A 72,089-nucleotide genomic window follows, 5' to 3' on the forward strand; every position below is an offset into this window, starting at 1 on the left:
GCCGATTCAGATTTTTGTGATTACACAGATAATTAAAATAGCAATAGCAGCACTGACTCTGATCGGGGTGAAAGTATTGGTTTTGAAAGAATAAGGAACATTTTAGGAGATCGCATCGTAGCCTCACATCGCTTCATCAATGCACAGAGTATAGATACAATGAATTTTTTGCGTAGCAGTGTTTATTACCATGTTGGAAAAATCTACGATTCATGTACTAGAAATTTTACCGTCATACCGCCCACGTCCAAAGTAATAATGGAAAAAAGAAAGGGTACCGTTGGTTGTTGAAAAATTAGTTCTCAGCAGGAATTGACAGAGTTTAGTGTAAATGAGACTTGTTTGAGATGATATAAAATAGATTCGAGGGAGTACGACTCTAAAAAGGCGCAACTAACAATATATTTCGAAGGTAAAGTTGGGTTGAAACTACATGTAGGTATACGAGTAATTGGTTAATTGTTGATATTACAATATCTGTTATAAGTATACAGTATCTGTTAAAGGTCGCGCAGTCTAGTCTCCTCTCGTTTGCGGTGTAAGATTTGGTCATTGATAGCTAATCGAGTGTTGCGCTCCCTAGCAAAGTTGTTAACAAGTAAGGCATTGATTTTTTGAACTTGAGAGAGCAACAAACAATATTCCAGCAGTCATTCTGAGGTGGCCTATATCAATGACAGCTTTAGCCATGGTAAGACCTTGACTCTTGTGTATTGTCAAACCCCATGCTAGATCGAGAGGAATGCCTGTACAGCTAAGAGTAGCACGGCCAACAGTCCAAGTACGCTTGATAGGTATAATGTAACTGGAATACTGTTGGGGTGTTCAGGAAGAAATGTTGGACCAGTATAATCTGAAAATATGCAGACAACGAAAGCAGGTAATGCAGGTAGGCCTTGATTTGCACAGCATATGATATGCAAGACAGTACCAATTGAACCATTGACTAATCCCTTCTCAACCCAAAAATTGCTCGAAGCATAACACGCGAACCGACTGATAGAAATACAGTGCGTTGAAGACCACTTGCAAAGTTGAATGCCAAGTTTGGTATCCATACCTAAATGGACATATAAAAAACTTAGAAAAAAATGCAAAACAAAACACTGCGCTTCCTATTTAGATTGAAAAGTTAGTTTAGTTTTTCAAAGCTACGGGAAGACACAGACATTGGTTTATTAGCAGGGAGAAGGAGGGGAAAAATAATGTCTTTGTTTTTTAGAGTAAAATCTATTGAGGTTATATGAAATGCATACAATAACGCACCAAAACACTCATATGATACCCGTCAACCTTCGAGTCTTTTTATACATACAGTTTACACAAACACACTGTTTAATTCATTTTGACCTTGTACTATAATGGTTATACGAGGGGAGGTCATAGGATGCACTGAATAATGTATAGACTTATGGCTTTGGTATTTTTGTTATGGAATAATAGGTATATATACATATTTGTAAAAAAAAAGGTTATAACATATTAATAAATGAGTTCTCACGCATTTCGCCTCATATTGAGGATCTTAGTGAGAAAGCTCCATCCTGATTCTTATGAAATGTTAATACAAAGTCTGCATCTGTAAACTCTCAGTTTATGAACTTTGCTGAACAAATTATAATTACTCAAACGTTTCAAAAGTTTGTGTTGCTACATCCAATGTAGCGTGGTATTTGGCTGGCTCTTGGTAAAAATAGTCTTTATTGTATCATACCTATAATAATGAGCAGCAAAATAAAATACAGAAAACTTCTAAACAACTTACCATAGCAAAAATAAGTTATCATAATAATACTAAAATAATTAATAAAAAGTGGTTCTAATATGCGTTAATTAAACTAAAAACTATTTAAGGTAGGATAGTAAACACATTTATGTGGCAGAGGCAAAATAAGTTCATTTAGAGACAGAATACATAAAGGCTAATTAGATTTATCTCTACAATGAATGGGCAACTCCACATCAACAATTCTCATGTCATCCTTTAATAACCTAATCTTCATCTTTGTTATTTATCAGGATAACCACCTTTTTTGTAGAATGCTCTAGCTTTCCGCCTAAAAAAAACTCCAAACTTTACCACCGATCTTTCACACCGCTTTATCTACATCAGTTGGTGTTTTTATGGTGCATCTAAGCTTCCACTGACTGCAAGAAATGTTAGCATCTTTAATTATCACCTTTTAGCTAAATTCCTTCCTTTGGTTCTTTACATTTCTCTTTCTCCCAAACTACTAAGGTAGTCTAAAGTAGTTTTACATTTGTTTCCAAACTTATTAGCTATTACTATCACCTGTTTTCCTTATTTGCAGATGTTTGAGTTAGCATTGATGAAGTCTCTAGAAGGCTGAGTGGTCACAGCAGACTTTTCTGTCAACGGATGATTTGGTGTGACAAAGTCTGTAGCATGGGGACCATTCAAACGTAAGGGTGACAGTGGCCTGCTATTGACAATTGTTATTGCCTCAAACATAGCTGTGAGAATATAAAAAGAGCTAATGCTGTCTATCTGTTATTGCTTCTTTTTTCTCCCAATCGTCCCAATCTCCCAGTTCAATGATAAACTAAAGGATACTCCAGTTAGAATTCTGTGTATTCAAGAGTAGCTGCAGTGTTTAAGGTAGTATTATTATACATGTAGGTAGTATTGTTTGTTTCTTCTTCCTTTACCATTTTTGGTAACATCTCTGTTTATCTGGCTGTCTATTAATATATGACAAGGACTATTTTCACTGAGAGCAATGATATAAACCCCCACAGGATTGGTCACAGTCATCATGTGGGCGGGGTTTGTTGATCGAGTTTTGTTGTGTTTGTGCTAACCTGGGTTTCGTGGCTAACAAAATTCTCGTGGGGTGATCACATTGCATTGCTAATTTTTGGGTCTAGGTGTTTATTGCAGATAACAAACCATGAATCAGCAAACCTTGAATTTCTACGGTGTAGAGGTAATACCTAACCAGAAAAATGAAACATTTTAAATTAGCTATTTTTACCAATTTTGAGATTTGTAGGAGTCTCAGTATATGCTTAAAGTTAAATATAATTTACACGAAATCACCTGAACAACGGCCATTTTTTTAAAGTTTTTGATTAATATTTTGCTCCCCTACCATAAAATTACAAAGTATTTTATCGTTGTCACATTGTTTGACTTGGCCAATAAGATGGGACAGTAAACAAAGCAATTAGCAACTATATTTATTTGACAACAAGATGAAACCAACAGATAAGTAATCCCCATAATTAATTTACAAGTGGCTTTATTCAGCATATGCTGAAGAAATAGAAATAATAATTCTTTGTTCTAGTGCTATGTTCGGGTTCATCCCAACAGAGCTCGATCATTAAACCTCGCCCACATGATGGCCGTAGCTAATCCTGTGGGAGTTTTATATCATTGCTGAGAGCCAACCATACACAATGCTACAGCTGATGTAGGAACCCAAACTGTTCAAACCTTCAAGGACTTATTATTAGCTCAGTTTGATGCAACAACACAGACGGTTTCAACATTTGAATATTTCTCATCAGCTCAGCAGGTTAATGACTGGATTGAAATAGCTATACTTGATAATTATATTTCCAATTGTTTTTGAATTTTAATCTTTTATACTTGCTTTGCATATTTTTTCGTAATTGTATGGTGTCTTGCATAGTATTGTTCATTGTCTAAATGCATTTTTAAATCAACATGGTTAATTATAGTTGATGGTGTTATGAAGTATTAATACAAAATCTGTACCTGTAGAATATGAAACTTACTTGCTTCTACTATATATATATATATATATGACAGATAGCGCAGTTGGTAAGGTATCGGGACCGTGATCATTAGGTCCTCGGTTCAAACCCCAACAACTGCACTTTTCTGGTGGTCCTTAGACAAGGCCTTTGCTTGTATAACGTCTACAACCTCTATGATGAGTGCAATAACCAAAGCCATGCCGGCTCGGACGTCGCCCGGTCAAACAAGGTCCGCGCTGCCTGTAGCTGAACCAGGACAAGGCAGTGAAAAATGGGCTACTGGTTCAAAACGGATGAAATGGACTCGGACTAATAACACAGACCTCATGCAGTGCTACTTTATGAGTGAACCTCAAAAGTGGGGCTACATGGGAAGGATGCGTCAACTGTGGATAAACATGCGCCCTGAATTGCCACTAACCGCTAAGCAACTTGTAGCTCAGAGGAGTAACATAATCAAGCGGCACCTCATATCACAACTTGAGGTAGATGAAATTAGGGAAAAGTTCACCCAAGTAACCTCAACCAACGAGGAGTGCATATCAACACACACTGTCATGGATACACGATCATGTGTTGACTCACGGGCTGAAGAGGACATGCACTTGGACCTTGACCCAAGGGTGAAAGGGCTTGCGGAAAATATCATCAACAAGATGTCAGCTGCTAATGATTATGGAAGCAGGGTACCACTACGAAGAGTTAGCAAGGCCATACCTAAGAAGCTGTTAGAAGACATTATGGCACTGGAGTCGATCTCAACTGGATCAATCAGTGAGACTAATGCCTTAATCTACAGTACAGCAACCGTCATCTTGGAGGAGATGGATATTAAGCCAATGCCAACAAGGCTTCAAGCCATTCCATCCTGGCAGCTGAGGCTACAAAATAAGATCAAGGACTTGCGCAAGAAAGTTAGTAGGCTCAGTGAGAGATCTAACCACAGTTTGGAGCGTCCAAAAAGGGAAGCCACAATAGAAGCTCTAGAATCTGCCAAACAGCGGCTAGTAGCACTCTCGGCACGACTGAAGCGGTACACCAAAGAGCGAGATAACAAGAGAATGAACAAACTGTTCACCAATAATCCATCTAGAGTGTATTCCCAGTTCAAAGGTGAACTGCAGAGGCCAATGTCTGAGCCTCCCCGATCTAGCACTTCAAAGTTCTGGAAGGACATCTGGGAGAAAGAGACCACTCATAACACCACTGCAAATTGGCTGAAGAGGCTTAAAGAGAACCATCAACACACTGTGGCTCAGCAAGGACTCACCATCAGCAAAGAAGACATCAAGTGCAGAGTGCAGCGTATGAAGAACTGGGCAGCACCTGGCCATGACATGATTCAAGCCTTCTGGTTAAAGAAATTGACATCACTTCACACTAGAATGGCTAAGCAGATGGAATACCTAATAGAACAAGATGACCATCCAGAATGGCTGACCAAAGGACAAACTGTGCTTCTGATAAAAGATCCAAAGCAGGGGCCGATTCCCAAAAACTATCGACCAATAACGTGCTTGCCCACCACTTGGAAACTGCTCTCAGGAATAGTTGCAGACAAACCGGAAGAGCACATGAGTCACTATATGACCAGTGCTCAGAAAGGAATTGGGCGCAACACCCGAGGAGCTAAACATCAGTTACTGGTGGATCGGACGGTCTGTCAAGACAGCAGGAGAAGGCAAACCAATCTTGCCATGGCTTGGATTGACTACAGAAAGGCCTATGACTCAATTCCCCATAGTTGGATACTTGAGTGCCTCAGTATGTACAATGTTCACCCTGCTCTTGTGGCATTCATCAAGATGTCAATGACCAAATGGAAGACGGAACTGGAGGCTAATGGCAAAAAGCTGGCGAGTGTACAAATTAAGCGAGGCATCTATCAAGGTGACTCCTTATCACTGCTGCTCTTCTGCATATGCCTAAACCCTCTAAGCAATATGCTGGAGGAGACTCAATATGGGTACCAGTTTAAGAGTGGCACCAAGATAAACCACCTCTTCTACATGGATGACATCAAGCTGTACGCTAACAAAGAAAGGGACATTGATTCGCTAATACACCTCACTCAGGTATACAGCAAGGACATCGGAATGACCTTCGGTATTGAGAAATGTGGAAGGCTAATTCTTAAGAAAGGCCATTCTATGCTCACAGATGGCCTAAGAATGCCAAATGGTACCATCAAAGATATAGAAGAAGGGTACAAGTACTTGGGGATTATGCAAAGCAACATCAACCACGAAGCCGAGGTACGTCACAAAGCCATTACCGAATACAAGAAACGCCTTCGGCAGGTCTTACGGAGCCAGCTCAATGCCAAGAACCAAATCATGGCAATAAATACCTACGCACTGCCAGTAATAAGATATCCAGCAGGCATAATAAAGTGGACTGAGGAAGCCATCAAAGAAACAGATATAGCAACTCGTAAACTGCTGACCATGCATGGAGCACTCCACCCAAAATCTGATACTATTAGATTGTATCTTGATAGGAAAGATGGCGGTAGGGGACTCAAAAGTGTACAGCAGACAGTGAAAGAGGAGGAGCGAAGCATCAAAGCATATGCAGCCTCCATGGCCATCTCAGATAATTTGCTAGCTGAATTTCAATCGGCTGCTCTCACAACGGACCTACGCCCTGATGATGAGGAAATTGACTGGCATACGAAACCTCTTCATGGTGCTTACCACCAACAAATATCTAAGGTTGGCGATCTTCACCAGACATATATGTGGCTGAACAAAGGAAACCTAACGGCCAATACAGAGTCGCTAATCATGGCAGCCCAGGAGCAAGTGCTCCCAACAAGGCAACTCCAAACGAAAATCTATCACACTAGAGACGATCCTAGATGCAGACTGTGCAAAGATGCACCTGAGACCATCCAACACATCATCAGTGGATGCAGACAGCTAGCAGGGAACGCATACACTGAGCGGCATAATCATGTCGCAGGTATTGTGTATAGAAGTCTATGTGATGAGTATGGCCTTAATAAACCACAACACTGGTGGGAAGCTCCTGGTAAGGTCAATGAAAATGACCGCGCTAAGATCCTCTGGGACTTCTACATCCAAACTGACAAGCATGTCCTAGCAAACCAACCAGATATAGTGATGGTAGACAAGGAGAACAAGAGGGCTACTATAATAGATATAGCAGTACCCAATGACTACAATATAGCCAGCAAAGAAAAAGAAAAGGTAGAAAAATATCTCCCTATTGGAGAAGAAATTGAAAAATGCTGGAATGTAAGAACAACCGTAATCCCAGTAGTCATTGGGGCACTGGGCGCAATAACACAGGCGCATAAAATGTGGCTTGCCCAAATACCAACAACAATCAACTCAGGTGAGTTGCAGAAAAGTGCGCTATTGGGAACAGCTAAGATCTTGAGACGAGTGCTCAAACTCCCAGGTCTCTGGTAGGAGACCCGAGTTAGAGCAGAATTTACCACCCATACGGGGTATCCGGGGTGAGGAAACAATTTTTTTTTTATATATATATATATATACATATATATACATGATTATAAATAAGTTTAGCAATATTTATATCAGCTTACTCAAAATAGCCAATGGCAACTACATTACCTGCCACTGTTTATAAGCTGTTTTTAACACATGTGTGATGCCGGACATTTGGCTAATAAATATATATATATGTGTATATATATATAAAAAAATATAAGTTTATATATATTGTAAAACCTATATTCGAACACCACCTTTATTTGCACGCCACATCTATTGGAGCCCCACTATGGGAAAAGGGTTGAAAGATAGAGCGTCACCCCTTAATTGAACGCCACTTCTATTTAAACGCCACTTCTATTTGATCGATACTATTTGACATCCTTAATCTTCACGAACCCGTAATAGCATGTGATCAGTAGAACAGTGTCCACAAAATCGTACTACTGATGACTCGATTACATCAATAACAATTCGTTCGCTTTTTCTGTTCATATCAGAGTCCATTTTCCAACTTCAAGTCATTAGGTTTTCCATTAGAAACTTTGCCTGCAACACCATAGAACTAATTAGTAATTGTGTCAGGCTAATAATAGTACCTCTTTATAGCGTCTTGATAGTTCGATACGTAAAATTTGTTATGGAGTCTGCTGAAGTGTAGGATGTTTATTACCTAGAAAAGTGATTTCCAGGTGCTAGAGCTCACATATACGAAAATTTATTTGGAAAGGAACAAATTTTTCCCTTCAAAAGTATTATATTTTCATAGTTTGGCTAAATTTACTCTTTTTTGGAAGTGGTTCTTTCACTCTTTGCCTGCAGCAAGGATTTTTACTTAACTACAGCTGCAGTCAAATTTAACAGTTAGTCTAAGTGTTGAGCAGTGTGTGCCAGTGTCTAACCTTTGGCTTGCCACACTGTAGTTCTATCCTGGGTTTAGTCTTGTTTTATTCAATAATCAGGATGTTAAGTTCACTATCATTTTCATCAAACCAATTTTGATGTTTACACATCGATTGCCTATAAGCTTATATGCTGTTTCAAAAATTGCTGTCTTCAACATCCACCATCTCTTTTCTATAATCTTCTTTTCCATTCACTAACTAATATCGCAAGCGATGGATTGCTCATACATGACAACGACATGTTTTTTAATTTATTATGGTTCATGGTTACAACATCCTGGAATACCATTTTTTATTTCGACTACATTGTCTATTTTGTTAATATCACACTTTTATATTGTCTGCAAATAGGAGCGTTTTTTCTATCCATTCAACATAGAATTCATCATCATTATAAGAGAGACTATCGTTCATGCAATCTTTGAAGTAATAGCTTAATAGCAAAAAGTAAACTGTTTTCTGGTTTTGCAATATAGAGGCAGCAATAACGAAAACAAAAAGAAAATACTCATTAGGCATCGTGGCTGAGTAAGCGCAACGAGTGTATGAAATGTGAATTGAAAAGCGATTGTGACTCGAAAGCGAGTGTACTTTAACATTTTCTGCTTTAATAAGTACATCTCTAGTCTAGGAAAAATAGATAAAATTCATTTCCGAGTCGTTGGAAAGGTAAGGTGTGAATCCATCGCTGGAGGTCTGCTGTTAATCCATATAACTCTTTCACTACCGCATTAAAATCTTACCGAATTAATATTCTGCACGAGTTAAAACGAATTTTTCGAAAAGCCAATATACCGCTAGCATTTAAGCAATATCTCGAGAATAAAAATATATATCGTTTTACTGTAAAATTTTTATTTCTTAATCAAAACACAATTTTTTTACAAGATGAGTACAAAGCTAATATTCCACTCTCGTACAGTATTTAACATTTTATTTGCATTGAACAAACGCGGTGTGTTTTTCCTTGCCATGACGATAACGATCTGGTTTTTGCCGTTTTGAAAGACAACTATAAATGGAATCGTTGAACCAAAAAATGTTTTTTAGGTGCACGTGATTGGCAACAAGGTTGCTTCACTTGAGACAAATTTTGATTGGTCTAACTAATGTGTAGGCATTGTGATGAAAAGAAAAGTGAAACTCTATTGATAAGCCGATATAGCGTTTTACGGTTGGTACTTTTATCACCGCGAATTGTTAAGAATATTTAACCCAAAAAATTAGCAAGTGATTGGCAACAAGGTAGTTTCAGTGGAGACAAAATTTTATTGGTCTAGCTATTGTATAGGCTTCGTAATTAAAAGAAAAATGAAACCACTTACTTTAATTACCACGAAAGCCGATATATCGGCTTACGGTAGCGAAAGATTTGAAGCATGGAAACCCAGTGAAACACATACTTGCCAAGTAGTTGAGAAAAAAGTGGGAGATCCACGGTAAATGTAGTAGTTGGCCCAAACTAAGGCGCGTAGCGCCTTCCGCATAGCGGCGACAAAAGCAGCTGGGGGTTTGGGGGCGCTGTAAGCACCCCGACGATGTCCAGGGCGGAGCCCGGTCGCCAAAGCCTTTTTCAAGCTATAAGAGGCCGAAAATGGCAATAGAAGAGGTCTATTCCTGCAACAATAATTCAATGAAAATGTGTGAGATGGTCTAAGGATGTAAAATGTTTTGTGGTGATGCAATCCAACATCCAAGATCAAGTCTGAGAATACCCACATCGACCATGGCCTACAAGATAAGTCATCATTCTAATACATGACCTGCCTAAAAGAATGACAACGATCCTTATCAGTTAGGGAATCATGAAATAATAATGTATTGTATTACATATTGTTATTCACATACAAACCAAACTAAAAACTGTAAAATGATGTTTAAGATTGTATCATACTCAATCTACTAAAACCTTTACAGTACTTCATTTGAGCCACTAGATGTGGAGCCTGTGTGCTTGTCGTTGTACGAAGAAGCGGCTCTTTTTAGCATTTCAGTAGCAGCAATGTCGAAGTTTGTGTCTATGCAACACAGCTCATCATTTACCTTTACATGGAGTAGTGCCTTAACTGTGCCATGGGCTAGCAGGGACCTGCTATCAGTAACAATTTTTTTCAGCATAAAAAAAACTTGCTCACTACTAGCATTGCTGTGGGGGACACACAAAAGCACTCTCATGAGGGTTGTGAGGCTGGGAAATGCAGCTTTCGTATTCTCACTGAACCAAAACTTGGTTGGGCTCGTTTTGCCTTCTATCTCTTCTAGTTGATATTCCACCCACTCTGAGGACACTCTGTCAATGAATGACGGCTCATAGGAAGGAAGGAAGCAGCCAACTTACTGATCTGAGCAGTAGCAAAGTCCTCTCGCAGAGCAGGCTTAGCCGCTGGCGGTCTCAATGTCTTAGATGCCAGTGAGAGTGTAGCCAGCATCTTCTTTACTCCTTCTTCATAAAAAGCCCACACAGAGCTAAAAAATAAATAAATTGACTGTAAAGCCACAAACACTTGATCCGCTTAACATAAAAAAGTCTCAGTAATTTTCTCACCTCATGAAGTGAGAAATCTGTCGTGATGTTAGCTCCTCTTCCAGTGATATGAAGGTCAACCGACACTGACTACCAATATTGACCTCCTCATCTGAAAGCTGTGTTGCTATTTTGTTGTATATTACTCTTGTTAGATCATTTTTGCCTTTTATTTCTCTTATTGGCGAAAAAAGCCCATAATCTGCTTGATCAGCCGCTACATAGACTGGTAGAGGTCTACCGCTAGCACTTCATCAGACTAAAAAGAAAGTAATGGAGCATTGCTAAAGGTAAAAACGTTTTCATTTTTTTTCTCTCTCAACACTGAGGCGCAGGTGAACATCATGAACTAGCTTAATCACCTACCTGATACTTCAAATTAAACATGTAGAATGGTTCAAGTGCAAGGTTGAGAAGTGTAGCCAGGCTTCTGTAAGTAGGCCATTAAGCTGGTCAGATATTAGTTTCACTTTCAGTTTCTCCTTCCCCACATCATCATGGGATATAAAGTATGATTTTAGAGCTGGTAGCTGGCTGGTGAGCCTAGCTATACTCCTTCTAAGACTCAGCCACCTAGTAGGACAATGTTTAAGTACTCGTTCTTTCTCCACACCAGTGAACTTTTGGAAATCTTTCAAAGTCTCACAGCGCTTAGTACTAGAAAATATGAAAATACTGGTTAGTTTCTAGTTAGTAACATGTACATGTATGCTATATAGTGAGTGTCAAATGCCATGCCTTCTTATTTTTATATTTCTTTAGGATAATTGATGGAAAAATATACTAAGCAATGAATTAAAAATGAGGACTTTAATGTTGAGACTACACACCTTAATGAGAAATGATTGGAGATATCACAGATAAGCTCATCAATAGGGAGAGGGATGGATTTTAGCGCTTTACCAATGGCTAGGATTGCCAGGTGGCATATACAACCAACATCTATGATGTTTGAAGACACACTTTTGATCTTAGCTATCAAGCCATTCCTTTTGCCATTCATCACATTGCAGTTGTCGGAGTTTAATGCAAAATGTTCATCCATGGTATTTCTTTAGAGCTGCAAATATATATAGGATCGCTAAAAGTAAAATGCTCTGTTCCATCATTTAAATACAAATTACCATATAAACATTGCCGTAGCATATTTATTCTAAAATGAGAACATTTTTACTGTATCCATAAGCAACATAATTTTCTGTCAAGTGTCATGGTTCTGTAATATAAATCACCCGAATGATTGATCAATAGCTGTGAAAATGTCCTCTGCAGTAGAAAGATTACATATTGGAATATCTACGAACATCGTCTTAATCTTGTTGTCATCATACACTCTGGCCAAGATCACGAGCATCTTGTCAGTATTCCCATCTGTGCTTTCCTCCACTAGCAATGCAAACAAGGCATTTCTAAGCAAATTGACAACCTTATCATCCTGCTGTGTACCTAGAACCTCTACAAAATTGTATTGTTTTTATTACAAAAGAATTCCATTGTGCGAAATGTATACCATCACCTGTGTTAAAATTGTCATGTCACTCATACTATACCATGCCCCACAGTTCATTAAAAATAAATCAGGTGAGGTCTGTGATTTGAGGCATCCTACCTTTGATCATGGCTGATGATTTGGTTCGCCCAGAACCATAGGCTTTGGCTATCTGGCTGTCTGGAAACATGCGAGCCACCAGCGAAGAGAAATGATCAGCAACATTGAATGGGATATTATGATTTGCTATAAACATAGCAAATAGCCCTTCCGCCTGTGTGACCTGTAGAAGTGATAATGAAAGTCATATATACTTGGATTGTTATTTACTCTTCAGCTTAATAACTCAATCAAAACAAAATCACCTAGTTGACCGAGGGTTTAATCTTGAGTAGCTAATGTAAGGTTAACCATGACTCCCAAAACTCTTAGTGTTCAAGCACACTGCACAACCAGGACCGGTTTGCTCAAGTCCACAATGTAGGTAATAAAAATAAAAAAGAGGATAAATATGGTAACAGACAAAAAACATGTAAATTTAGTAGAAAAGGTTCTGTATACAAACCTTTGATACGCTGTCATCTTCCACAGCAAACATAGAAGATATCTTCTTGCTTGAATTGATAGCTCTATCATTGTCTTTGTGTTTTTTGTACTAATATGACATGTAACATCATTGATACCCCCATGGCTGACAGAAAACTGGCACTTACACCAGTTGCAGTTTGCCTTAGATTTGTCATTCTTCACAGGATGGATGAAAACAAATTTTGTAGTCCATTCAGCCTTAAAACTGCTGGCATAATTGGGCTTTTTCGCCGACATGGTATTGCAGTAAAGTAAGTAAGATATAGAAGTAATAAAAGCGTTAGAAGAGACTGACTGGAATTAAATGGAGGATAATTTTTATCTCGATCAATCCGAAGCGGGAGTGAAGCCTAGATTTCTTTGTGAAGTTTTTTTTCTCCATTGGTACCGCCATAGGAGCCCCTTCTACAATTTCATTAAATGTTCAGAAACTCTATTATCGACGTGAGGTCATGGCCGTTTGCCAATGATATGTCACAGCTCCGCGTATAATCTTTGTTATTGATGAAAAACTGTAGAGCAAATCGTTAGATATCAATGTCGCTAAACCTGAATAGTCCAGGTTTTATGTCAAGCATACGTTTTAATAGCAATCTGTTTCATCGTTGCTAACTTTGTATAATGATGCAAGCTCACAACTAGTAAGTAAAGGGGAAACAAGTAAAAAAGTTAGACTGTTACTTTTATTGAAAAAGCTGGAGGAAAACGGGAGATTTTGTGTAAAAGGGAGACTGACTTAAAAAACTGGGGGGTCCCGGCCAAACCGGGAGACTTGGCAAGTATGGTGACACACTTCTACATAAAATTATGTGCACAATATCAATGGGATGAGACATGAGCAATCTAAGCATCTATCTGAACTCCAAGCTACTGCACTTGAGCCTTGATGTTCAACTTCGGTGAAAGTTGGTTGTCACCACTAAATTGCTCATAAGATTGTTGTTCAAAAGACTGAGTACAGAGAACTCCAACATCTAGTACTACTATCTATTCTCAAACTTAAAGAGCCCTTGAGGATAAGGGAATATGTTGGTTAGTTTTAATCTCTCCTAAGATGTTAGTAGTTACTAATATGTTCGTAAAGGCGACTCCTGAGGTTGATATCCGTTGACACTATCAGAGTGATTGAACTGCTACTGCACAAAATATAGTATTTTCTACTAAAATGAAAAGCTGATATGATATGATACTGCTATATAAAACTAGTTCATCAATGAGTTAGGGTCATAACCTGTCACCCAAGTTTGTTAGCCACAGGCTTGACAATATTGTAGCAAAACCTTAGCAGATGACAGGCGTAGGCTATTACCTGTATTATGTACAGCCAATAATATGTTTATGGAAGATGAATTGTAATAATAATTGCAATATCAAAACAGATTCCTCAAATACTGCATCTTGTAGAGTTGCCCATGAAAATTAGCTATTCTCAGAAGAATTGAAAACCCATAAATGTATGCTATGCTTTTATTGGTAAGAATTTTAAACAAACATTTCAGATACATAGTTTAACACAAAGACAAATCAAATATAATTAAAAAGCATAGCCGCTCTTTTCGGTCAGTATTTCGTGGAAATCGTATATTAATTTCATGTACCAAGCTGTTTCATGCATTTTTTGTAAGTAAAAAAAATGTTCATGCACTATAATATTATAACTCTGCTAAAATATTTGACAACAGAAATAGAGTATCCATTGCATCTGACGCCAGAAGGTTTTGTCGAAATAATCGGTCAAGCACCTTTTAGCCAGTCAGCAGCCATGTTCCTATTGGTTCAACCACACCAAACCAAAGCTCGTCATCTATCAGACAGCTTATTCCTATCAAGCGCAATATATTTTTTCCAAATTGTTGAAGTTTTCGATAGCGCATTAAAATATATACCGAGATGTACAGTCACATGTTTTACAATGAAATGGTTCTCCAAATTATGAAGTGATGAGAGGAGCTACTACAGCAAATCTTGGATCGGAATGGTTTCTCTTCGGTATGAAGCTTTATATGGCTTGTTAGTTGACTGCGCTGAGTGAACTTATTACTGCTCATCTTACACTGATATGACTTTTCTCAAGTGTGAGTCCTCATGTAGTCTTTTAGATCCCCATGATGAGAAAATTTACAGATGCACATCTTGCACTGAAATGGTACTTCTCGGGTGTGAGTGCTTCCTGTAACGTGCCAATCGACGATGTTGAGCACATGATCTATTGCAACTCTTGTAGTACTAGGAAGGCTTCTTTTCAGTATGAGTATTTGTGTGCTTTAAAAGAGTACTGCGTTGACTAAAGCTCTTGTTGCACACCTCACATTGAAATGGTTTCTCTCCGGTGTGAGTCCTTATATGAACTGTTAAATCCGCACGGCGGACAAACCTGCTACTGCAAATCTCACATTGAAAAGGCTTCTCCCCAGTGTGAGTCTTCAGGTGGACTGTTAGATCACTCTTGCAAGCAAACCCGCTACTACAAATCTCACATTGATAGAGTTTCTCTAGTGTGAGTCCTTATGTGTCTTGTTAGACTGTTGCGGTGAGCAAACCTGCTACTGCAAATCTCACATTGAAAAGGCTTCTCTCCAGTGTGAGTTCTCATGTGACTTGTTAGATAACTGCGATGCACAAAGCACTTGTTGCACAGCTCACAATGGAATGGTTTTTCTCCAGTATGCCTCTTTATGTGATTTTTTAAATATCTTCGAAGAGAAAACCTACTACTGCACACCTCACATTGAAATGGCTTCTCTCCAGCATGAGTCCTCACATGACTTGTTAGAGCATCGCGGTCGGCAAACCTGCAACCGCACATCTCACATCGGAATGGCTTCGCTCCAGTGTGAGTCTTCATGTGAATTTTGAGACTGCTGCCTCGAGGAAAGCTCTTGCTGCATATCATACATTGAAATTTCCTCTCTCCAGTGTGAGTCTTCATGTGACTTGTTAGATAACTCCGCTGACCAAAGCTCTTGCTGCACATCTCACATTGAAATGGCTTCACTCCAGTATGGATCAGCAAGTGGCTTCTGAGATTGCTTCGATGAGGAAAGCTCTTGTTGCATATCATACATTGGAATGGCTTCTCTCCAGTATGAGTCCTCATGTGACGTATTATAGAACTGCGGTGAGCAAACCTTTTACTGCACATCTCACATTGAATTGGCTTCTCTCCAGTGTGAGTCCTCACGTGAGTTGTTAGCTCACCGCGGCGAGCAAACCTTCTACTGCATATTTCACATTGAAATGGCTTCTCTCCAGTGTGAGTCCTCATGTGACTTGTTAGATCACAGCGGCGAGCAAACCTGCTACTGCACAACTCACAATGGAATGGTTTTTCTCCAGTATGAGTCCTCTCGTGTCTTGTTAGATGACTGCGGTCAGCAAACCTTCTACTGCACAATTCACATGGGAATGGCTTCTCTCCTGTATGAGTTCTCATGTGAGCTGTTAGAGCACAGCGGACAGTAAACCTACTACTGCACATATCACACTGAAAAGGCTTCTCCCCAGTGTGAGTCCTCATGTGATTTGTTAGATCACTGCGGCGAGCAAACCTGCTACTGCAAATCTCACATTGAATCGGTTTCTCGCCACTGTGAGCCCTCATGTGAATTGTTAGATGACTGCGATGAGTAAACCTACTATTACACATTTTACACTGAAATGATGTTTTTTTGGTAGGAACTTTGCTCTTTGTCGTTGCAGTGCTCTTACATCTTGTTCCTGCCTGTGGAACATTTTGGTATCTTTGAAAGAATTTTGGTCCATAATCATCACCTACAACACAAAAAACACTCATAGTACCATGCAAAATATCTTTTGAAGGCTACAAGAAAATTATGACTTCCAGCTTAAAGCAGCAGGTTGAGGAAAATGGTACAATTTATTTTGCACTTCGGGCCAAGAAAGTAAAAATCTGGATACTACAAAACATTTTAACATTTCTGTGGCACACTGGCTTTGTAGAACCACACACACGTATTGTCATGTTACAATAGTGTCGTATATTCACGCGTCAAAATAGACATCATCTGATGTCTATTTTGAGTAAGTTGAGTGAGTAAACCTAAGTAAAGTTAAAGCACATAAATTAAATAATTTTTTTATTATATAGTTCAATACATCAGAGTCTTGGCTTTCGAATGAGCCTATATTCAATACACAAAGAACAATAGAACTATGAAAAACAGGGTGTCAAAAGTATGTCCTGCAAAAAAAACACTTGGTTCAGGTTCTCAAAATGTGATGTCACAATTATTATTTAGCCTCAGGTAGCCGATCCCTTTCGCTCCCTTTGAGGCTGCGCTTTTCTGTGACAATCAGTGCTGTTAAACCCAGAGAGCGCTAATAATTAACTAGGATTCTAGATAATCAACAATGCCCGAGATCGTGCTAACGCCGACCAATACAAACACATGTTCTGGGTTAATTAATTATGCTTCAATAAACTTACTGTCGTTGATAAGGAAATTAAATCACATCGATTAATTTGTGACCTGTGGTTGCGTGTTTTAAGACTATATGTCAATCACACTTTCGCGAGATCACGTAATGCTTGAAATTAATTAGTCTCAGTCGCGACCCTCAACATCACAATAAAATGAGAGGGTTAGTGCATAATATCATCGGGAAAACATAGTATGATGCTTGGAATCTGAGTTATTTATAGAAATAATATGTACATAAAGAACTAACGACACTGATCCCTTTTTCATCTTCATTGGTTTTCTGGAGTTGTCCTATCTTCGCCTGACACTAGTGTCATTATCGTAGTTGATAAATATAAGCGATAAAATAGGCGGTAAGAGCACACAACACCGCATATGAAAATTGTGACGTCACAATTTCCGAGCCTATGCCAGTAATCATTTCTGCGGTAGAGCTCTGGGGAAATCCTATAAACACCAACCAATGTCTGTCTGACCATGGCAAACAATAGCTCATTCGAAAGCCAAGACTCTGATGTATTGAAATATACAATAAAATTTTTTTGTAATTGATGTGCTTTAAGTAAACATAGAAAGTTTATAGGTACATATTCAGTGAATCCTAACATAGAGATGAAAAGAATAGCACTATATAAAATAGGTCATCTATGCTGGAAAACTGGACAAGCTAAGTAAATCTACAGTCCTCTTATAAATCATACTAAAAAGGACATCTACGAGAAAGACAAGCCAGTAATGAGCTAGAAAATAATACAATAGAGTGTAAATCAGAGCTTAGAGCTCTCCAATAGTTTTTCTGTGAAAATGATGATTAGCAAAGGTTTTCAGATGACCGAAACAAGGCAAGGGTCACTATTAAGATGGTGGGATAGCAACAACGAATATAACCACTCAATGTCCTCAAAACAGGTTTAGGATAAAGAAATTCATTGCTATTTTGTGATGGAGACAGCTGGAGTCTTGACCTCTAGAGCTTGCCTAAGCTCAAGAAAAAAAGCAGTTGAAGCCAAGACTGGCCAGACTAAGCAAGAATGTCTGGAGTAGTGCTGGGACGATATTACGATATTTCGGTATATCGTCGATATCACTTTCTGATACCGACCGTACCGAGTGCTTTCTGCCCATATCGAAATATCGGATACCGTCGATATTGGACGATATCGACGATAATATAGATCCATCGGTTTTTGACGTCATCGCATTGTTTGCAAACGCGCTCCTCCACGAAAAAGCCGCCATCTTTGTAGAAAACTATCGTCATTCTCTTGATTAATAGTATGTTAGTTAGTAATGTTTAATTTTGCTGATAACAAAATAACAAAAAGCCTCTATTTTCAGGCATATTATTAAATAAAATGAAACCTGTGAAAGTATCCTGAATGCAAGATAGTAGTGAACAATTCATGTTTAGTTTGAGATTATTGGTGTAAAAATTAAAATAAAATTTACATGAGATGATGACTTTAAATAAGTAGGCCTAATGCAGGATAACTTTTACAAAAATAAATTGATTGATATTATATACAAAAGTTCAGGTTTGAAGAATAGGTCTTCTATGAGTATTGATTGTGTCAAGATTAATTGTTATTAATAATTTGATGACTATAATATGGCCTGTATCATCTGACTGTGTAAGTATCGTTGATGTTTACATGAATAATAGTATTTTGGATGTTGTTTTGATACTACAATAAAAAATTTGCAAACAAAAGCATAACAAACATAATTAATTGCAGAAGCTTCGTGTTTTTAACGATAGAAGTTCTCCATAAAGATGGCGGACAACGATAGAAAGACGTCACGAAAAACGAAGGATATTCTACTCTACCTATTTGATACCCGATTCTTCAGAGAATTATAGCGGTATATAGATTCATTAGGGAGTTGTTCTTTCATGGCAGTTTTTCTGGCAAGTAAGACAACTCCGAATAACATAACCGATATTTCGATATATCGGTTGACTACGCCATCATATCGTACCGAAACGGATTTTTGATATTGTCCCAGCACTAGTCTGGAGTGGACTTGAACAGCAGCTAGAGACCAAGCCCACGATCAACCAGTAGACTGCCCTAAAACAGCAAAACCACCTCGGCTGTCCCCACCAATGGAACAGACAGAAACACCAGAAGCTTGCGCTGCGCAAACAGGCTTAAAAGTGTCTAAGATGAACCTTACTGCAGCTTGGGCCAAAGATGGTACCAGGGTGATAAAGGCAATCTCTGAATAAGCCTTATTCAACTAGCTATTTCCTTCTATGGAAACTATAAGGGCAATCCGTCTAGTTTCTGATCAACACTGGATGCATCACAAACTTGCTGAGTAAGCAAGTGCTTGAGAGTCTTCATCAAAGCGCACCAGACCTGTGCAAAGTAAATGACAGCTCCGGTTTAATGGCTGACTAGACACCGTCGCAATCTTACGGAGTAGGCGGTTACTGATACGACTTTGTGATGACCACGTCAGCAAACATGCAATTTATGTGCTTCCATTCCTAGCAGCTCACCAATATGCTATGGAGTTACAGTAGCCCGTGATTTCTGTTGAGGGACGCCTGGTAACATGTACACATAGACACGGGCGGCTGTTGCTGAATAAGGTACAGATAATGAGAGACACGGCGATACTAGAAGTACACAAGCACTGGAGGTAGGGTACCAAGCCAGCTGGAAGACCTGCTCCCAGCAGTGAGGACTATTTGTAAGGAGTTAAGACAATCTAAACAATTGGCTAGGCTGTTGACACACTCCCAGGCCCATTGACCATGGGAGGAGTAATTGGGCCAGATCTTCGAGTAGACCATCCTATCCCACTAAAGGAAGTGACTTAACCTATATGTCACTCCCACCCGAGGAGGGATCGAAGAAGGAGGCTGAAAAATAATTTCAGGCGTAAGATCTCCTCAGCAAAGGACTCATTGAGTCTGCCAGACGTGTGTGGAGTTCCCCTGTGGAGGTAATCCGAAAAGAAGGAAAATAGCAATTCTGTATTGACTACTCCTGGCTAAATGTGGTCAGAGCAGCACGCCTACCATAGATAGACAAGTCTTGAAGCCCTCGCTGGCAGTAGGTTTTGAAGTATCCTGGATCCCGCAAGTCTCTTTAGATGTGAATGCACAGGAGAAGTCCCAGTTTAAACATCACTCTCTGACAATCACTCCATCTTGAGGAAGGTCTTACCATTCGGGCTCATTTCTGCACCAGCCACTTTTCAAAGGCAGATGGAGCAGGTTCTACAGAGACGTCATTGACAATTGCTGCTGCTCTACTTAAAAAACATAGTTCATTGCATTAAATTTCAACACAAGCCTGCACTGGGTGAAGGGTGTTTCAGTGACTGAACGAAGCAGGACTCAAGATTAAACCGGCAAAATGCAAACTTTCCAGTCCTCAAAGCGCAACCCGGCCATATGATAAATGAAAAAAAGGTGGCGACTGACCATGAGAGGCAGCCATCCAAAATGGTCTCCGGAAGCTGCAAAGCTTTCTTGGTACGGTAGAATACTACCGTCAGTACACTATGAGCTTTGTTTTTATGACCCAAACCTTGACTAGGCTGCCAGAGTAAAGAGAGAAGTGGACATGGAAGAAAAAAAAGCAACCTGCATTTGATGATCTGAAGGAACGCATCAACTCGGCACCTGTTCTGAAAACCGTGATCGGAGTTGGGCGTATATCTTAGATATGTATGCGAGTCTGTGTGCGTAGTTGCAGTACCGTCTCAAGTCAAAACCCAAACAAAAAGGGTAATTGCTTCCTTAGGGAAGACTCTGGCATCTGCCAAGAGGAACTACTGTCACGTGAAGGAGTTTCTAACCATGATCAAGGCCATGAAGCATGTTCGACTGTGTCTATATGGTAAACAAATCCTGTTCCAAATTAACCACTCCATACTACACTGGCTAGGCACAAGAAAAGAGACATCCAACAATGTAGCACAGTAGTTGGAAATTCAGGAGTTCAAACATTCACTGAAACATCGGCCAGGTTACACTACAATACCGCCAGTGGGCTGACCAGGCAGACCTGTGAAGACTGCCAGCAGTGTAAGTTCATCAAACTGAGAGATTGTAGAATCGTCTGAAGAGAACTCACCATAGATGACCAGCCATTGTCATATAGACTCAAGAAAAGCCCAACAGCTGTGTCAAGGGTCATTAGGACAACATTTAAGTTCGGTAGACCAGCAGGTCAACATTTAGGATAGCCAGGGAGATTAAGTCAAGGCCAGACAAGGCTACCTAGGGAGCTTGCAACACACTCAGGGAGAAACGCGAAGACAAAGGAGGAACTAGAGCTGTGTGGTTAGGAACTCATACATTTAGTCAAAATCACGCAATTTTTCAGGCTAACTACAGACGGAGTGTTAAAAGCCAAGCGTTCACCGCTGACCAGCCACGATGGCGTGCGATATGCCTGCCGTCTGTCAGAGAGACAATCGGTTGGTGAAGGCACATCTTGGCACACTGGGTAGGCAAGATGACCGGTCACCTCTGTCGGGCCTGGCGTTGGCCAGACCTGACAGCAACTGTGAGGAGACTGATCGATAGTTGCGAAGTGTGCCTAGTTGCAAAACATGGTAGAACAATAACACCTGAAAGAAAGCAGAGACTGTACAATAGACGCCACTGACAAACGGCAGAAATAGATCGTGGAGGCACCACCAACAACTCCAAAGGGTAACAAATGGTATGGGGTGTGTTGCTTCCCTAGCTAATGAGAGTGTACCGGGCTACACCACACTGAGCCATAATGTAGCTGGCAAACATGCTAATGCTCGGACAAGAACTGTGCTTGCAGACCAGTTGGATTACCAGCACCAACCCACAGAGTTCCAGCCGACACACGAGTGGAGCTACTCAGGAGGTTGAAAGACATGGAAAAGACATAGAAAGACAAGGAAAGTTATCAAAACAAAACGCGAACCAGCTAAAATCATACCATGCTTGCAGCAAGGAACTGGATTGGGTCCCAGCAACTCTAATACCAAGGAGGGGGCCAAACATAAAGGGCACTATGCACACCAACTAAAATAAGATATTTTATGAAGACACACGCTCTGAGCCAATGTTACACATTCATTATACAATTATTATACTAATGCTATTTTTACCTTCATCCCTGGGTATGTTGACTGAACAGCTCTTTCGTTCTAGATTAAGTTCAATGTCTGCAATATAAACAATGCGCATAAATGTATAGAATAATCTTAAACAAAAACCTTAATAAACTTGCAAAAAGTTTTGTTACTACAAAATCTGTGTACTTTTCATGCAGTCAAATGTTACAATTTTCTAAAAACTTGTACTTAGAGCTCATGAATCTGTGCTCAGACAACGAAATCCTTAAACTCTTCAACTTCAGAAACCTTTCATTGTGCTTATTCTTAACCATGTAACTTAGTACAGTTGACCCCCGTTTTCAGATTTCACTTCCCCAGAGTTTCAATAGTTCAGACAATGGTAACTATCATATTCATTTAAAGATGTGATTGCATCGCAAAAGTCGATTAAATGATATGGAGACAAAAAAAGGCGAAAACAGCAGCTACAACTTGATGTCATTTTTGTCTTTGTAGACTAACCCTGATATAAGCGTATAAATGAGATCATTTTTTAAAACGCTCAGACTCGAGTTGGTGCTTTATTTGTGGCGTGTATAGTGGTACATGTGAAAAGAGTTCACAAGCGATAAATATAAGAGTTCTTCTTTAGACAATCACTGACATGAAATTTTTATATAGGTGATAATAAATGGTATCGCTCATAAAACAAGTTCTCTGTGATCTTGAAGTTTGTGGTTTAACTCGATTACTAGATCGCCAATCGACGTCGATATTTACTTACTTAATTGACATCGTTAATTTATTGAATTACTGCATCGACATGTTTTATTGACGAACAAAAGAATTGTAACAACGCTTCGGTTCCTGCGAAGGTGACTCAGAGTTTTCTGAGCATCAGAGTATTAAAGTTTGGGGCAAACAGGTTCTGGTTAGAGTTGCCAGGCGTCAGCGGCGGTTAGGCTATGCTGCAGAGGAAGATCAGAGAATGGAGGTAAATTTATCTTCAGCTTTGAGTCTTGTGTATATATATATATACTGTTGTGTTTACATTCAGATTATATTTCCCAGTTTGAGACTATAATGTAACTTCCTGTGCACACGTGCATGCTACGAATACACAGTGAGTTCTTGGTACAAAATTGATTTTGTAGCAATTGTTGATTGATTTGTAGCAAAAGTTGATTACTAAATTGACAGCTTCTTAATTAATCTATAGCATCTAGCAATATAATGGTTAAGATCGATGAACAAGTGTTAAATATACTAAAGTTATAATTTTAGTACTGATGAAGACTTTTACCAACTTATTTATGATACTCTTTTCGAGATTGCACATGCTAAATTACCAATTAATACGGTGCTTCAACAAGTTAGGCATGAGATTTTTTCGCCTCACTATGAATCACTCTGTTCCTTTGTCCCCGCCATACTTGGGCAAATTTGTTTTCCATCATACTGTATGAACAAAAGACTCCCAAAATGAAATATTAGCAATTGGTGTACTGACTGCATCTTAAATGCAAATATGCTATTCACCTAAATCCCTCCTACAGTGCTTGAAACCGTCACTTATCACTTGTAGAAAGTGAAGAAAATCGATTGATCAATGCCAATCTTCAACTCCCAGAAACAGCTTCCAATTGCTGGCTTGGCGAACATATGCTTTTGTTAAGCATTTATTCATTTTTTTAAATTACACTCGCAATCACTCTAATTCGCAATTTAAATGCTCTAAGTAGATACGCCTTAGAAAGACATCTATGAATGACATATATTCATCAGATTTGTTTTCTTTTTAAAAGATGTTTATGTGGTTCACTGGGTGAGCAGTCTTGTCAGTCTAGAAACTGCCATAAATGGGAAAAGAGACATGAATATGTACTGCACAAACCGTGATAAGTTTTGTTTGAACAATGATATACAGCCCCCCAAGGATAGCCGCCGCGGCTATCATATGGGCGGGGTTTAATGATGGAGCTATGTTAGGATTGTGCTAGCTTGGGTTTCGGAGCAAACACAACTCTCGCGGGGCGGTAGCGTTGCCTTGTTAAGTTTTGGAAAACACGACTCGCTGTTATCGTTTCATTAGCTCACTCAGTCAGTAGACCCTGCGGTTCACAATAGCAAACCTTGAATTTCTCCAATGTAAGGGTGATACTTAACCAAAATAATGGAACCATGCAAAATAAAACATTTTAAATTACCTAATTTTAGTAATTTTAAATGTGGTAAGTGTTGTAGTATATGCTTAAAGTTGAATATAACTTACCCGAAATTACCTGAACAACGGCCTTTTTTTCCTAGTTATTGATTAATATGTTGCTACCCCTAATATAAAATGACAGTCTTTCATCGTTGTCACATTGTTTTACCTGGCCAATAAGATGGGATAGCAGGCAAAGCTGTGCAGTGTAGTTTTCATACTCAAAATCTAAATACAAAACCGAATTTGGGCTATTTTACGATTGTGACTATTAATATCACGATTGCTTGCGAATGGCAACTGACTAACCATAATAGTGACAATATTGGGATACTATATTTATTTGACAACCAAATGAATTCAACGAATAAGTAAAATAACCACTATAGTTCATAATATTTGTAAATTTAAGGGGCTTTATTCAGCATACTTGTTTGTTCGGGTGCCATGTTCGGGTTCATCCCAACAGAGCTCCATCATTAAACCTCGCCCATATGAGAGCCGTCGGCTATCCTTGGGGGCTGTATATCGTTAGTTTGAATTTGCTGCAGTAGATTAATTTGTCCTATTATATGAGCTAAAACTCTGTGAGTTTCCACAACTTGGATGGATGTTTTTAATAAATTTTTTATACCAAAATGAATATTTTTTGGCTTGTAAAAATTTTATAAAATAATATTATCGAAAATGCAAAAAACTATTTGCAGGACATATCGAATGCATCATAGTCCCGTCGACACCTGTGCGAAAATCTTGTCTGATAGATTGATTTATGAAGCGTAATCCGAGCTGTATTGACGAACCAACGAACCAAATAATAAGAGCTAACAAAAATTTATGCTCTATAATAAGTGAAACGAGGTGAGTCCACAAACCGCCAACCAGGTGCAAGAATGGCTTTATTAACCCTTTGCCAGAATCGGTACGCTGATTGATTTAAAAGAAATTGACTTACTTTGTTCACAATTTTAGTCAACTCAAAACTATTTGTTTAGTACTTGAATCAACCACCGTACTTTTCGGATTATTAGCCGCTAATTTTTTCTGATGATTTGAGCCATGCGGCTTATATAAGGGTGCGGCTATTCTGTGGCTTTTTCTTTCACCGCTAGGGCACATTAACCACAATCTCCGGTTACTGCGCCTCTAGCGGTGAAAGAAAATACGAAACAATGCCTAACGGTACTGTTCCGTTAGACACTACATTAAAAAGCGTTAGTTAATATGAAACGGTGCCGTTAGGTACTGTTTCGTTTTAAACAGCAAAAGTTGCTGCCGCATTAAAAAACACCGTCCCGAGTTTTGCAGCCTATACAAAGGTGCAACCTATGTATTGTTTTATTATCATTTTTTTTAAATAAAGCAGATGTGGCTTATATAGGGGTGCGGTTAATAGTCCGAAAAGTACGGTAATCAAATGTGACAAGTTTTTCTACAAATTGAAACTAATAATGATTAGATATAAGTTGACTTTTTAGGGATGCAGTTGGTTTCGCCATATATTCGAACATATTCTTTTTAAAGATGCGGCTTGCTTATTTCATTTAGTAACTAGGTTCCGGTATGGGTAGCAACTGAGAACTTCACTGACACAAAGGCCGCGATGAAATAAGTTAACTCGACGACCTAATTACCATAGACTGGCAGAACCGTAGTCAGTATTCAAATGTTTACACAGCATTTAGAGGAAACTAATATGAAAAATTTTAATTTTCCTTCTTTGAGGCATTTGAGACATTTATAATAATGTTTCTGTAGCTAAATTTAAAGTTTTATCCTATCAGTCATGAGCAAATACCAAATAAAGTATATGGCAATAGAGCCACGTAGGACTAGACTTTTATCGCAATAGCCGATGTGAATACGAAAGATATAGACAACCTGTTTCACTATATATGTCATTTTGGACAAGTCTGGGCAAATCTTTTTTCTGAGTGTTTTTAAAAAAATTTTAAAATTTAATTTTCAAATATCTTCACAATGAAATGGCCTAAAGCAACAAACATCATATCAGCTGATCAAAAAAAATCAATACGTTCTGTTAAAATCAACTAAAATTTGACGTAATCACATCTTTAACTAAGAGGAACCTGACATCGGAGCAAACGAACAGCAATTATCACTATTATTCGATACATCTTAAACTAACCAGCTGGGTAGGGATTATCAGCATCACCATCAGATCCTGGTTCTGTTTTCACTTCTGTAACTCCTACAATAAAGATGGGTTTATCTAGGGAAAATGATAATACAAAGCTTTTTAAACATATGTTATAAGTCGTCACGCTAGCATAAAAAAGCTTCAAACATAATTAGCCATAAGCGAAATGCCACACATAGTCAATGATAAGTCTGGTCTTGCCTGATGAAAAAAGAAAGGTGTTGTATGTTGGACTTTGTGGGGTTCAGACAACATGGACACCTGAGGTTATGACAGTTGCGGCCATATACCTATTAACTATACTAGGCTGGGCAATCTAATGCATCACAGCTCAGCATTCTGTTCCACTCAAATAGTCATATTCTTTGCAACGCCATTGCTTTGTTCACTTTACCTAATCCTGGCAACAATACTAAGTAGGAAGCCATTAAGAGGGGAGCAAACCACTGGAAAGGATTCAAAGGTAAACTTTGTTCCAATTGTTTTCAAGTGTGGTTGTTAGAATTATCTAAATACATGTAAATAGAGCAAGGAATTTAGTGGATTGTTTCGAGATATAGGCCTACATACAAAAAACCATTTTTCCAAAATGTATTTTTAAAGTTCACTGCTGGCACTACAATTTGAAAAATGGTTTGGCACAAAGAGGTGCCAATTGCATAGTAGACGAATTGTTGCCCACTCCATGAAGTTTTTTATTGCCATGGCAGGTGGACATCGGGTAGTAAATGAGAATAGTGATGGCTGTTCTATATTAAGAGTGTAGCTAAACCCACCCAAAAAGATTTTTACTTTATGATGGTCTCATAAGAGTGTAATCATTTAGTGATTATTTTGCAGAGCAAAGGGAGGTAGAAATTTTTGCTGCGCATTTGGGTGTTCTAATACTTTAGCAAAGAACAGTAATCTCAGTTTTCACATTTTTCCATCAGAAAAAAACTCCTAGAAAGACGTAGCAAGTAGATATACGCCGTGAAACGTAATGACTAGATGCCTTCCAAACACTCTGTTCTGCAGTGATCATTTCACAATAAACCCCTATCGCAGACCTGCTGGTATGAAGATGGCTGCCATACTAAAGCAAACTGCTGTGCCAATTATGTTTGATTCTCTGCCAAAATACTTACAACCAACTCAACCAAAGCATAGACAACTGCTATGCCGACCAACACCATCTACATCATCTACACAGAACCGAGGTGAGCCAGACATGGAGCCTTCACTTTGCTCTGAAAAGCCAACAACCGCCAAGCAATTTGAAAGGGTCACTCCCGACGCTTTACATGAGTGCCCACGAGGTAGGCCAAAGATCGCACCAGAGTTACGTATACCGAATCTTTTACAGAAGGTCAACACGCTTAACTACAAGCTTCACAGGCTTCAAAACACCACATGTATTCAGAAGAATTTGCTTGCATTAATGCGAAAAAAAATCCAAAACGTTGAGCTTGACTCAATAGATGGTTGCCTGCAAGAGCCAGTAGAGAATGAAGCTGAAAACAAAAATGGTCTAGTCAAAGAACCGAATACTTTGCTATCACTATGTACTACTATTCTCCAAAAGCATACTTATCTTAGAACGTTGTTTAAACTGCAGAACGAACCAACTCTAAGACGCTGGCTCGATTCTGTAGAATGTGATCCTGGCTTTCTAACAGACGTCATTGAAATTATCAGTAGAAAGACATGTGCAGTCAATGTATAGTCTGGTGATGAATAGTATGGCAATCCGAAAGTAGCTTCATCAGGAGTAGTCAGCCGAACCTGTGCAGGGCCATGTTACCATAGGGGATAAAACTAAGTTAGTCAGCGAGTCACCGGTATTTTTTCTCGTTCCAGTGATGGGCCGTGTATGACATCCAATCGTCTACTGCTATGTAAACAAGGTTGACAGCAATTAACTGTCTCAACTGATACAGCGGTGCCTACGCCTTACTACCGAACATAGAACCATGATTATAAACAGTGTTTGAAATGGGGGGTACGCAGGGGTACGGCGTACCCCTAAGAATAATTAGTGGGGGTACTCCCTAGGACGCGTACCCTCTCATATAAGGTTGCTCATTTCTTATTAAATGCGGTAAAACCGGAATGAAGTGAAATATTCACACAACGTTTTTTTCCTTTTCTTTCCGAACTTATATTAGCTCAAGTTCACTACACAAAAAACAGTGCGCGTTTTCGGAACGAGAGAATCACACTACTGATCTTTAATTTCTTCAGTCAGTTTTTGCTATTATAGCGGATCAACTAGATTGTTTTGTTAAAAACCTGAGAACCGATCAGTTTTCAATCAACCGACACAATCGACGGGACCCTGTGTCGGCCACCCTGTGGAACCCTCGAATAGCTCAAGATTAATCATTGCTTGGATTCTTCTCTTGTGTTTTGGATGGTAGTTTTGAATAAATTCTTGCTTATTATACTAGTTTCTTCGTTTCTTTCAATTCATAATGAAACAGCATGGGCCAATAGATAACTTCTTTAAAGGTGAGTAAGAATTAGTGACTGTCATGAATTTAGAGTCTGTATTTTAAAAAATAGTGAGTGACTGAGCTTATCATATAATAATATTCATGGTGGCTTGGAGATGGGACTGTCTTGTGTCTGGGGTCTGTGTGGACTGTCCATAGGGCTTTTTGACTCACATCACAACCTGGAGTCTCCATAGTCATAGAGCACACAGGTTGTGCAGCTAAGCCCACTTTTAATTTCTTACTGAATAAACACAGAGTTTTAAGTTATGGAAAACCGCATAATTTAGGGGCATTCAAGCTAAAAAAAATTTCCGGGGGAGTAACCCCGGACCCCCCTTTACTGAGAGGGTGCAGCGCCTGTCTCAGACTCACCCTGTAAGCGGCGAGCAGGGCCGTTGGCCCTGGACACTACCCTCCTGGCATGACAGAGAGTACCCCGAAGAATCTCTTTCCACTTCAGACACTGATTATAAACATAACTTGCGATGGTGCACAAGCAAACATCACCACTTTGAAAAAACTAGGTGCACAAATCCCAGAAAAGCCATACTTTCCACACCCAATGGTGGACCACAAAGTGTATGTTACATTGGACCCGGTACACATGCTAAAGTTAGCGAAGAATGCCTGAGCACTTTGCAGAGATTTAAATCCTCCGAAGGCGATGTAAACTATACCTACATTAAAAACTTCCATAAACTCCCGGAAGATATCAGGCTAAGACTTGCTAACAAGCTGCATGAATGCCACATGAACTGGAAAAAATATGACAATGAAAGTCAAGCTCGCCGATGAGATGCTTTCTATAACACCCAAGACCCAACATTTACATATAGGCCTATTCATGGCAGACTGTGATCAGTGCACCATTTGTTAGAGGTGGAACCAGACAGGTTTTTTAAGTTCGAGACGAGACTCGAGACAGTGTCTTGTAAAAATTCGAGACACGAGACAGTAAAATAATGAGCATTTGGTCATGATTTCACTACACAAGTACTAGCGTACTTAGTATATATAAAATTGATAAACCTCTTTTTAAATTGAATTTTCACCTGGTGTAAACAATTTAAATACAACATTTTAATAGTGATATACATGTAGTTTTTGTAAACAAAAGTGACACAAACAGCTCTAAAATACCGAAGTTATATATTTCTAAGAATTTTGAGCTTGATTGATAATAATTATTATAAACATATTGCTTTTTACATGCATATTTTTTACCATCTATTGAATAGGTCTTACTTTTTAATGTAATGTGTAATGAAACCGATAGCCGTCGCTCTACAAAGAAATACTGCAACTAAAAGAACACACGATAACACTTTCATTCTTATCGTTTCAACAATGTTAAGTTTTGTTTGTGTATTAACTGTAGTATGTGAATTATATTTAAATTGTACTCATGAAATTATATGAATTACTGTACACATGTACATGTATATTCTTATATTGAACTAACAATAACGTCATTATTAACCGAACACGGACTATGGTCGACACAGCCTTTTGTTCGTTTCTCCGTGTCCGGGCAAGTTTTACCGGCAATTGGTAGTATGTAAAAGAGGCCCGAATTTTATGAAGGGCAGTTGGTGTTCAGACACGATACGATAAAATACAGACATTTTACCTCCAATAGTCTTATTTATTAAACTGGATTATTCGGAGGGTAATTGGATACACCCGGTATCTGTTTTAAGGACACAGAACCGAACTACAATATATTAACAGGGCCGTTGTCCAGACTACATGATTAGACTCGGTGGCCAACATAATCAATAGCAACAGGTAGTAACGGACCGGGTATAACTTTAAGGGCAGTTGCCTGCAATCCATTACAATATATGGAGTTGTTGCTACCGCAAGAAGTCATGTTTTAACAACCGTGCGCAGGCGCTTTAGTTCTATTTCCTGTCTCGAGTTTGGCAGAGTAAGTCGAGACGAGACCGATACGAGACAGGTCGATACTCGAGACGTCTCGTGTCTCGTTCCACCTCTACCATTTGCCAGAGTGTATGCATTTGAAATCCGTTTGTACACCTAGCTACCTGACATGTTACTCCATCATATAGGACAACATAGATAATTTTGTAACATTTTAGAATGGATCAATATACATGTTTACTCGCACTTTACGTTCACACATTTTCATGGTAGAAAATTCATTGTGTATACGCTTTATATCTAAAATTTGAAACAAATGTCTTGTGTACTTTAGTAGTTATACCAAAGTACATATAGCAACAAAATGTTACTTTATTCTTTCAATGTAAACAATGATGGCTCACTTGGCTGACTAGGTGAAAGTAAACAAAGCGACGACGTTGTTCATGATATAAAGAGTGTATACGCTTTATATCTAAAATTTGAAACAAATGTCTTGTGTACTTTAGGAGTTATATCAAAGTACATATAGCAACAAAATGTCTCTTTATTCGTTCAATGTAAACAATGATGGCTCACTTGCCTGACTAGGTGAGAGTAAACAAAGCGACGACGTTGTTCACTGTGTCACAAAGAATGTAGCTATTTATGTAGGTCACCATGGTTTTGCATTGCCCAGTCTAGTATAGTTAATAGGTCTATGGTTGCAGTTTGTCATGACAGTCACAATGAGCGAATAAAGCCAGGGGATGATGTAGTATTACACAGTATAAAAGTGAATAGAAGAGAAGACAGTTTTTTGCTACGATACAAGTGAGTACATATCTACATACAACACATTGAACACAACAATTTGACCTGTTATAACAAGAATTAAACAAACACCATATTGACCTTCATCATTATGTGTGTTTACCAAAAGGCACTTTGTTTCTGGATTAGGTTCAGTATTTACATTATAGACAACATAAATACATTGAATAATCTTTTTATACAGAAATCCTAAAATAAAAATTTTAGATGCTATATAAATCTTATAGAAATTATCTGACCAAAAACACAGAATGCCTCTTGCAGTCAGAAGTAATTATTTTCTGAAAAACACTGGCGCTTTCTGAGCTCTTTTAAATCTGTCTTTAGTCAAAAAAATTCTCAAACTTAATAACTTCAAAATTCTTTCATAGGTTGTAACTTACTACACTCAACACCCACTTCTTCAAACTTCACTTTCCCATACATTCAATTGTCCAGACAATGGTAATTATCATATCAATTTAACCTGGAGAATCCTGATATCAGAGCAAATGAACAGCAGTTATTGCTATTATTTGATTAGTCCTTTACTAACCAGTAGGGTATATATTATCAGAACCACCATCAAATCCTGGATCTGTTATCACTTCTGTAATTCCTACAATAAACATGAGAGCTCATCTAAAGGGAATGACAATAACAAGCTTTTCAACTATTTATTTATCAATGTTTATCTATGGAGAATGGTAATGACAGATGTAATACATTGTCATGGTTACTAGGAAACATCCTTCCAACGTAATTACCTTGATCATTGTCTGCGTTGACGGATGAATCGCTGACTGATAAATCGCCGGGTTCTACTTTGACTTCAATATCTACAATATAATGATATAGTATAAACACAGGCGTAATTAAACTATTACAACCTTAAAACTCGACAAGGAGCCACACCACTTGGAGTAAATAAGGCAAATATACGTTTCGCAAATAAACATGAGATAAATATGCGGCAAATACTGTCAAGTGTGCGCATACAAATGAGCCGGAGTAGATGAGACTTCAGGTGATCCGGCTTACTGGGCTCATCCAGGTTGTTTTAATATATTCTTTTGTATTCTCCCAAGGAACAGCCGCTAAACTGAAGCCAAAAGGTATGAAATCTGTTGCCTACCATTTGTGTTACCTTCCATGTGTAGCTGAGAAGGGCATACCAAGATACGTCCTTCTCGGCTGGGGGATGCGAGAAGAGCTTTCTAGCTTTCCCAATAGCACAGTAAAAATTGTTGCATAGGCATCCCAAAAGAGAATATTTATCTAAGAGTAGATGAGTGAATGCACTCTGAACAGGGAAACCAAGTCTACTGATGAATATCTTACAACCTGTGTCATTTGGAAACACTTGTAAAATGCAAAAATATGTCAAAATTAACTTAAACCATAACTGCCACCTACATCTTTCATCATTTATTTTAGGTAAACCAGACACGCAGAGTCGGATTTTGTACTTGAAATAAAGATTGATCCACTAACTTTTTAAAGTCATGAAGGCTTTTTTACAGCGTTTCAATATCGATCTCACAAATGACACAACAAGCTCTGCCCGTAAACATGTGACGCATTCTAGCTTTTTTAGTCCGATCTATAATTATAGACATGGGTGTCTTAAAATCCATTATTGTCTAAATTCAGCCTTCAAAATAATCTCAGTCCTTTATGAACAGTAAATAAGCTGTTTAACATTGCTCGTAGCTTGTTACAGGATCTTTAATAGGCTGAACGTCGAGAAAAATGTGCTCAAAAAAGTGCGATTTTATCACAAGCTAGCGTTGTTATCGCGCTTTTTACCGCACATTTTTCTCGGCGTTAAGTGTATTAAAGATCCTGTAACAAGCTACGAGCAATGTTAAATAGCTTATCTACCTTTCACAAAAGACTGAGATTATTTTGAAGGCTGAATTTAGATAATAATGGGTTTTAAGACACCTATCTCTATTATTCTAAATCGGGCTAAACATCCCTAACTTCCGTTCCTACAAAGCTAGCATACATTGGATATTTATGGGCGGAGCTTGTTGTGCCGATTGTGTTGTTCTCGAGACCGATATTGAAACACTGTGAAAAGTATTCAAGATTTTGAAAGTTAGTGGAACAATCCTTATTTTGAGTACAAAGTCGCAATTAGCGTGTCTGATTTACCTAGAAAAAATGATACAAGCTGTACGTGGCAGTTATGGTTTAAGAGAAATGTGATGATAAAAAAAGAAGTATTTATTGACTCCATAAGTGTTTAACATTTTTAGATTGCCATCATAAAGCTTAAATCAAGCTAACTTTGCGCTATCTATTCTAATATAGCTAAATATTCTAATACAAGTTAGGCTTTTGTTTAGCTATTTATTAAATAGCCATAGCCCAGGCTTATATAAACTAGGTCTGGAAGGCAGCAGTGCAATACATACTATGAGAGTGAATAAACCACATCTTGTGTTATTATTCATACAGGTAACTATTATTACTGTTATACTTTCCTTGTTGTCTCTACATGTTAATGCAATACATACCCTAGGACACTTATATTCCGTTAGTATTTAGTGTCGTGAGTAGCATACAGAGTAAAATTTCACTGCACCTTAATTTCGCAGCTCTGATGAGTGCGAAAATATAGTGATGTGAAAATGAATGCAGTGGAACAAAAATAATTAGATTCCTCAGGTTCAGTTCACCGCAGGCCTGTATTCACTGGTTGGAAGATGGGGCGGCTAATGTTAGGCGACTAGTTATGAACACCTGGGGGTGTTGAGGGGGCGGTGTGAGCCCCTAACAGGTTTTTCTTATGTAGGGCCTCAGCCGGGCCTCTGGTGTGTGAAGTTTTAAAAAAATTTTATCGGAAAGGATTAACATTTTTCTATTTTTTGAGATTTGTTTTGTTTTAGGTGATGTGACTGACGAGACGTTTTAAAATTAAAATAGGCAAAACTTGACCGCAGTTAAAACGCTTAGAAAAAGACATGTTTTCTTTTGAGCGTTTTAACAAAGATCAATTTTGCCGATTTTATTTTATGTTCATACGGAAGTTTCCACGCTTTCGATGGGACATGGCCAAGCGGATGTTTGGTAAAACTTGATATTTTGCAAACCTTTATAAAGGTCGTTAACAAGGATATTTTGCCACTGATGATGATAATAATGGCGCCTAAGAACTACTAAAAGTTGATGTTTGTCTCTATGGCTTCGAATAAAGTGATATTCTACAGTGATAAAAACCGTCTCCATAGCCGTTGGGCAAATAACTTTTCGAATAAATGATGTTGAGGTCGAGTTATCTGAAGCAACTCATCAACGCGTTGGAACGGACCAAACAAATCCGTTCAAGTTAACCTTGTGTTTGAGATGAAATCTATCAAATATATTTTATCTGAGGGCGAGTTATCCGAGTTTGACTGTACTTAGCCGCGGAAAGTTCCTAAAAAGTTAGGACGGCTCAGCCGGCCAACTGCCCCAGGGAACACGGGCCTGGTTCACCGATAAGACAAAATTTTCAATTTGGGACTAGTTTGTAATTGTGAACCGCAGGTAGAATGGTGTGGGCGAGGTCGATAATGCAATTTGATCGCTTACTGCCATTTGTTTCTTGGACTATCAATGAACAAAGCTATTTAATTTCGCGTTTTCGCTCGCTCGTTATGATAGTTTAATTTCGCACATGAAATTTTCGCGAGAGGATGACTCCGCGAAGACGCGAAAGTTAGATGAGGCGAATTGTATAAGTGTCCTAGGGTACTATGAGAGTGAATAAACCACATCTTGTGTTATTATTCATACAGGAACATCCTGTTGACAGACCTGTTATCACATCCATTATACTAATGCCATATTTACCTCCATCACTGTATATGTTGACTGAGTAACTCTCCAAGACTAGAGTAGGTTCACTGTCTACAATATAAACAACTTAGATACACACAGATACATTCAATAATATTATTTACTGTAAAACTTATATTTTCCCATTTATGAACCCATAATAGCAAGTGATCAGTAGAAAAATGTCTATGAAGTGGTGCTTATAATGACTCGACTATGAAATAATACAACAATTACATCATCCGTTGTTGCTATTCAAATCAAAAGTAATTTTCTAACTCTAAAGCTTTACGGTTTTTTGTTAAAACTTTTAAAACAGGACCAAAAAAATAATTAATACAGTGTAATATGATTTTGATCCGTTCAAAGGTTGGCATGGTATGGTGAAAAAATCGTATGCAGGGGTATAGAAACCATAGTAATTATACAATGCAAACATCCCATGGTAAAAATTATTAAATTTAATATAAGTGCTGTACATAGTAACATGATGTAACAAAATAGTATGTTAATCTTAGTAACTGTTGCTACCTACTGTAACTGTATTGTATTCAATGGTTGATCTGCAATAGATTGTAACCTTGTAATGTACCGCGTAAGTACCATAGGGAGTCCTTATTATAGAGGGAGATTATAATTAAATAATTTAAAAAATGCACAGATTTATAGCACATTATTTGATAGCACCATGGACGTTATATAAACTTGGTTTTCCATGCGTTCTATTGAAGATAATAAGCTAGTTTTAACTGCAACCTAGCAAACATATCAATGACTGAAATGAGACTTTTATGCAGCATTGTTAAATGTAGTTATAAAATAAAACATATGCCTTGAAATTAAGATCCAAATAAAAAAACTGAAAGCTCTAACAAATTGCAATACAAACTATAAGATCATCCAAGCTTCATTGATGGCAATAGACCTTGGATGATCTTGGGCTTCAAGGCTGCTGGAGCACAGCCCAGCTGCTTTGAACAAGCTAAGTATGGCTCAAACGCTTTTCATTTTGGATGGAGGATTGCACTTGCAACCTACTAGACCTTATCACTCATATGTTTGTGTCAAGGCGCTGGTTGGATCGGTGCTAATCTCGTTGTAATTAAACTACTATAAAGAATCAAGTAATTATCCTCTAGAGATACTTCAAATCTATTAGCCATAATAGCTACACAAGCTGAGCCAGCTCTAGCCATGGAGTCTTTAGCCATAATAGCTACACAGGCTGGGCCAGCTCTAGCCATGGAGTCTTTAGCCATAATAGCCACACAGGCTGGGCCAGCTCTAGCCATGGAGTCTTTAGCCATAATAGCTACACAGGCTGGGCCAGCTCTAGCCATGGAGTCTTTAGCCATAATAGCCACACAGGCTGGGCCAGCTCTAGCCATGGAGTCTTTAGCCATAATAGCCACACAGGCTGGGCCAGCTCTAGCCATGGAGTCTTTAGCCATAATAGCCACACAGGCTGGGCCAGCTCTAGCCATGGAGTCTTTAGCCACAATAGCCACACAAGCTGAGCCAGCTCTAGCCATGGAGTCTTTAGCCATAATAGCCACACAGGCTGGGCCAGCTCTAGCCATGGAGTCTTTAGCCACAATAGCCACACAGGCTGGGCCAGCTCTAGCCATGGAGTCTTTAGCCATAATAGCCACGCAGGCCGAGCCAGCTCTAGCCATGGAGTCTTTAGCCATAATAGCCACACAGGCTGAGCCAGCTCTAGCCATGGAGTCTTTAGCCATAATAGCCACACAGGCTGGGCCAGCTCTAGCCATGGAGTCTTTAGCCATAATAGCTACACAGGCTGAGCCAGCTCTAGCCATGGAGTCTTTAGCCATAATAGCTACACAGGCTGGGCCAGCTCTAGCCATGGAGTCTTTAGCCATAATAGCTACACAGGCTGAGCCAGCTCTAGCCATGGAGTCTTTAGCCATAATAGCCACACAGGCTGGGCCAGCTCTAGCCATGGAGTCTTTAGCCATAATAGCTACACAGGCTGAGCCAGCTCTAGCCATGGAGTCTTTAGCCATAATAGCCACACAGGCTGGGCCAGCTCTAGCCATGGAGTCTTTAGCCATAATAGCCACACAGGCTGGGCCAGCTCTAGCCATGGAGTCTTTAGCCATAATAGCCACGCAGGCTGAGCCAGCTCTAGCCATGGAGTCTTTAGCCATAATAGCTACACAGGCTGGGCCAGCTCTAGCCATGGAGTCTTTAGCCATAATAGCCACGCAGGCTGAGCCAGCTCTAGCCATGGAGTCTTTAGCCATAATAGCTACACAGGCTGGGCCAGCTCTAGCCATGGAGTCTTTAGCCATAATAGCTACACAGGCTGGGCCAGCTCTAGCCATGGAGTCTTTAGCCATAATAGCCACGCAGGCTGAGCCAGCTCTAGCCATGGAGTCTTTAGCCATAATAGCTACACAGGCTGGGCCAGCTCTAGCCATGGAGTCTTTAGCCATAATAGCCACACAGGCTGAGCCAGCTCTAGCCATGGAGTCTTTAGCCATAATAGCTACACAGGCTGGGCCAGCTCTAGCGATGGAGTCTTTAGCCATAATAGCTACACAGGCTGAGCCAGCTCTAGCCATGGAGTCTTTAGCCATAATAGCCACACAGGCTGGGCCAGCTCTAGCCATGGAGTCTTTAGCCATAATAGCCACACAGGCTGGGCCAGCTCTAGCCATGGAGTCTTTAGCCATAATAGCCACACAGGCTGGGCCAGCTCTAGCCATGGAGTCTTTAGCCATAATAGCCACACAGGCTGGGCCAGCTCTAGCCATGGAGTCTTTAGCCACAATAGCCACACAAGCTGAGCCAGCTCTAGCCATGGAGTCTTTAGCCACAATAGCCACACAGGCTGGGCCAGCTCTAGCCATGGAGTCTTTAGCCATAATAGCCACACAGGCTGGGCCAGCTCTAGCCATGGAGTCTTTAGCCATAATAGCCACACAGGCTGGGCCAGCTCTAGCCATGAAGTCTTTAGCCATAATAGCCACACAGGCTGAGCCAGCTCTAGCCATGGAGTCTTTAGCCATAATAGCCACACAAGCTGAGCCAGCTCTAGCCATGGAGTCTTTAGCCATAATAGCCACACAGGCTGGGCCAGCTCTAGCCATGGAGTCTTTAGCCATAATAGCCACACAGGCTGGGCCAGCTCTAGCCATGGAGTCTTTAGCCATAATAGCCACACAGGCTGGGCCAGCTCTAGCCATGGAGTCTTTAGCCATAATAGCCACACAAGCTGGGCCAGCTCTAGCCATGGAGTCTTTAGCCATAATAGCCACACAGGCTGGGCCAGCTCTAGCCATGGAGTCTTTAGCCATAATAGCTGGGCTGGTTTTAGCAGAGCTGGCTAATTTCTTCTCACGAGGCTGACTGCTGACTGTGCAAGCAAATAGTTAATGATCTCTTAGCAGACTGACTAATTGTCAGTGAGATTAGCTGGGGTTAATTGGCTGGCTCTCACCACACGATGCATGAGTAAAAGCTGATGCATGAGTAAAAGCCGTAAAGATAGATACTCTCTCTAAACTTGCTAGTTAAAGCATCATAATAGAACAATATGCAGTTATAATCAACAATAGCTAAAGCAAACATGGTTATAGCAAACATGGTACATGGGAATATAATGCATGTTTACAGGGAACATAGCTATTATAGTTAGCTATAGTAGCTATATACATAGCTATATAGTAGACATGGCTATAAAGGAAGTAATAATAGTGGGCAAGTTTATAGAGGACATGGCTTAAGAGGAAATAAAAATAGAGAGGATTAAGAAGTTACAGATGAAATACAGAAGTTAACAGGACTACAGAGTAGATTGATAAACAAAGAATATAAACTGTATATGGATACAGAAAACATGGAATGCAGAGAATACATTATGCTACAATCCTTAATTGCAATACTCTTTACCGAATACCGTAAAACCTCCAATTGAAAGCCACTCTCTAATTGAACGCCACCCCCATTTTATCGCTACTTTCACAATATTTCATCTACATGAACCCAAAATATCAGTTGATGAGTAGAAAATTGTCCACAAACTTGTAATAATAACGAATCAAATCAATAATGATTAATTATCTCGTTGTCGAACTCAAAAGCTTTTCACTTTTTTTCATTGAAACTTTAAAAGCAACACTGTAGAAATAATCTATAGCTGTCTCAGGCTAATAGTAGTTCCTTGTTAAACGTAGTCTTAGCACTTAAAGTACATGTGTATAGAAATAGTTTACAATTACGATGGTAGATGAACGACTAGTTTTAGGGTTAAGGTTGCGTTTAGCGAGCAAAAGTTTTGTAAACGCATCGCATTTGTGCTAAATGCAATGCGTATAAGTATTTATTTTCCGAAAAAGTGGTTTAGACGCTAATATCGACTAGTTGAGCAGTACAGCAGAAGAACAGTTGAGGTCAGAAGACATTGTGGAAGGTATTGGACAACCGAAGATGTTTGTTCTATAGAAAGCAACAATCAAAATGTAGCTAAGCAAACCATGGAAATATTTTTGTTTCAAGACTTTCAATTCTTGTTTTTGCATGTAATATAAGTGTATATAAGTAATGAAAGTATGGTTTGTTTATGTCACTTGTCCATGAATATATATATTTCTAGCATTTGATCGATTATTATTATATAACCTATAAACTTGCAGAATTATAGCATATTATTCGATAACATTATTGCGGTTATCTTAACACGGCTTACAATGGATTGATGCTCATAACTCCACTTCCATTGCACATAAAAAGTCAGTTTTGGCTGCAAGCTGTAACAAACATATCAATGAGTGGAATGAGCTTTTATTTAACATTGTTAAATATAGATATAGAATAAAAATACGTCCTCTGATTTAGACTGAAGTAAAAGTCGAAAGCTCCAACCAATTGCAAAGCAGTACACAGGATCTATAATAGTCTGGTTGCCACAGGGCATTTCGTGTCCCTTTTTATAAAGGAGGCAGGGCTATAAGGTATAACATGTCTTAGAATTAACAAGTAGATCAGAGCATCATTTACCTTTTTAATTACACCCACTGGTGACGCTATGGTCAAGCAGCGATAAATAGATTATACCGATAAAGAGAAGAAATAGATAAACGTTTTTTTCTTACGCCATTGAGTAATTAGGCAAATCAACCAATCAGCTTTACAGATAAAAATCTAGACTTTTCTAATACGACAGCAATTTAGAGCACACGATAACATTCAGATACTTAGTAGGTTTCCGTCTCGTAAAAATTCAATATCTTTATTTAAGTTTGTTCTTACTGCCAGCTATCATGGATTGCATAATTCATTACAATATAGTATTGCATCCTAGCTACCTCAATACATTCATGTATTAGCGTCATCTAACTTTCGTGTTTTCGCGGAGTCATCTTCTCGCGAAAATTTCATAAGCGAAACTAAACTATCATAACAAACGAGCAAAAACGCGAAAAATAGCTTTGTTCATTGATAGTCTAAGAAACAAATGGCAGCAAGCGATCAAATTGCATAATCAATCTTGCCCACATATTTCTACCTGCGGTTTACAAATACAAACTAGTCCCAAATTGAAAAATTTTTCTTACTAGCGAACTGGACCTGAGGAATCTAATCTGTTTGTTCCACTGCATTTATTTTCACATCACTATATTTTCGCACTCATCAGAGCCGCGAAATTAAGTTGCAGCGAAATTTTACTCTGTGTGCTACTCACGAAACTAAATACTAGCAAAATATAAGTGTCCTAGGGTAGATGATAAGCTTTGCTAATGGAAACAAGCTGGTAGTAGAACGTTTATGGGAGCTATTGAACGGTACTGTATCTACAAAGAGCCTGAGAGGTACATTGGAAGCCACCTTAACAACTCAAGGGCTCGTTCCTTGTAAAGATTATTTTGATGACATTTACTCATGAGTCAAAATATCAAAGAACTTCCTAGATAAACAATAAAAATATTTTCTTTTAAAATCAACTCAAATTCGACGCAACCTCATTTTTAATAAATAATTAAATGATTTATCAATCAAGAAGTAAATGCTTTGCTTCGTTGAAAATTCTGCATCAATGCAACTATTTAACACTAAATTGTATCTACAACAAACTTTTGGCTCATATTGTTTGGCTTAAAATGTTAAACAGGACATGCTATTTGTTTTGCTTATAGAATACTTTCAGATAGATGTCAGTAATATGGTGATTTTCATCATGGTGATTGGTGACCATCATCACAGCTATTTCCACCCATCGTTTTTCACCATGTTTCCATGACACACATGATGCGCAAATTTGAGCCAATCCGCAAGTTAACTGCATCATAGAAAAGGTATATATCCGCAAGCTAAGCGAGTTTTGCAATTCACAAATATTTATCGAGTCCATCACGCTTGCGAATGATGAAAATGGCACTTGCAATGATGTGCATTAAAATATCGCTGGCTATTCCATTATAAACATTTTCATGCTTTAGTCGTTTTTATTTCGATTTGAAAAGTCTCCATGCCTAATGTTTCGAACGAATGCTGCCAAGCTTAGCACGATAAGACTGCGTAGCTATTTATAGAGCCGTTAATTAGGTTAATACTTGACCTATGGAGTCAAGCGCTGGCACTAAACTGCATCGTACAGGTTAGTGCTGGGCACAAGTACTTCTTGGTCAACGGGTTTAGACCCGCCCCTTCTGTTAGGGTTTTTCGAGTATCGGGTAGCTAGTAGTGCTAGGCTCGGGTATTTCTTTGCCTACGGGTTTTTCGGGTATCGGGTTTGTTGATATGGATTTTATGTTTAAATTTTCTAAACAGATATATCTTCAAATTTACAAAGCAGTATATTTCTTTTCAATTTATTTATCATTTTTCACAGTTTTTATCGATTGACATTCGTACTCGCAGCGTTAACAGGTGGATTGTTAAACAGTCCAGATAGTCTGGGACTACAGGGCATTTTCGTGTCAACAGGTGGCAGAAGATAGGGTCTATGGTAGCTTAATACTTAAGCATGTTCTATGTACCTCTGTTTTTTGTAGATGGTGCTCCAAATCTCATAAAAAACTTTACATTATCAGCTTTTTCCGTTAGTAAGGCTTGTTGGCTTAGTAAAACTTGGTTATAATGAATTATGTAATCCATAATAGCTAGCTGTGGTAATCAATTTAAACAGAGTTATTAAGTTCTCACTGCTACTACCACTGCTGATGGCTGTTTCTAACAGGGCGATAGCGGAAACAGACTAAGGACCTATGTGTTATCGGTGATAGCAAACACGCGCCATAGTAAAAAAGGCATAGATTTGTTTACGAAGCCGATTTGGCTAATTGCGCAAATAAAATTTGATGTACGTATTTCTTCTCACCTTTTAATGACAAGTAATTACTGCTTGACTACAATATTTCTAGTAGGTATAGTAAATAAGGTATGATATGTTTTATTTTATCTATTAAATTAAAGACTCATTAAACCCCATTGTCATGCCTCCTTAGCAAAAATGACACAGAAATGCCCTGTGGTCCCAGACTAAGAGCGCAAGGTGCAATAGACCGAGTTTTTGTTAACACTACCCGACGGATCCGTGTACCAAAACCCGAACTTGAATGTCAAAACCCGAACCCGAAGGATCGGAATCCCGAAATCTCTATTACCCGATACTCAAGAGAAGATAAACCCACAAGTTCAACGAGTATCACTACCCGTGCCCAGCACTAGTACAGGTGTTCATTGAAACACTGGATTGCAAAGTAACTAAACTGTGCACAGCCCCAAATGCATATAATGTGAGTCATGGAAAGTGTGTATTTTGCAAATAGTATCATTCATATCCACTTGGTGGTGCTTGTGTATTGCAACCTATCAATGAAAATATAGTTAATATACATATACAATCAATGAAAAGGTTAATGTAGTAGTTATAAAAATTACTATCATATCTTAATAAAACGTGCACAATTAGAATAATACAGTCAAACATGTATAATTCAAACTTCACGGACCGAGCGAAAGTGTTTGAGTTATCAAAGCGTTCAAGTTATGAGAACACTGTCACAAGTGCAAGTATTCATCAGTACATATACAAACTATATATAAATCAAAGGCATTGAATGCTTGTTGCAAGTTAAAGGGCCTCTCATGTAAGATTTTATCAGAAAGTATAGATATTTTTTTATCACTTGCGATTTGTTTGTTGTTTTAGGAAACGTGACTGCCGGGATGTTTTCAGGTTAAAATTGGCAAAACTTGATCGCGGTTAAAATGCTAAGAAAAAAAGACATCTTTTTCTGAGCGTTTTAACCAAAATCAATTTTGCCGATTTTGCTTCAAGTTTATCCAAAGGTGTCCACGCTTTTCCTTGCTTTCGATGGGCCATAACAAAGCGGATGTTTGGTGAAATTTGAATTTTTGCAAACCTTTAGAAAAGTTGATAACAAAAATATTTTGCCGATAGTGGTAAGAATGACGCCTAAAAACTACTAAAAGTTAATGTTTCTCTGTGGCTTGGAATAAAGTGATATTCTACAGCGATAACAACCGTTTCGGTAGCCGTTGGGCCAAAAACTGTTTGAGTTAATGACGCTAAGATCGAGTTATTTAAAGCTATTTATCATTCATCAACAGACCGAACAAATTCGCTCGAGTTAACAATGTGTTCGAGCTATCCGTGGACGAGCTATCCATGTTTGACTGTATATCTTTCTTTAATCAAGGACAAGACATTAGACAACACTTTTCACAGTGAAAAGGGTTCTTGAAAGATTCAATTTTGCTCTAAACGGCTTATACAATATCGTTAGCTACACTTACAGATTTCACTTGTGATAGAAACCGTTTGAGTATTCATTATGTAACAGTAGACCTTTCTACATGAATGGTAGTAGTAGACTTCCTTCACCATAAAGCTATTTTGCAACTGAGCTGCTTCAAGAGGCCTAATTGTAGTGATTATACTCAAATCATACAGTGGACTACAGTACACACAAAGTGCATGGTCGTGACAGATGAATTATTTAGTAAAAGTAGAACTTTCAATAAAATAATACATGTACATCTTGCTTAATTAATCATTTGATTACTCATTGAGGGATGGAGTAAATGGGTTTGCTATTTTTTCACCTAGGTTTTTTCAGGTGGTTTGAGATTTCTTGCAGTTTGAGAAGCACTTTGATATTTTGGCTCACGAGCAAACTTTATCCAACATTCCATATTTGGATGAGTCAACAATGCAAGCTGTTGCGATGATTTTAATAAGTTTGCAAAGGACCTCCTAGGTTCTTTGTTAATAGCGCTCCACAGCCTTTCTTCTATTAGTAAAGCCTATTAGCTTATTGAGATGTGATACTCCATTGTAATGAATTATGCTATGCAATCATGATAGTTAGCTGTGAGAATCAGTTTAAGTAGAAATATAAATTTTGCACCGGTACCACTAGCGTTAACAGCAGTCTCTTACTGACCGATACCCGACATGGACTAGAAACTTAACTACTATCGATACACTGTAAATACTCATCGTATTAAAAATGACCTAGATTTGAGTCTACAATTATGATTGGCTGATTTGACAAATTACTCATGGCGTAAAAACAAATATATATTTTTGTATTTCTACTCACCATTTAATAGCCAATTATTCTCAGCTTATCAACTAAAAAAGCAGTAGGGCACCGAATTACTAAATACTGAGCAAAAAAGATGGTAAAAGTGGTAAGCTACCATAGACCCCATCCTCTGTCTCCTGCTGACACAATAATGGTGTGTGGCAACCAGACTAATAATATCATCGCAAATTAATTGCAAGCAATAGATATTAACTGGTAGAGGTCTTTCTCGGCTTCTCAATGCATATTTATTAAGAGATGTTTGACAAGTTGGAGTTATGTTAGCAGATTTATTGCATGCAAAAAGTTTATTATCAATCCAAGGGAGGAAGAGAGTAAAATAAAGCAGACATGAGCTTCGCCGAGCGTAAAAGGGCTAAATTTATCTTTCAAAAATTCTGATGAGCCATTTGAAAAATACATCGCCAGCCTCTATTTGAACGCCACCTCAAATTGACTCTCACTAGAGAAGAAAGGTTGAAAAATGGAGTACCATGGCATTTAATTAGAGGTTTTACGGTACATACAGTTTGGTAATACTTTCTACTAACCGGTTGCATGGAGACTGTTACTCACACCATCTATTTCTGGCTCCATCTTTACTACCAGAGCTTCCATGACAGACGTTAAATAGAAATATTATCTAAAAAATAAATAGCATCAAACTAACTTGGGTAAAAACCTTGATTAATACAACACAGCGATTGTAGGAGATTTGATTTTTCATGAAAGAATTCAACTTGCTAAATCTACAATTTAACTTGTATTCAGCCAGATGATAGCAAATATCAAAATAAAAATACATCATTACAAAAAAAATCTTGATAAATAGATTGATTTTGAGGATCATTGATGGTGATTAGTCAGGATCGAGTTGTTGAAACTACCATCAACTTTATAAATTTATGTAAAATCATAGACTAATTTTTTGTACGAAGGAAAAGGATATGCAACACTGTCTCAGACACTGAAAGAAAAAAGGTTACGACAGCAACATCAGCTAACGCAAGGTTTACAATGGCTTTACTATCATTTGGATTGTTTGAGTTCTGTAAGTTTTGAAAGATAAATAGAGGAAACAACAGCTTTTGGACCTAAAAAGAGGCAAAGAAATAGTATGACCACTGCAAAAGGATTAGCCAAACATGACATCGGTGTTGGTCAAAACACTAGAGATGTTTTTAAGGTTTTATTAATGACTCAATTCATATCTCATCAATAGTTCATCAAATTTATCAACTCTCTATATATCTCTATCATTTTTAATCCATCATAAGTCGTATAAGAATCGATTCAATTAAATATGCAAGCACTAAACACCAAAATTCAATTCTCAACTCTTTAGCCATCCTAACCTAAATGAAACAGTTTGATTCAATTCACCCTAATAGATGAAATATATTCTCTATCAATTCTTACTAAAATGGCACATACCAATATGTCAAAATCACAATAAACCAAAATCATTAATTCAACTATACGCAAAAGATGTTGCACAATAATTAATGCATTCGACAAACAGAAGGAATGTTTAATCTTTTTGTACTTTAGTTACACCTGCTGCAAAAAATGCTATCGTTGATGCAGTTGACCATAATGCTGACACACGCTCTCTATGATAAAAATATTGTCATCAGATATATTGTAGGTCTATAGTTGAAGTGTTTCACTAGGAAAAAATGTTTAAGTTTGCTGGCTACAATTTGTCTTTTCATTTATCCTAAACTAGAAAAAAAGGAACTGAAACTTTATACTGTGATTTCTAAGTAAACAAACTAAATGGTTCATTTCTTGGCAAAAGGATAACTCAATATCCTAAACTTAATGCAACAAATTTGTGAGTGGATCTGTTAGCTCTGTGATCCATGATTAATTTTTTGTCTAAATACTAAGGTGAGTTGTTTTAAAGGTATTCCAGCAGAGCGACTGATGAACATGAGTCATAATGAAAGCTTTCCATAGCGAAAAACTCAATGCAGGTATTCATAAATTAAACAAAACAATAAAAACAAATATGAAGCATATAAGCTTGAAAGTAAACATACGTGTCTGGATGACTAGCAACTAAATGTATTTAATGGTAAATGCATTTAATTGAATAGCAATAAAATGACATACATAAGCGTATGGCCAGTGCAGAGGCAAACCGTAAAGCTATATATTATATTATTACGCTATACATATTATCGACTAACGCAATATACAAAATGACTTCAAAGTCTTGTAGAAATGTGCTCGGCTGGTAACGTTGGAATGACCCAAATGAACATATTCGTTTTGTCGCACAACATATTGGTTTTTTTAATGTGGCCATATTCTAAGGAACCTTTACTGCATTTTGACTTGAGTCGTTTTGCTTGTTGAAAATAGCGAATCGAGTAAATTCATACATGGTGACAGGAATGTCCATTCAATTCAATTAAACGGTTAGTAAAATATACCAGAAAGTTGGTTCAATTCATTCGTGAGTTGAGCCTTAAGGCTCACCCAAGTGAGCATGTTTTCTCAAATGCCCATCTCCGCAAAACAAAATATCAGTGCAAACGTGGTGCACTTGCTAATTCCTGTAAACAGATGTTATATAGTTAGCGCAAAAAATAACCCTGATCACCTTAGGTGCTCACCCATTACTTTACATCAGCTTAGATAACCCAGGGCCGTATCCTCCTATACTGCAGCTATTGCCATGGCAGTACTAATTTTGAGGGTCAAAATCTCAGAATTCACGTCATTTTTGCTTGATTTTAACACTTTGGCTGGGGAAATGACCAAAATGTCATTTATCGGCTGCGTGGGGAAACGGCATTTGTCGCTTTCGGTAGCCTTTATAAAGCTGCCGTCTCGTATAGGATATGAATGCTAGTAAGTTTCAAATATCATCAACAAGATATTAGTCGATAAATAAAGATATGAAACGATTATCCGAAAGGCGTTGCTTTGTGCTAAAGAAATCGCGCCTCCTTGAAAAAGAATAAAAGCTGGAAATACCAGTCAAAATAAAATATTATTTGATCCTTCAATCGTAAGTGATTTTTGGTGTGATTAGAATAACAATAATTCAGATGATAGAAGTGATGTAAACTTTTTATTCTTTTATTATACTTGGAATATACAGAAAAAACGATCGTTATGGTAGCTCGCACGGCAACGTTATAGCGTTGGACTCTGCCAAAAGGAATGCTTCCAAGCATTTCATACAAAAACAATTGTACATAGTTGTATTTTTGTAGTAGTAGATATGTAAATGAATGCTTATGTACAAAAGATTTTGTTCATACAAATAAATTTAAGTTTGAGCTAACAGAGTTTAAATCTGAGTTTGTAACATGCATAGCTCAAACTTAAATCTACTACTTGCTCAGTATTTTATACTATAATTTAAGTGCATTATTTTTAACATGGTGCTCTATTAATTTTGCTTTTCAACTCTACAATATTATTTAAATTATTTCATAGAAGACTACTCATCTCCTACCCTATTCAGCATTGTACCCGGTGATAATTCTACTTCATGCTAGCTGTGGCCAACCCCTTTAGCAGCTCTCATTCACATTATATTTTTAATAAGCGTTGTTAACCCTTTCCGTACCAAAACCGACCTTTGTCGGTTTACGAGCAATGTCTCAGCGTACCAAAACCGACAAACCCGACATTTTTGCCGTTTTCGATAGACCTTTTTTAAAACGTATTTATTTTAAAAACAACGCTAAAAATTAAAATTAAAAATTTGAGCAATTTCAGTAAGTTTTTTACTACTGTTTTGAGGCTAAAAATAATAAATTTTAAGCGCATGTGCAAAAAGAACACGTTGTAAAGATTTGATCTTTCTTTATGGAAAGCGGATCAACATGGACGTTTGTGATTATTTGAGCTCGGCTAAAAAATTTGTTTAGTGGATTATATCGACTGGTTCAAAAGTGAAGAAGAGTATTTCAAGTCAGAAGAATGTGGGGAAGACGATGAAAGTGAAAAAGAAGATCGCCAGAGTGAATTGGATTGCGAAAGTGGGATTGAAACGGCCGGCGTTGAAACAGGGAATAATGACGGATATCAAAGAGGAGCTGATTTAAATCCAAAATAATTACATTTTGATGACAGCATGGCAGGAGATAAGTTCGAATACTTAAACAGGTAAGTATTTTTTATTATTTGAAGCTTTTTATAACATTGGCCATGATAAATGTAATATTTAACGAAACGAATAAATATGGCTTTCAAAAACATCGCGATGCTTCGGAGCCTGTTGATGATAAATATATGTGACGAGTTATTGGTTTAGTTTTGCATATAGGTATTCTCAAAAAGCATACTCTGTTGTCTTACTGTTCCACATTCCTTCATCATCTACGCGGATTTTTAATAAAATTGAAAGTAGAAAGAAAAATAGAAGCAAGTTTACCTTTTACTGACAATTTTGAAGACCCTGCTGGCAATAAATTGTTCAAGTTGAAAAGTGTTTTTGCCATGATATGCGACTGGTTATATTCTGTTTTGCTGCCTGATAAATTTCTATCTATAGATGAAAGCTTGCTGGCATGGAAAGGACGGCTCAACTTCAGACAGTGTATTCCATCTAACAGATATGGATCAAAGTTATTTGCTCTCCGATGCTGTCTCTGGCTATGTGCACAAGTTGTCTGTATACATGGGTGATGAGCAAGTAAAGCTGAAGGTACCGGCAGCAGATTCTCTTGTGGAATATCTCTATGCGAGTCATATTTTGATCCCGACCATGCAAAATAAATTTATTTACAAATTGTATTTTATTTAGTTTCTGCAAATGCTTCCTCGCTTTGTATTGCTAGCTTTTGTACATACGTTCGCTGAAATGTCATTATCTATTGTATTTGTTGTGTATTGATATGTTGTATTTGATGCCCATTGCCCTTATCACCCACCTTATCAAAAGAGTTCAGTTCTCATATTGCTTTGCCATCTAGCAGAATGATTTCTCCATCATTCGCTGTAATTGCTCATAATAAATGTTGCTTCCTGTCTTTTGCTGCTTCACAAAATGTGTGAATACAGGCTCACCACTCAATTCTTGTGCACAACCAGTAAATCCTTGCTGCAGCACACATTGATCTTAGCTGCATCACACCTGAATCCGTGCAATGAGTTTATATGCAAAATTGTTACTTGAATCTATAATTTCAAGAAATGCACATAAATCTGCCAGTAAAAAATCATATCTGTGAATATATTCATCTCAAGTTGCAGTCTCGACAAGCTGCTTGAAGGAAAATGTCTCAGCTTTCAGATGCATATTCATTTGCAGTCTTATGCCAATTTGCACGAGAGTTATAGCAGAGTTTGAGAAGCCATGTCGGGTAACAGTTGCACTGCTTATCGCCATGGCGATAGGAGCATTTCCAAGGTCTGCTCCCGGAATGCACAGAAGCACCTAACTCAACTTTTGATGCGCTTGAATAACCCAATTTTTTTGCAAACTCTTGTAAACATATGACACCGTGCATATGTTTATCATAAACCAGTTTTGGCAGAGATATTGCTTTTAAAAATATATTTGTAATCGACATTTCATGATAGAGAGGTGACAACTTTGTTAAATCAGAATTTTGACTAAAGTGTGCACAGCCGATTTGCAGGGAATAAATGGTTGTCCGTTGAGAAATTTCTAAGCTTTCAAATGCATATTCATTTATAGCTCCATGCTAATTTGCATGCGAGTTATAGCCAATTTTAGTCGGCCATGTCAAGCCTCGATTGTCGCAGGTCGTTAGGGTCACGCGGTGAAAATTTGGAAAGGCGCTCCTGCATTGTAACGGAGCTCATATCTACACTTTCAATGCTCTTTGACGTCCAGTTTTTTTTTGCAAATTGTTGTGAAGATATGAATCTATGCAAGAATTATTTAGACAACCTTGTCAATTGCCTTTATCAATTTAAAAAATACAATTAAAAATGACGTACAAAAATAAAAAATTCACTGCTTCAGCAAATTGAGACTTCTGTTGGTAAATATTTGCATGCTATCTACATAAAAGAAGCATCAGCTTGTAGATAAATTTCTCAGCTTTCCTATGCATGTCAATTTATGTAACTGCCACAATTTTGATGTAAGTTACTGCAGTTTCTATGCGGTCATGTCGAAAGCTCAAATCGCGCCAGTTATTGGCTGGTACGCTAGCGGTTTTTCCATCGTAACCTCGCGGTCGCTAAAGGGTTAAAGACAATGTCAATAAACAGTTTTATATTTAGAAAACTGGATTATAATGCCAAATTTGTTGTTAGAACATGTGCCCCACCAGAAGCCAAGTGTGCTAGATTTGCACCATTTTGACTAATTATACTAAAAATTTTCCCGGGGGAGAACCCCGGACCCCCCCCCCCCCTCCCCCACTCACCGAGAGGGCGCTCGGTACACCTCTTGGACTCTCCCCGCAGTACCATTTTCAAACAGGTGGATACTGCCCTGATATAACCTGCATAGATCAGAACATTGTTTTCTTGCTTATCATCTTTATATGAGAGGAAAAATACTGTATTTAAAACAGTATATAAAACAGTGCATGTAAAGTGTTTAGCTGTAATAAATATATAACTGGTGAACTATATTTACAAATTTTTGTTGCACACGGTAATATCACGGGTGCATTGTCAACTTTCGTAATATCCGTGACTACTGATTGAAATGTAGGCCTAATGTAGGCAGCAGCTAATACACGGTGAACAGCAATTGACTAGGCTACAACATAAAATATGAACGAAAAGTATATACGTATATTATATATAGAGACGTAGATGACGAAGACTTTTAAAAAGGTGTAAAACAAAGTGCAAAAGCAATTATGAGTACTGTACACTAACAAAAATGTAGGTCCTTTGACATTGTAAAAAGTAATGTTAATTTAGTTTTCCAATTTGTTGAGCGCTAGTGGCTCTACATTTAGCTTCCGAGAAAGAATTCTTACCGAAGGTTACCCATTGTTTCGGGCGCTTTACGTCCAACGAACGTACCGTATGTGATCATTTGGGAAAATTATAGGGGGACAGCCCTATGTTCCGCAAGGCCCTATGTTCCGCAAATCGCTACGGCTCAATCAGTAAATTTATTGCTGTCTAGACGTTGCGAGCGTTAAAGTAAATGATGATTCGCCATTGCACATCAGCTCTGCCGATGTCTCACACGCAATGTTGACTTAGAGATTATAAATATACACATTTATTAGAGACTATATCAGCGAGTCAAGTAAAGCATTCATGCAACAAGACCATGGCCATGGCGTCTGCATTAATATGAGTAACTACAATTCTACAAATACAAATCTACAAGCATCGGTGAGTTAAACCTACCAACAGTTTATATGGTGTCAGAAGAACGAACCTAAAGAAACATGGAACGACTATTTGTACCTGAGCAGCTGAAAGATAGTAACCTGGCAGAAGGATGGAGAAAATTCAAAAGAGAATTTGAGCAATTTTTAGAAGCAACAGAAAAAACTGAAGCTGCGGGTAGGGTAAAAGTAAATATACTGTTGAGGGTTATAGGTGAGCGTGGGAATGATATTTATGAAAATTTTTCGCTCACAGGGACAGACAGGCTAGATTACGCAAAAGTGCTAGCCGAATACAACAAATTTTGTGAGCCCCAAGATGAAAGTTTCATATCTAGACACAGGTTGCTGTGCATGAAACAAGATGGCCTATCGATAGAAGAATTTGAAACAAAATTACGCACACAAGCACGAAAATGTGTGCTCGGTGAACTGACAGACGATCTGACATGTCATGCTTTTGTGGAAGGTGTGGATGAGAAAAAGCTGCGCGACAAGCTGCTAATGAAAGCAATCGAGGGAGGACTAACGCTAGTCAATGCTATCAAAATAGGAAGAGAATATACAGCTGCAACAGAGCATATGAAAGAGGTTGGAAAGGAACTAAATGAAGGAGTTCACAAGGTGTATGTGCGCAATGACAAACCAACAGGGACGAGACAGAGCACTGAGCGACAAGACAATGAGAGAAAAGACCAATTGCCATGCAAATTTTGTGGACGAAACCACAGAAGAGGAGCATCTAATTGTCCAGCATGGGGTAAGCAATGCAAATACTGTGAAAGAAAGAACCATTTCGAAGCCGCATGTATGCAGAAAGCTCGGGATCGGAAAACTGGAGACCAGTGTATGACAATGGGAGAACCTACCCAAGAGTATGATGAACTCCTAGCAATCACGGTAATCAAGGATGGCAAGAAGCTGATAGCTAAACTGAATCTGGATGGCAGAGAAGTCAGATGTCAGTTAGATACAGCAGCAGCGAGAAACATTATTACATCGGACTATTATCGGAAGCTGGGCAGGCCAACCATGAAGCCTAGCACGGTCACCCTTGTGACATATGATGGCACCGAAATACGCAGTGAGGGAAAGGTGCTACTGACGTTTGATGGACTCAAGAGCATAGAATTTGAGGTAGTGTCACCCAAAACGTCCCAGATACCAATTGTTGGATTGGAGACATGTCTACAATTAGGCCTAATACATACGGCAGCTGAAGTCAAGACAATGCAACAGAAAATTAACATGGAGTGGATAACACAGCACTACAAAGAAGTTTTTACAGGACTGGGGGAGATGCCGGGGGAATATGAGATCCGAATAGATGACTCAGTCAATCCAGTACAACACCGGCCTAGACGAACACCAGTAATGTTAAAAGAGGACATCATTGACAAGATCAAAGAACTGGAGAAGGCAGGAGTAGTGTCAAGAGTGGATGAGCCCACAGATTGGATTTCCTCACTGGTGGCCTTTCGAAAACCAAATGGAAAAATACGACCATGTCTAGACCTAAAGGACTTGAATAAAGCCATAGTGAGAAACCACTACCCTATACCCACATTGGAGGATGTGCTGCCAAAGCTGACAAAGGCGAGATGCTTCTCACTGTTAGACGCCAAAGATGGCTTCCTTCAAGTGAAATTAGCTGAGAAGTCCAGAAAGCTCACGACATTCTGGACGCCACTGGGGAGATACTGTTGGAACCGCTTACCATTTGGACTAAGTTCGGCGCCTGAAGAATACCAGCGACGATTGCACATGGTGCTGGATGGTCTAGATGGAACAGAAGTTATAGCTGATGACATACTGTTATATGGAGTTGGTGACACCGTTGCAGAAGCACGTCAAGATCATGATGAAAAGTTAGTGAAAGTGCTAGATAGACTCAAGGAGAAAGGTGTTAAAATAAATCGAGACAAGATGAAGCTACACTTGTCTGAAATCAAATACATGGGCCACCTGCTAACGACGGAGGGCATCAAACCTGATCCTTCCAAAATCCAAGGATTGCGAGATGTGCCATATCCAAAAGACAAGCAGGATGTGAAGCGATTCCTGGGAACAATAAACTATCTGGCAAAATTCATACCTCACTTGTCAGAAATGGCAGAGCCCCTAAGAGATGTAGCGAAGGAAAGTGCTGAATATAAATTTACAGCGGTAGAACAGAAGGCGTGGGACAAACTGGTAGCTACGTTGTCTGAGGACACGCTGCTTAGATATTATGATCCCAACAAACCAGCCGTGATAGAATGTGATGCATCCACCCAAGGACTGGGAGCCGTACTCCTGCAGGAGGGCAGACCAGTTAGCTTTGCGTCAAGAACCTTAAATGGGACAGAAGAGAAATATCATCCCCTAGAGCTAGAATGTTTGGCTGTTATATTTGCATGCACGAAGTTCGACCAGTTTATATATGGAAAAAAAGACATAACTGTTTTGTCAGATCATCGACCTCTGGAGACAATCTTCAAAAAAGAGATGGACAAGTCCCCACTAAGACTGCAAAAGATGTTGTTGTCTTTACAGAGGTATGGCCTGGAGCTAGAATACCGCCCGGGACACGAACAGGTGGTGGCTGACATGCTATCAAGGGCAACGCTAAATACGGAAGATGACACAGCCTCTCAAAACAACAAATCGGAAGTATTTCTAATGGGACTTGAAAACAGTGATCCCACCGAATACACAGATATGACAGATGTAAGACTGGACAGAATGAAAGTCAGAGGAGCTGAAGACCCGACATATATACAACTAATGAAAACAATACTAGAAGGATGGCCCAAACGACGTGATTACTGCATCAAAGAACTGCAAAACTATTGGACCTTTCAGGAGGAACTGGCAGTGCGTGGACAGCTGGTATACAGAGGCATGCGGCTTGTAGTACCAAGGAACATGGTGGAAGAGATATGTGACGCACTACATGGTGCTCATCAAGCAGCAGAAAGCATGATGAGAAGAGCTAAAGACATCCTCTACTGGCCGGGCATGGCCGAGAACATACAGAAGACAGCCGAAGCATGCAGACCATGTCAGCTGAACAAACCAAAGAACCAAAGAGAAACTATCAGAATGCATGAAGTTCCGGTGACGCCATTTGCTAAAGGCGAGACAGACATACTATATCACCAAGGAAAGCCACATTTAGTTGTGGTGGATTATATGTCAGACTACATCGAGGTGGCCAAATTGGAAGATGAGACAGCCGAAACAGTCATACAGGCATGCAAAGCAATCTTTGCTAGGCACGGCATTCCCATCTGGGTACAAAGTGACAATGCTCCATATTATGCGAGCAACGAATTTAAAAGGTTTGCTGAAGACTTGCAGTTTAAACACACCACTTCATCACCGACGCACGCCCAAAGCAATGGGAAGGCAGAGTCGGCGGTCAAGATGGTCAAGATAGTCAAGCACTTATACAAGACAGCGGCAGATCCTTGGAAGGCATTGCTGGAGTGGAGAGCATCTCCCAACAGAGACTTCTGTAGTCCCAGCGAACGATTATACTCGCGAAAGTTGAGGACCCTGCTAGTGCAACCCGAAGAGAGTTACAGGTCCAAGATACAGTCAGGAGAGGAAGTGGCACAAGCAAGAGACATTCGGCAACGGCGGATAGCCACAAGCTACAACAAAAGAAGTCACGACCTAGATCCTCTAAAACATGGTCAGTCGGTACTAATCCGGACAGTGAATGACCGAGCCCAGAGATGGAAACCGGCATCGGTACTAGAACCCCTATCCGATCGGTCGTACTTACTGCAGAATGAGGGTGGACATGTCATCCGGAGAAATCGAGTGGCTATACAAGCAGTACCAGAGGAGACACCCTCTCCTAAACAGAATGCGCCACCTGAAAGACAAGCAAGCAATCACCCACAAGGAAAGAAGAGAGGGGAACAGAGTATCGTACCCGAACAAGATACCCCAGATACGCCAAGGATCGCTAGGTCTGGACGACTAATCAAGAAGCCGTCCTATCTGAGCGATTATGTACAGTAAATCGCACAACGACAATCATTTATATTAACCGCATTTTAACCAGATACGAAGGATGGATTTCTTCAAGCTATTATCACAACTACCGAACATTATATTATCATGCGCAGACCATCATCTACACGATCTACACACATAACCACAAACATTATATCTAATAACACACTTCAAAAAGTGATGGGATGTTGACTTAGAGATTATAAATATACACATTTATTAGAGACTATATCAGCGAGTCAAGTAAAGCATTCATGCAACAAGACCATGGCCATGGCGTCTGCATTAATATGAGTAACTACAATTCTACAAATACAAATCTACAAGCATCGGTGAGTTAAACCTACCAACAGTTTATACGCAAGGATATAATAAACAAGTTTATGTAGGAATGCATGTAAGTTGTCCAAGCGATTGTATTATAATTATAAAAGAAGACTAAAGCCTGTTTTTCTGATTATTTGATTTTGTAAATATAATTCAAAAACGTATATTACTCGCTGATTATTGGCATTATTAATGAAATCATCAAAGCATATCTTCCTTACTGAATAGTAACGTCTATAAAATCATGAAGGCCTATGCTCCTCACTCAATATTGCGCAGCATACACGCAAGGGCTTATGTTCATCACATAAAATTTTGCAATGCACTCAGTAAGGTGTATGTTTCTCACTCAATAATATTACAAATATAATCATGAGGACCTATAATTCTCACTCGATATTTTTGACGTCATCAAGTCGTTTGCACATGCGCTCGGTCACGAAAAAGCCGCCATATTTGTAGAAAACGATTGTTTTTCATTGATTTATCAGTACCTTTAAGTGTTGTTCTGATACTATAATAAAAAACTTGCAAATAAAAACATCGTTTTCAAATTATCATTGCAAAAGCTTCGTGTTTCTAACGATAAAATTGTCTATAAAGATGGCCGACAACGATAAAATGACGTCACGAAAAAACGAAGGACAATATAAATATAATCATTGAAGCTTAAGTTTCTCACACAATAATAGTATAAAAATCATCATGAGGACTGTAAGGGAATACCGAACAGGAATTACGATCTGTATTTACGACATCACAGGCGGAGGAGATCAAGGACAAAAGAAGGAAGGGGAGGTTTTTTCGGTGGAAGGAAATTGGCTGGAGAGAAGGGAGGACCGAAGGCTACGATGAAAGCAGGATTATTCTGGGCGCGGCTCACGGAGGAGGAGCAACTGGCGTACGGATACTCAAGTAAGATCATATAGATTCATATGGTGTCAGAATACATCCAACCTACAGGCGTAATCGTGTAAAACGTTGCTGTTTGTGTAACAGTATTTTACAACGGCGAGCTCGTGACAAGGCACAGATTATCTGGAAGCTGTTGCGTTGAGGCATAAGGATCGGATATTTGCTGAGATATTGCAGTAGGCGTGCTTTGTGTGGAACAAAATTTCCCAGATTTTGCTACCCTGACTCCTAAAGACAAGATAGTGAATAATACCGTCACTTTCATATATTTGGGTGTTACCTAATTTGTTCCCTGTTAATCACGATCCATCGTATCTTCTTGATTGTGGTGTGCTGCCAGTAAAACAGTATAGAATATGTCTGCTAGTAGGAAAACCAAGCCTGAAAAGTTCGTAAAGCCCTTGGATTTTTTCTCGGGCAACCTGGCTACCACTTGGAAAGTTTTTAAAGAGCAGTTTAATATATATGTCATTGTGAAAAAACTAAGAGAGCTCACTGTAGATGAACAAATCGGTCACATGCTTATGGCCATGGGTAGTGACTCGGTACCAGTATATAATCAGTTCACCTTCGTGCCATCTGACGACGACAAAAAGAAATCCCTGGCTAACAGCATCAAATTTTTTGATGCATATTGTGAGCCTGTTAAAAATGTGGTTTTTGAGCGCTCAGTGTTTAATAAGATGACTCAGCAACCTGGCCATTCTCTGCATCAGTTTATAGTTAAACTTCAAGTACAGAGTGAGAATTGCGATTACAGTGATATGCGAGATGACTGGGTAAGGGATAGAATAGTGGTGGGAGTGCGTGACATCGAGCTTCGCAAGTACCTGATTGACGTGCCCGATCTCACACTCAGGTTATGCATTCAAAAGGCGAAGCAATATGTATCAAATCAGGAGCATGTAGCTGCGATGGCGTCTACATCTGGTCCTCTTGGACCCGGTAAAGAAGAGTATGCTGGGAATGTAGACTTGGTACAGTGATACAAACCCAAATCGTCTAAACAAATGACTGACACTGAGGAAAACAAGAGCAGTAACGCAAAGAACAAGCCATGCTCAAAATGTGGAAAGTGGAAGTATTTTGGTGGTCGTTGCCCGGCAGAAAGGTCAAGCTGCCACAAATGGAAGGAAAAAGGTCACTGGGCAAAAATGTGCAAAGGAGCTCAGCAAGTATCTGCACTGGAAGAGAATGACGATGGAGTAGATAGTTTGTTTTTAGGAAGTTCCCAATGACTAAGCTGCATAAACCACATTGACATCATTGAGACCATCTCGGAAACAGAAAATGCCTGGTACGTAGAGTTACAAGTGAACTCAAAAAATGTGAGATTTAAAGTAGACTCGGGTGCTGCAGTTTCTGCTATACCAATTAGTGTCTGCGATGCTCTTGGGTTGAAACTGGCACCTACTACTCGAGAATTGTTCGGCGCTGGAAACATTAAGCTTACAGTACCTGGAGTGGCTATCGTAGAACTATCTCATAAAGGAACACGCCACAAAGAAAGGGTTTACGTTGTTGAAGGGCTTGCTAGTCCCCTGTTAGTCAAGCCAGCCATCAAACAGCTGGGCATTCTCAAAGTGTCTGAAATCGTGGAAGGTTCTGCAACAGGTTGGAAAGAGATGTTTCCGTCATTGTTCTCAGGCTTAGGTACCATGAGATCTAGAGTTCATATTCAGCTGAAAGATGAAAGAACTCCTTTTGCTCAATCTACTCCCAAAAGAATAGCTGCAGCTCGGCGTCGGCCTTTACAGGAAGAGCTCCACCGGATGGAGAGAATCGGAGTTGTGCAGAGGATAGAGGAGCCCACAGACTGGTGCGCTCCTTGTATAGTGGTGCCCAAGAAAGATGGGAAGATTGGAGTATGCATAGATTTTACCCGCCTGAATAAAGCAGTAAAAACGGCTTACCACTCACTTTCCGCCACTGATGAGACAATAGCCAGTCTGAGTAAGTCACAAGTGTTCTCAAAATTAGATGCCAACAGCGGGTACTGGCAGCTTCGATTGGATGAAAGTTCGCAAAAATTGACTACTTTTATTACACCGTTTGGTAGGTTTTTCTGCAGGCGTTTACCATTTGGCATTTCATCGGCTCCCGAATTATTTCAAAGGGAGATGCAGAAGGCTCTAGACGGCATTGAAGGTGTGTTGTGTCAAATGGATGACATCTTAATTCTTACGGAAACTGAAGATGAACACCTCAGTAAAGTGAAACAAATCTTATCACATCTGGCTTCTGCAGGCATTACTCTAAATGAAGAAAAGTGTGAGTTCTCTCGGACTCGTGTCACCTTTTTGTGTCATGTAATAGACAAATCAGGGATACACGCAGATCCAGGAAAAGTATCAGCCATACAAGATTTCCCTATCCCAAAAAACAGGAAAGGCTTGAAGAGATTCCTTGGTATGGTCAATTATCTTGGTAAGTTTATGTCTACCCTAGCAGATGACACCATCAAGATGAGATCTCTCCTCAAGCTGGAAGATAACGATTGGTATTGGACAGCTGAAATGACCAAAGAGTTTGAGGTGCTGAAGCAAAATATCTCCTCTTTCCCGGTGCTAGTCCTATTTGATATGGAAGCCGAGACGTGGCTTTCCACCGACGCTTCCTCCTAGAATTTAGGAGCGGCAAATTTCCAGAAAGCTGCTGATGGCTTTAAGCCTATAGCATTGGCGTCACGGGCCCTTACGAACACAGAAAAGCGGTATGCCCAAATAAAAAAGGAGGGTCTGGCCATGTGTTAGGCAGCAGAAAAGTTCTACTACTATTTAGCTGGCCGCGACTTCAAAATTGAAACAGACCACAAACCTCTGGTATCGATTATGGCGGAGAAAGAACTGTTTAAACTCCCCATTTGTGTTCAGAGATTTCTTTTGCGCATGATGCGGTTTTCGTATGATGCCACATACATCCCTGGAGAGAAGTTGATAGTTGCCGATGCTTTGAGCAGAGCCCCAGCAGGAACAGAAAAAGTGTCAGAACCGGAGCTTTTACTCACTCAGGAAATGATGGAAGAGCTCCCGATATCTCGAGCTAGAAGAGAGCTACTTGAAATTGCCCTCTCAACAGACCCCACAGCTAATCAATTAATAATTTATATTCAAGAGGGTTGGCCAAACTACCGTGATCTGCCTCAACGTCTGAAAAAGTACAATTCGTTCAAAGAGGAACTGACTGTTGTAAAAGGATTGCTGTTTTATTACGACAGATTGTATATTCCCCTAAGTAAGCGAGAGAGGGTTCTGCAGGACATTCATAGTGGGCATCTGGGAAAGAGCCGCTGCCTCAGAAGAGCCCAAAGTGTGATTTGGTGGCCAGGGATGTCTCAGGACATCAGAGAAATGGTTAAGCGCTGCAACACATGCATTCGCTTTAGGAAAGTACCCACTAAGCCATTGATCCCTACTCCTCTCCCAGAGAGACCCTGGTGGCAGCTTGCAATGGATTTCTGCACCGTTGATGAGAGAGGCAATAAGTATTTGGTTATTAGTGACTATTATAGCCAGTTCATGATCGCTGACAAGTTTCCCTGAGCCACTGCTGCGGAGATGTGCAGAACTGTCAACAAGGTCATATGTACATTAGGGGTACCTCACATCATAATAACAGACAACGGTCCACAGTTCATTTCTGAAAACTTCGCTCAACCGATGAAGAAATGGGACATTATTCATCGAACCAGTGCCCCTAGAAACCCCCAAGCAAATGGTCATGCAGAAAGAGTGGTGCAAAATTCAAGAAGCTTGTGGCAAAAAATGTTGAGACTGAATCTGCTATTTTGTGCTATAATTACAGTCCTTTGCAAAATGGCTATACTCCTGCCTAGCTGCTCATTGGAAGAGGGTTGAATTCAATGGGCTACCTCGTCAACAGTCCAGTAGATGTAAAGAAGTTTCGCGCTTATGAAGCTGACTACAGAGGTAGGCAAGCTCATACTTTCAATCAACGGCACACAGCGGTTGAACGGGACCAAGTGCCTGTTGGAACTCGGGTGGTTCTCAACGACCCATCAACCAAACCGTTGAAAGCTGTTGTGATGGCGTTCTCTGGCAAAGAAGTTGCGTTGAAGACTGACAATGGAGCCACGCTGCGCAGGAACAGAAAACTAGTGCAGGACAGCTCTCATCTTACATGGAACACTAGAAATGAAGCGAGCACCAGTCAGGTAACTATGTTACCTAAGAGAGAGAACTCGACAGAGACCGGACCTCGGCAGTCACCTGTGCCGGATGCGCCTGCTTCCGCACCTCTGCAGTTTCAGACTTCTCAAGTGAATAGGACCATTGAGCGGTCACCTCCCTCAAAAAGCAGTTGTTCTCCGCAGGCACCGACTGCAGCTCCCACTAAAAAGCGCAAAGAGGGTAAGGGATCAATCGGTCTCAGCCTTCAGTCTCAGCCAGCACTCGTCCCCTCTAATACTCATCGTCAGAGTGTACAGACTCATCAGACACGGGCCGAGAAAGTTGTAAAACCTCCAGATAAACTCAACCTGTAATGGATTATTCTTTGTTTTGTGAATATTGTCTATGTCTCTATACTCACTGACTTTTATGTGGTTAACATTGTTGTTCTACTAATTTTAAGTTTTGTTTTCCTCCATGATGTGGCGACGTCTTTAAAGATTTGCATAAATCTTGAGGGGAAGGTGTAAGGAAATACCGAACAGGAATTACGATCTGTATTTACGACATCACAGGCGGAGGAGATCAAGGACAAAAGAAGGAAGGGGATGTTTCCAGTGGAAGGAAATTGGCTGGAGAGAAGGGAGGACCGGAGGCTACAACGAGAGCGGGATTATTCTGGGCGCGGCTCACAGAGGAGCAACTGACATACGGATACTCAAGTAAGATCATATAGCTTCATAAGGACCATGTTTCTCACTCAATTATTTTATAAATGTAACCATGATGACCTATATTGCCACTTCTTATTGCGCAATATAATCAAAGGGCCTATGTTCCTCACTCAATATTGTACAATATACTCAAAGGTCCTATGTTCCTCACTTCGTATTACGCAACATACTCAAAGGGCCTATGTTCCTCACTCGATATTGTTCAATATATGTACCTGCTTGGGCCTACATGTATGTTCCTCACTCGGTATCGCAACATACTCAAAGGGCCTATGTTCTTCACTCAATATTGTTCAATATACTCGAAGGGCTTATGTTCCTCACTCTGTTATATTATAAATATACTCATGATGGCCTACGTTCCTCATTCTATTAGCATAAAAATAAAACCGTGAGACCATATGATCCTCACTCTACTTTAATACAAATATAACAATGCTATATTATAAATATTTTATTAGTTAAATTATTTACATTATAAGCTATATATAGTAATGTATATTATAAATATAATATGTTCCTCATTTTATTATAATATAAATATAATCATGAAGGTCTCTGTTCCTCACTCTATTATATTATAAAAATAATAATGAGGGCCTATATCCGTCACTCCATTTTATTATAAATATAACAAGGTTATATTATAACTATTTTATTAATTTAGTTATTTATATTATCAGCTGTATATAGTTACGTATATTGTAAATATAATATGTTCCTCCTTTTATTATATTATAAATATAATCGTGAGAGTCTCTGTTCCTCACTCTATTATATTAGAAATAAAATAATGAAGGCCTTTATTTGTCACTCTATTTTATTATAAATATAACAAGGTTGTATTATAACTATTTTATTAATTAAGTTATTTATATTATTAACTGTATATAGTTACGTATATTATAAATATAATATGTTCCTCATTTTATTATATTATAAACATAATCATGAGAGTCTCTGTTCCTCACTCTATTTTATTATAAATATAATAATGAGGGCCTATGTTCCTCAATTAATTATAATATATATATATACATATAATCATGAGGGCTGATGTTCCTCACTTTATAATACGATAAAGGTAATCAGTAGGGCCTATGTTCCTCACTTCATATCGTTTGTTATACTTGCTTGGGCCTATGTTCCTCACTCGGTATTGTACGGTATACTCACTTGGGCCTATGTTATCCACTCAAGATTGCACAATATACTCAAAGGGCCTGTATTCCTCACTTCATAATGAGCATATTATACTCTCTTGGGTCTATGTTCCTCACTCGAGATTGCGCAATATAATCAAAGGGTCTATATTCCTCACTTCATAATGAGCATATTATACTCTCTTGGGCCTAGGTTTCTCACTCGATTGCTTGGGCTTATAATCTTCAATTGGTAATGCGGAACATGCTCAAAGGGGCTATGTTGGTCACTCAATCATAATAAAAATACAATCAGTAGGGTCTATGTTCTTCATTCTGTTATATCATGAATAGTCATATGGCCGAGGTTCTTCCTTGATATTGCATGCTAGTCTTGCTAGATCATATAAAGCTCTTAGGATCTCATAAAGTCAGACACGGCCATTTTTTGCATGATTGTGAGGAGCAGCACATTTGAATGCTCCCTCGCATACTTGACAGCCTAGACATGAACTTTTGCTGTAATTTATGCTGCTTTAGGCAGCACTTGGCACCAACTATCACTTAATGAGATTTCATCCTTGTCATGCAATGGATTGAAAAATTATTAAATATCAAACCCGGTGTGATAACCATAATTTGACATCAAAAACTGATTTGTGATCAATTGCAAAAATCTTCTGAAGTTTTTGACTCATGACATTATTGTTCGGCAAGCTCATATCTCTACTACCCTTTTACTAAAAATATGTACTGTTTTGTTTTCAGGACCAAGTTTAATGATTCTGTGAGGTTTGAAAGAAGACTACCACCTGTGACGCGCGGAACTGTGACGCACAGGACTAAAATAACACTACGAAAAATCCAGAATTTTTCTACGTTTTGTAGTATTTAGACAACAAATTGTCATGATTTGAAGTTACAACATCTACCTATATACATGTGGTCAACCAACTAATAATTTAAGATTAGTATATATTATACTTATTTTATTTAGCCGTGAATTATAAGACACATACGATTCAAAGATTGTCAGACTTTTATGTAGTAAACAATTTTTTCTTAAAATAGTCATATTCTGCCGTTATCATTTTCTCATTTTTTAGTAAAAAGTACCACAGTGACCTGATATTTCCCATTGGCGCAATAACTGGAGATACTTTAAAAGGAAAGTTCATCTGGGTGGTTCTTTTGTCATTGGGGTTGGGCTGCATGAACTTCTTGCATGCACTGTGCATGTACTTTATAGTTCAGCTACTTTCATTGGCCTTTGCTATGATAATTTGTCTCATGTTGACTTCAGAGTCATAGGCCAATGCAACCAGCATTTGTGGTGAAACCTGCGTTAGTGTTTGTGAAGTATCTCTTGTGGTTACTTTTTGATTAGGTTCTCTGCTGCTCTGTGTGTGTGGAATTGGCTGCCAGGTGGGATCAGTCAATCAGAACGACATAACTATTTCTAATTGCTATGTGATGGCACGATCAAATGCCATGAATTAAAGGGTTTTTTGCATATTTGAGCAGTTTCAGTAATCTGATCTTTTGAGATAGAAAATATCTTTATTGGTTTCGCTGATTTGGAAGTTATTGTTGTTGCAGCTTTCGCAAATGACTGCAGAGTTTACGACATATTTTTTCCGGTACACTGCCATTAGCACCTGTTGTTTGATGCTTTTCCTCAATACCATCTATTAGCCTACACCTTCGCCATGCAATGTGATTTTTGTAACCATACATTAAAAACACACACTCGGTTCAAAGATGACCTCATGATTTGACGGCATCACGCCAAGTGTTTGTATCAGTAGGGTAATCTTGACCAACTCCATGTTTTGAGTTCGAAACATCGCAAATTAATTCTAATTTTTAATTTCTCTCGAAGAAACTTGCTTTTTTGCCTTGGAATATCTAGCGTTGTTTTCCCACGCAAGGTATCAAAATGAAATCTCAAACAAAGGCAGACATCGTCATATTATTAAAATTGTCCAGAGTGTTACAAATACTTCCATGTGCTCATAAAACCAAAACTAGCTATATTTTCAGCTAATAGGCAAGTTTGGCTGGTCAAACTCGCCAATTCTCGCTTTTATAGATAAAAGATTTTTATCTCAGATAGCTTAGGAAGAACAGAGGCTGCAACTAAATGCACTAAAATTGTGACACCCGAAACAAGCTATTCTTTGTTAGGAAAAAGTACCTAAGCTAAAAATCTACTTTTGTATTGATTATAAAAGAAAAGCAAAATTTATTTCAGAATGAATAGCAAAATTTTAAGAAAGATGACCTATTGTCCCGCCCGTCACACACCATACCAGAAAAATCTACTTGCATACCCCATATCATCATGAGAAATTATTTCATTATAAAAAATTTCTTGTTTCTGTATGTCTGAACATGTTTATTCACTAATTGACAGAAAATTATGATCACAAAAAGTAGAAAAAAAATTGCCTATGTGTGTGACCCTATTTCTGGCTCTGCACAGTTAGATTTTTCTTGCTTGTGCTCGCGTAGAACAACTCGCTGTTGTTGACTGGAGTGAGCCATGCTGAAACTGACAATTCAGTTATGTATACTGTATCCAAAAAAAAAAATTTTTTTCTTGCATTATACAAAACATTCCTTTATAAATGACCTCAAGACTCGATTTTTGGAGTAATACATTTATACTCTTTCCTTTAAGAATACAGAAACCTGTGGTGAAACCTTATGATGCTCAAGTTAATCATTAACTATTGGGGACTTGGGTTTGGGAACATTCAGCGAATTCAATTTTATTGCATTCTAACCATAGCTTGATGAGATATTCCAAGGAGTGGCGAGATTTTGAATTTAGCGATGTATAATGTATTTGTGTTTACTTGCTACCAAGCCAGCAACAGCGCATTTTAAGCAGCTTTGGAAAAATTTTCAACTGACCAAAGAGGTGCAGTTTATCTTACAACTACCAGCAAGTATGTTTGGGGCCTATGCTTATGCTATGTTAGGCCTATTATAAATGTAGGTTATTCAGGGAGTCTTGTTTGTCATTCTACTCTATTTCAACTTTGCTTATGCAGGCTCCTTGGGTGGTGTTCATAAAGCTGAAAGATCATATTTCACATCAGAAGGTTACAGCAACGATAGATATGTCAAACATTTCAGCCAACTCATACTCACTCAGGCTCTGTAACTCTGAGTCTGATCATCAGGGACCACCGAGAAAGGAGATGGCTGTAGATAGCTGTTTTCTTATGCCTATGGTGTTTTGATAAAAGCACCTATACTGATCATCCCACTGAACACGTAGCCAGCAAAATAATCAAGCTTATGGGGGAATATGGGCACAAATTCAGGACTGACAACTGCCAGCTTATCAACCTGAGAATTGTTATTCACTTTTTTAGTTTTCCTTTTGCCCAACAGCAGTTGAGCATAAGTTATGTTGTGACATTAATATTTGTGTTCATAAAAATTAAGGCTATTGGAGGGTATGTCAAAAAAGTGTCTTATTGCAGCCACATTTATATACATTTAGTCATAAACATTTGCTCCGTTTGATTGTCTGACTTAATAATTTAAGTCAGAAGTTTAAGTTCTTAAAATTATTTTTTTACTTTGATAAGGTTTATCATCACCGCTATGTACAATATCTTTAACATACCATGAAATTTTTAGTAAGTGTTTGTCTCAACACACAAAGTAATGACATTATATGCGGTCGAGTTTTTTCAAAACATTCTCTTTTTGCAAATTAAAATAAAAAGGCAAGTAAAAATAATAAAGCATTAAGGCTTTACTGTATACATTTGTAGATGCTCCAGGTAGTCAAGGGCACTGAAGAATTCAGTGGCTTTGAGGTTGTTTGCGACTTTGAGCTAAGTCTGCACGAAGCAATAAAAGCAGCATGGCCCAATGTAGAAATATGTGGGTGCTATTTCCACTTCACCCAAGTATTTCTTGAAAGGTGGTAGCTTTTGGTTTAAAATTGGCATACAAGAAAAATTGTAATGTACTAGAGATTGTACAAACACTCTCAAGTATGGGATCTTTTCTGCCACACCACGTGATCGGGGCATTTGAGTAAGTTGTATTAAATTAATATGATTATTGTAATGTAGATTTTTGTTGTTATAACATTTTACTAATTTCATCATTAATTTAGACTCATATAAATTCAAGAATATACAAGTTGGAGGTCTAGACTTTTATTTGTCTACACACAATTTCTACATTTACACAAACAAATAGGTTTGAAATTTTTCAGATTAATAATGTGGGAGATAACTCCGACCAAAAATGCTATTTTAGCCACTATTCAAAAGCAATTATCACCATGAACATATAATTCGCTATTGTTTCTGTTAATATTTCTGAATTCCTCCAGCCCTCAGCTATCCAAAGCTAGTCTCATCTTCTCTGTAGATGCATCGAGTCAGCGTCTAGAAGCCATACAAGATTAACGCCTTTGTCAAAATACTGCAAAAGTAGAAGTCAAGGTCAACCTGTGGTTTCAACAAAGTCACACATTTTTCTCATGTTTTATACCAATTACATATGCAATAAAATATGCAGATTTCATTAAAACCATCAAAAGTTTGTGTTTCAGATTTTAAAATGTTTAAAATTGAGTTCCAAATGCCCTCCAAACACCTTTGTAAATCGCCTTAACTAAATGAGATTATCCCCCTTATCAAGCTTTAACTTGGCTGATTATTATCCTATTAAATTAAAATTTGCTGTGTGCTTGTGGTTTGTGATAGTGATGAGCTTTAAAGTATTTTCTTAATTTACATTCCTCAATGTTATCCATTGTTGTTGCTTGGTAAATTTTCAAATGCATTTTTATTTATATGCAATAATTTTCATTTCAGGGAACTGATAGTTCGCAGGCGGAAAAAATAACAGAAGTTAGAGGAACGGTTTCAAAAGCTCAAGAGACAGCTGGAGCAGGGAAAACGAACAATAAATAGCTATTGGCGGGCAATAAAATATGCTGTGAATTAAATAGTTTAAAATTACCCCCATTTACTTTATAAAAATCTATTGTATATTGTATTTATTATCTCAGTTGATTGATAGAGAACACTTTTATATGTAAAACTATTTATTAAGAAATAGTTCATGCCTGTTGGGACTCTCCCATGATATTGCTAGAACGAGATAAAATTACAAATATATCGGCTATATACATGTACATGTATAATCCAATGGTTACTTGGCTGCTTTGTTTATGGTATATATGTTTAGAATACATTTTATTATTATAGTTACATAGTATATTATTATTATACTGATTAGCTTATTTATTTTATTTAAATAGGGTATGTAAAGAGTAGAACATGTAGAGTGGAAAAAGGAAATATGAAAACTTTTTTAACAAGCGCTTGTTGCATGTTACGGCACTAATGTTACATAAGGATATTTTACCAGTTTCAACTAAATAAATTACTAGGCAATATCATCCCTTAATTGCCAGATGTAACTACATGTACTTGATTCTAGTGCTGCTCTTTTGAAATACCTATTAAGTGAGGAACATAGACCCAAGGGAGTATAAAATGCCCATTATGAAGGGAGGAATATAGGCCTTTTGATTATATTGCACAATTTCAAGTGAGGAACATAGACCCAAGCGAGTAAAATATGCTCGTTATGGAGTGAGGAATATAGGCCCTTTGAGTATATTGCGCAATCTTGAGTGAGGAGCATAGACCCAAGCGAGTGTAGTATGCTCATTATGAATTGAGGAATATAGGCCCTTTGAGTATATTGCGCAATATGAAGTGAAGAATATACTGCCCATTGTTGGTAAAACGTGTTATCTCTCATAATTTCGCAATTTATGCCCGCCATTGCAAGATTTTCATTCTATGGCTTTGAAATTATGTTTGTGTATTTCTAAACCTGTAACCTAACTGGTGTAAAATTTTTTGAAAATCCCAGTTTCTTAATCTCCAGTAATCCTTTGTTAACTTGTTTTACCATCACACTGAATGTTAGCAACAGCAGTGTAATTTACTGGTAAAACGCGTTATCTGCTGCTAATAGGTTTTGTCTGCGACTTGGCTCAACATTGCTGATGGTCTATTGTGTGTAATGCATAACTCTACTATTCTACATTAGATTAACAATTCATAGTGAAACCCAATAATTGCGTAGTGGCAAGTCTATTTAGATAGTTTATTACAGAAACAAAACAAAGCAATAAGTTGAAAGAACATCAAACGTTCTAAAATAAGAAACACAAAATGCGACAGAAAGGCAGCTGAAAATATATTTGTTAATTTTGTCTGATGCTGGTTACAACTTATTCATTGTCTCTCATACAGCTTTTATTTCCAAATTTTTTGTCTCAAAGTCATTGTACATATCTTTAATTGACAGTTCATGGGGTAGGTAAACTCTTAAGGGTGTGCTCTCTACGGTAATGCTCATCTGTTTTTTGATTAAAACGATTTGAGTCATCCTTGTTTCCACGCTTGTCTAGGATAGCCATAACACCCCTTGATCACTTTGCAACCTCTACAGCGCTTGAAGTTTCAGCATATCCAAGAGTTGCCAAAAACTTTTTGCAGACAACTGTCTCACATTTTTCGTCGTCCATCAAGAGATATATGTAGTGAACCTAAAATAACCATAACATCTTTTATTTTTGTTATAGCTTAAAAGCAAACGAGACAAATTAAAACCAAAGTCCACCTAAACCAAATTATTAATTACTATTTGCCAATTTCAAATAATGGGAACATAACAATAAACTTTGCAGCAAACATAAAATATAACTTTAGATTTGAATAGAACAGCTACAAACTGTCTCAAGGAAAGCATTTCAATGTTTCTTAAAGTATTAAATATTAATGATCTCATAATAAAGTTTGATACTTACTCTTCATTGACGTGAAGAAAAACGTTTCATGTTGGCATCTCGACGTTGAACCATACGGTGCATAAAATTTTTTCTCTCCAGATAGTTAACACTCCAGTATTGCAACTAAATTTTAAGGTGCTGTCTCTGATTTATAAATGCAATGCAGTTCTTAGAGATGCTACAAGGTTCACACATTGGTTGTTATGTGCGCTCATGAGGAAAACTTTTGTTTAGTGTGCATTGTTTCTTGTTGGTTCACATCTGTGTTGATGTCTCTTGAGAAATCAGGACATCTATAATAGGCCCTTTAAGTATATTGCGCAATCTCAAGTGAGGAACATAGACCCAAGTGAGTATAATATGCTCATTATGAAGTGAGGAATATAGGCCCTTTGAGTATATTGCGCAATATGAAGTGAGGAATATAGGCCCTTTGAGTATATTGTGCAATCTCCAGTGAGGAACATATACCCAAGCGAGTAAAATATGCTCATTATAAAGTGAGTAATATAGGCCCTTTGATTATATTGCGCAATCTCGAGTGAGGAACATAGACCCAAGCGATTATAATATGCTCATTATGAAGTGAGTAATATAGGCCTTTTGAGTATATTGCGCAATCTTGAGTGAGGAACATAGACCCAAGCGAGTGTAGTATGCTCGTTATGAAGTGAGGAATATAAGCCCTAGTGAGTACATATATCGTAATATCTCGAGTGAGGAACATAAGCTCAAGCGAGTACATTGTACAATATCGAGTGAGGAACATAAGTCCTCATGATTATAATTGTATTATAATTGAGTGAGGGACATAGGCTCTCATTATTATATTTATAATAAAATAGAGTGAGAAAGAGACCTTCATGGTTATATTTATATTATAATAAAATGAGGGACATATTATATTTATAATATACATAACTATATATAGTTACAAGTGAGTAACTATATACGTAACTAGTAATAATATAACTAATTTAGTAATAAAATGTTAAAAATATAACATTGTTATAGTTATAATAAAATAGAGTGAGGAACATAGTCTCTCATTATTGTATTTATATTATAACTGAGCGAGGAACATAGGCCTTCATTACTATATTTATAACATGATAGAGTGAGGAACAGAGACCCTCATGATTATATTTATAATATGATAAAATGAGGAACATATTATATTGTAATATACATAACTATATACAGTTAATAATATAAATAATTTAACTAATAAAATATATATAATATAACATTGTTATATTTATAATAAAATAGAGTGACGAACAAAAACCCTCATGATTATATTTATATTATAATAAAATGAGAAACATATTATATTTATAATATACGTAACTATACATAGCTAATAATATAAATAATTTAGCTAATAAAATATTTATAATATAACATAATTATATTTATAATAAAATATAGTGAGGAACATAGGCCTTTCATGGTTTTTATTTTTATGCTAATAGAATGAGGGACACAGGCCATCAGGATTATCTTCATAACAGAGTG

At 38.3% G+C, this 72,089-nt stretch overlaps 1 protein-coding gene across 1 annotated transcript; it reads right to left on the reverse strand.

Annotated features, from left to right (window-relative positions):
- Window positions 1-15,051: 15,051 nt before the first annotated feature.
- Window positions 15,052-52,129, reverse strand: LOC137386779 (zinc finger protein ZFP2-like). The gene is made up of 8 exons (XM_068072923.1): window positions 52,103-52,129; window positions 45,719-45,810; window positions 35,602-35,658; window positions 32,526-32,597; window positions 32,315-32,377; window positions 26,594-26,656; window positions 22,290-22,346; window positions 15,052-16,506 (listed from the first exon to the last, which is right to left on the reverse strand). Exons 2-8 carry the CDS (start codon window positions 45,783-45,785, stop codon window positions 15,209-15,211), a joined length of 1,677 nt encoding a protein of 558 aa, XP_067929024.1. The 5' UTR covers window positions 45,786-45,810; window positions 52,103-52,129; the 3' UTR covers window positions 15,052-15,208.
- Window positions 52,130-72,089: the final 19,960 nt, after the last annotated feature.

This window comes from Watersipora subatra, chromosome 2, assembly GCF_963576615.1.
Source record: "Watersipora subatra chromosome 2, tzWatSuba1.1, whole genome shotgun sequence".
NCBI lineage: Eukaryota > Metazoa > Bryozoa > Gymnolaemata > Cheilostomatida > Watersiporidae > Watersipora > Watersipora subatra.

Bases quoted from the DNA above. Each gene is read 5' to 3' on its own strand.
- LOC137386779 (XM_068072923.1), bottom strand. From the start codon at position 45,785: ATGGAAGCTCTGGTAGTAAAGATGGAGCCAGAAATAGATGGTGTGAGT. The intron at 22,347-26,593 runs GTTAGTTTAAGA...TTTATATTGCAG, and splicing joins TGATAATCCCTACCCAGCTG to ACATTGAACTTAATCTAGAA. The intron at 16,507-22,289 runs GTAAAAATAGCA...TTTGTGTTGTAG, and splicing joins CAACATACCCAGGGATGAAG to GTGATGATTATGGACCAAAA.